This window comes from Phaseolus vulgaris, chromosome 4, assembly GCF_000499845.2.
Source record: "Phaseolus vulgaris cultivar G19833 chromosome 4, P. vulgaris v2.0, whole genome shotgun sequence".
Lineage (NCBI taxonomy): Eukaryota > Viridiplantae > Streptophyta > Magnoliopsida > Fabales > Fabaceae > Phaseolus > Phaseolus vulgaris.
Genome location: NC_023756.2, coordinates 41,464,380 through 41,515,138, shown reverse-complemented (window position 1 = coordinate 41,515,138; position 50,759 = coordinate 41,464,380). Strand labels below are relative to the sequence as shown.

The 50,759-nt window shown below is 30.6% G+C and overlaps 2 protein-coding genes across 2 annotated transcripts; one reads left to right on the top strand and one right to left on the bottom strand.

The window, feature by feature from the left end:
* Positions 1-32,155: 32,155 nt before the first annotated feature.
* Positions 32,156-35,697, top strand: LOC137837692 (sorbitol dehydrogenase). Its single transcript, XM_068646794.1, has 6 exons — positions 32,156-32,488; positions 32,611-32,678; positions 32,981-33,217; positions 34,221-34,511; positions 35,018-35,205; positions 35,373-35,697. Exons 1-6 carry the CDS (start codon positions 32,371-32,373, stop codon positions 35,563-35,565), a joined length of 1,095 nt encoding a protein of 364 aa, XP_068502895.1. The 5' UTR covers positions 32,156-32,370; the 3' UTR covers positions 35,566-35,697.
* Positions 35,698-38,317: 2,620 nt separating this feature from the next.
* Positions 38,318-47,563, bottom strand: LOC137837691 (zinc finger CCCH domain-containing protein 48). Its single transcript, XM_068646793.1, has 9 exons — positions 46,654-47,563; positions 45,940-46,035; positions 43,260-43,349; positions 42,986-43,087; positions 41,214-41,360; positions 40,972-41,091; positions 40,832-40,891; positions 39,204-39,301; positions 38,318-38,829 (listed from the first exon to the last, which is right to left on the bottom strand). Exons 1-9 carry the CDS (start codon positions 47,068-47,070, stop codon positions 38,685-38,687), a joined length of 1,275 nt encoding a protein of 424 aa, XP_068502894.1. The 5' UTR covers positions 47,071-47,563; the 3' UTR covers positions 38,318-38,684.
* Positions 47,564-50,759: the final 3,196 nt, after the last annotated feature.

The window sequence follows — 50,759 nt, the reverse complement described above, 5'->3', positions numbered from 1 at the left end:
TTTTTTATAATCGTAGTTCATAGTCCACTTTCTTAATAAACAAAAAAATTTAGATAAAGAGAGTTAATCTAGTTAGTTTTAAAAAAATAACTCTATATTATAACTAAATTTATTGATGATGTAGTTATTATGGAGAAATTTTTATTATAAACAATATTAATGTTATTATTGTTATTAATATTAATAGTAATAACAATATTATCAATAAATAAAAATAATATTATCATTATTAATACCATTATTATCAATAAATAATATTATCATTATTAATATTATGATAAATTGGGTAATATCCCACGAATCCGGATAACACCCTTGAAAATCCAAGTAACATTTCAATAAATTCGACAACTATGAGATAAATCAACTAATATTGTTTTTATTAAAGATACATGTCAAATACGAATCATGAATGAGATAGCCCACTACTAAACACTATGAATAAGCATGACTACGAGTAAGGTACACTTTTCTCAATACATCATACACTCCTATATACAAAGTACTTACTTTATCATCAGATAACCTTTTACAGGTGAATTCCCAACCGAGCACTAAGAAGTGAGTACGAGAGGAACAAAGGAGGAGTGACCGAGCATTAAGGTAGGAGTACAAGAAAGATGTAGGAGGAGTGACCGAGAGATCAAAGACAATTGTTCCAACTGGTATTAGGTACTATTGAAACCCTATCATTCTATACAAGTACACCTATAAAGATCAATATTATTCTTGACACATGAAACATAGTTACTCGTACATATCACATGTCCATGAACCTATAAATCTTAGGGAGTATTCTTCACACTCTTAATATTTTCATTCATACTTCACTTATATTTGATTAAATTCTTACTGACTTGAATGTTTGAGAACCTTCTGCAGGTGGACCACCACTCGCTTTGATTGTTAAAGTTCGACAATTCTTTAAATAAGAGATATATGCTCAATTACTCAACCCAAATCCTTTACTTCACTTTAGATTACTCTATCACATACTCGGTAAGAGCAATATATACACACACACATATATATATATATATATATTAATAATTATTTACTCTGACTTTTTAATCATAATATGGCCTATATATAGTTTGTTTTTTTTTTACAAAGTTTCATGTTAGGCGTCACTATGCAACTTGACATTTCAACTATGTTGACACCTCAATTAACAACAATTATTTGTCATCACACGAAAAAAATATTATTAAAAACAAGAAAAAAAGAAAGAAACTACAATAAAATTATGGAGGGACTAGACCAAAACTCATATGTTAACAAAAACGATACATAAATAGACTATACTTATTTATAAAAAATTCTAAAAACAGACTAGATGGAAGCCTATTATATCAATGAAATGATTTTTTATGAATAAATCCTAAATTAATCAACTTATCAGCACACACATTTCCTTCATGAAAAAATTGAGTAACCCTATGACCTATATATAATTTATTATTAATCTGTAAAATTATTTATCTTATGTGAGACTAAAATAACTGTGTTAATACAAAATTTCAGAACTTTTATCTTTTAATCATGCTGACTAAACTTTTATTTCTCACTGCATATGTTTGGGAAAAAAATATAAAAAAGGTAAAATATTTTTATTTATATCGTCTTAAAATTAGGAATGACAATGTGGGTTGGTCCACTCTGTATAAACTCACCTTGCATTTGGTCTACAAAATGCGTGCTGAGTTGGTTTGTCCCACGTAGAATATACGAGCTGATTTTACTAGTTCATCCTGTATAAGGGTTGATCCGCGGACTTGTGGGTCAGTCTGCATAAAACATAGTTTTTTAAAATTAATGAAAAATAAATTTTAAAATACAAATTTTGAATAAATTTATTTTTTTATTTAGATGAATTGGGAAAATGGTCTCTCAATATTATATTCATGACACATTCATAATAAGATATGAGTAAAATTTTCCCAATATAAAATTCAGAGACTTTTGAGGCTATACAATCTAGAGATAAAATTTGTGTTTTGAATTGTACAATATTCCGGATTACACAATTCAAAATAAAAATATGTATTTTAGATTGTAGAATTTGGAATAGATAATTTTAAAAAAAATAGACTACATGAACAGAATATGAGAGTGAAAAAAAAAATTAAATTTTTAAATTATGCGGATCTATCCTCCTTGCACTTGGCCTACACTACAAATTATGCATAAGAGATTTAAAGAGATCAATAAATTGAGATCAATAAATTAAAATAGACAATCTATCCCACGTTTATCTCAACGAACTACATGTCAACCCGTGCTGAACCCGCTTTTTCATTCCACTTAAAATGTATTAGTTTTATGCATCAAATAAAGATATATTTCATACATATTAGAAAAAGTTATGGGCATGTATCTCACAGTATCAGCCAAATTAATCATAAGTCCTTTTTAATCATTTCTCTAAGATGACAATTATTAAATCAATCAACTTATGTATATAATAATATGTTATTAGATGAAAATGTAATAAATATGGTTCCCTTCAATAATTTTGTCGAAAAATCTTTGTATTAATGAGATACGAAGATGATAGATGCAACCACCAAAACGACAAGATATTGAGAAAGAGATATCGAAATTATGTATATGAGCACCGGCCAGCATAAAAAGTAGGGTTAAATTGAATGAAAGTGTGTACTTTCATAGGACTCAACTTTAAATACATCAATAAAAAGTCAACAAATATGAGAAATAAAATGTAAATTAATATTTTTACTTAAATTAAAATTTTATAATTTATTAAATACTTAAACACAAAAGTCAGATATACTAGTAATTCAAAAATTAATTAAACTTATTTTTCATAACTATATTTTTTATAAAAGTATTTATTAATTTTTATAATAATTAATTTTTGTCGAAAAAATTAATTAGCTATCTTTAGTAGAATTTCCACAATGTAACGAGGTTAAATAATCACATGCCCTCCACAACCACTGAGTATATAAATTATAAAAATGTTGAATGAAAGTATTTCTTACTACTATTTTTTAAAGAATATTTTTAGTTAGTTTTTAATGAAAGCACTTTTGAGATTTTTTTTAATCCTTTTTAATATTTTTAGTTAGTTTTTTATGAAAGTACTTTTGAGATTTTTTATCCTTTTTAATATTTTTAGTTAGTTTTTTATGAAAGTAGTTTTGAGATTTTCTTAATCCTTTTTAATATTTTTAGTTTTTAACTTAATCTCAATATTTAAAAGAAAATTCAATAATTAAAAAAATATTATATCTTAATAAAAACTATTTATCATAAATTTAAATATAACTTATATGTTAATGAATATCTATATGTATTATACTTTTTAATTTATATGATTTATACATTAAAAAAGTTTATTTATTTTTATTTATATTAATTAAATATTATTTATTTAGTACAATACAAACTAAAATATGGGTTTAATACTTATTTACAAACTTATGCTAGTGATAACAACACCAACATGTCATTAGTAAATAGAATTAGACCTTTTGAAAAAAAGAGAATTCTATTGAAGAAGAAAGTCTATCAAAAGACCTTCTAGCTTCCTTAAAATATTTGGAAGTGGATTTTAAGAAGAAAGAAAAGAGATAAAAAAAATTGATGTTTAATCATATTTTATAATTTAATCATTTTAAAAATAAATTAATAAAGTAATATAAATTAATTTAATTAGAATACATAATAAATGTAAAATATATTTATAAATGTTATATAGTCATAGATAATTAAAAATAATTAAATTTTATGATAAATGCTAAAAAATATTTAGGGTGATGTCTAGCAAATATACAGTGCGTTAAAAAAGAGCACTAAATTTCTTATCATTATCTATATATTTAGTTTATTATATCATTATTAATTAATTTTTAAAAGTAACAAAATAAATTCTCTCCTTTCATTTCCTCCAAAATCTCACTTGAAACATATCCTTAAGGATGCTTTCATTTAGTTATGATTAAATTATATAATAGGTATATATACGTGTGTATTTAAAATATATTATCATTGATTGATATATTATTGAGAAAATCTTGTGAAACTGATTGAACATAGAGGAAGTCAAACCAATTATATTGCGAGATTCATTGAATTGTGAAAAAAAAATGGAACCTAAAGGTAAAAAGAAGAAAAAAAAAATTGTATACATTCTTAAAATGACATTTTTCTTGAAAAGGTTAATATGCAAATAATATTGATTAGGTTAAAAAAAAACATTTCAAGAAAATACTTTAAACACAAAACATAAGTTAATAATGTCTCATTCAGATATACACTTCAGTGGTTGCCATTAACCTAGTTGGATGATGAAGATTTGTGACCAAGTGGAGTTGGATTGTTCCAATCCATTCCAAGCAATGCAAACACAACAACCCTTCATCATTTTTAATTTTACTTTTCTTAAAGCTTATCAGCTAACTCGGTCCACTATCATATCATTGCATGAAACTATAATTTATTTTGTAGTATACATTATACATTTTTTATTATTATATGTTAGGGTACGTTAACTCTTTCTCTTCTAGTTCAACCAACTATGCTTCTCTTCACGCCAAAACCTGTTCATTCACATCTTATATATCTTAATGATTTCAGACACGTCTCTGCAATAATACACATCTATCTTATAGATGATTATGATTTGAAATAAACTTACATTATTTATCATAGCCAAGGCGAAGTTGCCTACTACATTTTTTTAAAAAATAATATACTTTAAAAAAATATTTATCAAATAATCCTACAGAGAAAAAAAATTTAATGTAACTAACATAATCTATGGTAGATAGTGAGGAACTGGGGGTGTGATAACCGATTTCATACATAGCTTTTGAAGAAGAAATCATTTACCCGTGTTCATTAGGTTTGGTTAATCAATAATTCAACTTGATTTAATTCAATTTAATTAGTAAAGGTTGAATTTTATTTATAATTAAGTCAAATTCGATCCAAACTAAACTAATTCACTCTTATACAAGTTGACTAATGGGTTTAGTATTGGTGACCTAAGATTCAACTTGATATTCACTCTTATATTTGTCTCACACTCACTTGTAGTTGACATAACCCTATGCAAATCTAAAACTCTCGTGGAGGCAGTGTGTCCTTCGTTTCATCTCCGTCATTTGCCTTCGGCATTCACCTCTGTTGCATCCCAACCTTAACATCAAACAAATAAATCTAAACACTCTCATGGTGGTGCGCCTTATTCTTCGTATTAACCCTGAGTATCGTCTCCATCATTATTTTTCTATATTTGCCTCTGTCATCTCAATTCTACATTAGACAAACAAACCTAACCATTATTGTGGTGCACTCATCCTCGCCTTTGTAGTTCTTCTCCACTTTTCACCTCCAATATTTGTCTCCATCTTTCGCTCTCCTTTACGTCATTTGCCTTCGTAGTTCGTCTTTGTTGTTCATCTTTTCTTTTCACCTTTGTTTCCTCTTTTCCAACACAATCTTGTCTTCTACCACTGTTTTAGGTGAAATGTTTTGCATTTTAATTCTACATTATCTTCCTTTTCTATCAGTCTTATATATTTCTCTATCATTGTCTTGCTTACACTTTGCAAGAGCATAAGCTCTTCTTAACGAGTAAAAACAAACCAATGTGTGTTTTTTTATTGATTATTACTAATTATTCTTATATGAAACATAGTGTTGATTATTACTTTTGACAATTTGTAATTGGTCCAGTGTTCAAACAAATGGAAAAGATTAGTTGTATAGGTCTACTATTGGCACAAGATGAAAAGTATGAATGTCTCAAGTCGTATGTCACTAGTAACATTCGCTCAAGGTCTTACTCAATATGCACCATTTGAAGTTCAATCATGTATCTACTATGTCATCTAAATTTATCTTTAGTGGGGATGTGGTGGGTGGGGGCGGTGGCGTGTACTTGATCCCTTTCATAGTTTTTTTAAGTCTTACAACAATTGAAGCTTTGAATTGTGACCAAAATTAACTTAAAGGTGAAACATAAAAAATTAAATCGGATATGAAAAATACTATTGTCTTATCTTTTATTTTTCCATTTGTTTACAATTTGAATAAAAAAATATAATATTGTCTTCTCTTTTCTTTTTTCCATTTCTTTACAATGTGAATACAAATTAATATTTTTTCTAAATGTATAAATTGTTAGAGCAGTGTAGTTTGACATTGAATAATGTTACTCTTAGGACTACTCCTTATCCAGAGAAAATATTTAAATTTAAGATCACTCATTTTACATGTATATATAATTTATTTTGTCTTTAAATTTTACATATTTCATTCATAAATTTGATCTTACTAATTATTGATTATATATATATATATATATATATTTATTTAGTGTTTAACATTTTGGAAAGATTGTATCTATCAAAGTATTGTAATTTTTATTTAAACTTTAGATTATATTTAACTTATGTTGATATATATCATTAAAATAGTTTAGATAAATTTTGTTATGTTTTTATTTTCATATCTTAAATTAGTTTGAATAATTTTTTATGACTTCACTTATTAGTTTACTTAAAGTTTTGAATTAACTTCTATAAACATTATATTTTTTAATTAGGTTGTTACTTGAAAATTACAATTTCCAAAAAAAAAAATTCAAAATTTTGACCTAATTAATCAAACTCAATTCAACCGCTCAAAAATGAGTTGAGTTGGATTATGTTTTAAAAACGAGAAGCTCTACCTAACCTACCTAACCTAATAGTTAACTAGTTTCTCGTATGTTTTATTTTTTTAATCTTAGATTTTGATTCTCTATCCTGATTAATTGAAATTAATTAAAATAATGTATGCTTACAATCAAAATAATATTTAAAATATGTGTATAATTATTTAATTGTTAAAATATGTATTAAATAAATTTAAATTGAAGTTAAGTCAATTAAGTAATTAAATTATTTTTCAAATTATCACTTTATGTTATTTGTAACATACTTAAAAGTTCATGGTACTTTTGGGACAAGAAGTTATGCAAGTAGCATCGACAATCAAATGCAATTTGGGGGTGTGCCTGGTTGTGGAAAATTGGTAGACATAATTGAGATAAACTATAATGGTCGATTTTCTGTTATTTTGTTCAAATGTATGTGGGCTAATACAACTACTTCTAGAGGGATTATGACAGATGATCTTGGATTTACACTGGTAAACTTTACACGTTTGATACACATTGGTTATTATGATGATGATGAACCATACATCCTAGCTAAAGAAGCACAAATGGTTTATTATGTAGTGGATGAATTAGCTAAAGATTGGAGCATTCCTGTGCATCTAAAGCCATGAGACTTATATGACATGGGAGAAGATAATGATGTCACTTTTCATGAATGTGAAGCATTTGTACAAAACAATTTTTGAAACTTTATTTGTAAATGGAGAAGGGAGTATATCGTTAACAAGGTCATATTTTTAATTGAACACTTGTATATTATTTTTGTTTAAATTATCATCCTTATTACTTATACATTATTGTTTATACATGCATTATATTATGATTTATTGAATTTCTATTTTGACTTGTATTAATGTTATTATTTCAAGAATACCTGAAGATGAAGAAAATGTCCATCAAGAAGACTACAGCAACAGAACATGATACCCTCAATAACACTTTTGACCAACTTGCAGCCCTTAATAACTCAAGTAAGTTCATACACAACTTCCATTTAGTGAGATGTTTGTACTTATATTTTAATTTGGCATTCTCTTTAAAAATATATTATTTTTCACATGTATTCATTTAATTATTATGCAGCACCTCGTGTGAATTCTCATCCTATAGAGAATAATAATAAGAAGCCTCCTCCCCCACATGCACCTCATAGGTTGATTTCTACTACTAAGAACACTTCTGCACCTGAATTTCAATTTGATAATACAAATGAATCTGTCCATGAATCTACATCTGAACCTACACCAAGGTTACAATCTGATGAAGAAAGGGAAGAAAATGTGGGTATTGAGATGCAAACTGAACAATCAAAGCATGTATCACGTAAAAGATCATGGCTTGTTGATGTCATTGGTAAGCTTGAATCAATACTTCGCAAACTCACATTGTATTGTTTTTTATGTTCGTCCTCTTAAACTAACAATAATTTTGAGAGATAGTGAAGGCAAAAAGGTTAGGAAACAATTAACAACAAATGATGTCTGGTTTTTATCTATTGGTGAGAGGATTCTTGTTAACTGGAATGCACATTTACTTAGTGCTTGTTAAACACTAATTTATCTCTGCTTAATCTTCATCCTAAGATATTGCTGAAGATAAAGCTTGGTCCCATTTATTTCTTTTATTTATAGAAAAAAATATTTTAACAAACATAGATAAACAAATACAATAGATGTAAATAATTGTGGTTTAAAAAACACATGAATGCCTAAATGGTAAATGAATAAAAAAAACAAAATTTCATAATTTTGAAACCTATGGTATTTTTTAAGGAGGTTCTAAAACATTTTATGGAAGTTTTGAAACCCATGGTATTTTACGGGGGTTTTGAAACCTATGGTATTTTACGGAGGTTTTGAAACCCATGGTATTTTACGAAGGTTCTAAAACCTGTGGTATTTTACGGAGGTTTTGAAACCCATGATATTTTACGGAGGTTCTTAAACCCATGGTATTTAACAAGAGTTTTGAAAGGCTTTTCCTGAGGTTTAAAAAAACCCTGGGGAACACATTGCCCAGAGATGGTTTAGCAGGGGAAACTACAACCCTTGGTAAATGACTTAATGGAGGTTTTAATCCAGGATAATGTAAAAATAAACCCTCGTTAAAACCATTTTTTCTTGTAGTGATTTCTTCATAATCATAACGTATTATCATTTTACATATAGTAATTATTAACTTTTTATTAATAAAACACATCATATCTTAAAATTTATCAACCTAAAATCATATAAATTTATCATTAAAAAGGTTGTTTGAATGGAGCAATTTCATATATAAGAAAATGATATTTTTTTTTTCAAATTCTAACTTGTTGAGAATTTATAGTTTGAGTGAGAAAACATAACTTACATCTCTGTACCATTTTCACTTAAACTAAAACATTTCTCTTAAATAGAAATATATCAAAGAAGACAATGTACAATAAATTTAAAAGCATCCAAAACTTACCCAAAATTCTTTATACTAATTCTAACATCTTTAACTAGCATTTAACACTACACTAATATTTTAAAACTCATATAATATTATTTTAGGTATAAATATTTTTATGTCCCCATTTAGGTTAATATTCAATTTACAATACTATTTTTAAAAAAATCAATTTGATCCTAAATTTTTTTTATAAATATGCAATTTGACACTTTTGTGACCTTTGAGATCCTAAAATTTGATACCTTTATTTTTTTTTTAAATTAATATAGTGAATTGATTATTGATCTTAATTGTAAATGTAAGGAGAAAAATATATTTATATCATTATTTTATTATTCTAGTTGAAAATAACTATATGTCATATCCAAAAAAAAACCAGTAACTTAATCATTCATCAACTTAGGCATTCAATCTTTCATACATTCAATTTAATTAATTAAAATATAAAATCTCAAAATTTGTAATACAATATTTTTATAGATACAATGTATTAAACTATATTATGTTTACATAATTTAAATATTTTGTTGGTTTTCCAAATGAATGGAACATTATCTCTCCAAAGAAATAAGGGAAGAGATGAAAACAAATATTCATCTTCACACACGTACAGAGACATACATACACACTCACCAACTCACTTACCCACCTACACAGGATAATATAAAATATTACCTCTTAAAATATAACTAAATTAATAATCATTTACTACATCGAAATAGAATTACTTCAAACATGTAATTCACTAATAACAATTCTAAAATCTAAAATCAAAAGTTAATACTCAACTCAATTTTAAATCACAACATAACCCTACTTCTACAACAAGCACAAGAAGAAAAATAGTTTGAGATATGAGAATAAATAAAAGAATTTACACAAATCAAAATTATGATTAAGTAGATTAAGATATTTGCAGTATTTTGTTAATGATTTACGAAGAGGAAAAAGACATATAATTATCTCTGAAAAGTTAGAGAGTATATAATTTTAAAGAGACAATCATTTATAATTATAGATATCAAAATAAAATCGAATTCGTGAGTCAACCGATTCAGATTTATGAAGGGGAAAAAGACTTATAATCATCTCTTTCGAGAGTATATCATTTTAAAGAGACACTCATTTTATAATTATGGATGTCAAAATGAAATCAAATCCATGAGTCAACCGACTCACCACGAATTTGAATTAAGCTGAGTTGAAAAAGAAACATTTTCAATATGGACCAAAATGATTCTTGCTTAACAAGTAAGCTAAATAAATTTGATTAGAATTGAAAATAGGTTAACCTATTGTTTTTAACTAAAATAAACTTATGATTATACTACAATAAACATTCAAAATTTAGGTTAAAAATATATTTAAATGAGTTAGTCAACTAACTTAAAGTATTGAAGTAACTCATCTTTTAATCAAATTATAATAAATCAAACCATATCATCAATACAAGAAAATCATTAAATAAAAATCAATTTTAAAAACAAAAAATAATTAGTTGTTATATTGACTAAATTTGATATTATTTTATAGACTAAAAAAAAGTATTGATATCTAAATTAGTTTCTATTATTGATAAATAGTTCCTAAATTGATATCTAATTAGTTATCAAGGTTTTAGTTATCAACTTTAGAATCTAAATAATTGGTAGCTAAAACATTAATAACTATATAGATAACAATTTAAAAATTATTTATCAATAATAAAAATTAATTTAGATATCAATAACTTTTAGTCTCTAAAATATATAATTTAGTTAATATAACAAATAATTATTTTATGTCTCTAAACTCCATTTATATTTATTTATATTTAATGATTTTGTAGTAATGTATAAATGGAATTAAATCACTTTAATCCCCCTATTTATAACAAATAAATAATAAAATATTTAATTATATATATATATATATATATATACACTTATATAACTTTATAATTTAAAATAATAAAATATTCATCACTTCTTTTTATAAAACACGGTTCTTACCAATAATGCAGACTCAAACTTTATTTTTTAATATCACTAGAAAGATTTAAGAAATAGTTTATGGGTAAGTTTGTTAATTTAAAAAATAAAGTGCTTGTAAAAAATATAAGAATAAGTAATTCTTTAAAAAAATACATAAATTACTTAGACTATCATTATAAAAACAATGTTATTTTTTTATTAAACATGTTCTTCCATATTTTGCAAAAACAGCCTCCTTACCTACTTAAATATTGCTTATGCTTTTTTAAAATAAGTTTAAAAAACCATAATAAGTGTGTTTTGGTGACTTTTTTTTCTAAAAATACTCAAACAAACTCACCCTATATATTATAATTTTTATTTTATTTTAAGGAAATAAATTAAAATATTTTATTGGTTAAACTAATTTAAATAACCGAACTGAGCCATAGAAACTGGTATTTTTAATATTGGATTAAATATGCTTTTAATTCTAAAAGTGTTTCAAAGTATTAGTATTAATTTTTATGAAAATTTAAAATGTTTAAGTTTTATATTGATAAAAAAAAAGAGCAATTTTAGTTTCTTATCACATGCGAACTAAAACCCTGTATTACTTTATTAATATAGAGTATAACAAATTTATTTCATAAACATAAGAACTAATTTTCAAAATATTCCAAAGATTTAATTATATTTATAATTTTTTTTTAAAAAAAAATACGATTTTGGTTCTCTATTTTTTTTTTTCAAAATTACGTTTTAATTTTTCAAATTTTAAAAAATCATTTTATCTCTACAATTTAAATTTAAAATTTATTTTCAATCTTTAAATCGTAAATTTGAAAGGTGAAACTTTTTTCAAATTTGAAAGACTAATGAATATTCATATTAATTTTTAAAAAAATAAAAACATAATTAAATTTATTTTATATGACGAAATAAAAATATATATATTTTATCTTTTACTATGTAATCGAATGTCTCTGTATTTTTTTCTTTTAAACTTTTCTTTATAATATTATAGTACACGAGCTCCAACCAGAAAGTCACAGCTATCTATGATGGTCATTCAAACAAGCAATCAAACTCAAGTTTCTTCTTCAATCCTCCATTTTCTTCTCCTCTTTTATGAGCTCAGCCCAAAACCTTTATTTTTAACTTTTTTTTTTATAGATGAAACATTGAAACATTCCAACAGAAATTACATCATGTACGGACAAGTCTATTTTTTCCTTCTTAATTAACTATTAACTAAAACTTGTTAATTATTAATAAACTCGTCGTTGAAACACTTAAAAAATTAGAACATTGAGAGTACAAATTTTATTAAATTGTGTTAAATTTAAAGTTCATTTCATACATAATATATATATATATATATATAAATTAAGATATTAAAATAGTGGTGGATGGATTAGGATTGCGTAATAAGGAGGATAAACTATTGTACTTTGTTCTTAGTCCTTGCACAATAGTTATCTTCCCAGTTGAACTTATAACCGTCCATTTTTAAAATAACATAAATGACGATGTAGCAGTTGCAATAGTTTCAATTATGCATCACCAGACAAAATAATTTATACAATAAAGAATGGCACAGCTCATATGTCGTGGCAAAAAGAACCCTAATTTAATCAGTTTTCTTACGCTGACATATTAAAACAAGTTTAATTGAACACGAAAGAGATAGCAAGAGAGATAAACCTTACCTAGTACAACCGAAAAACACTATTATTCATCAATCAACCGAACAACAAAGAAAACCAAGAACACGTGAAAGAGAGAAAGAAAGTGAAGAACAAGAAGAGAAGATGATGATCATGACTAAAGAGATATATATATTTTTTTCATCCTTTGCTCATCTCTGGTACTTTCAAACTTCTATTAAATTGTAAAAAAAAACTTGATATGTTTCCCTCCTGTATCATATACTGTACAATATACATAATGAAAAACACAAGAAAAGAAAAGTGAAAGGAACTAAACTATACTATAGAAGGTCTACCTCTTGAGCAATTTCTTATATGTGGGGGTGATTTTGATGACAAGGCCAGGGAAAACATCATCAGGGTCATGAATATGAGGGTTGCTTTCAACAATAAAAGGGTCACCACACTTGTCACTTATGGTGTGTAGGGTCTCCCCTTCTCCCACCACATATATCTCATCACACGGCCGTTCGAATAGGTTGCTCCGCCCTCTCACCGCCGTGCCATCCTCCTCCTCCACCGAAACATGGTTCTCCCTTATGGACCCCAATAGAATTAGACACAAAAGTGCCAAGGCACAACACCATGATGCTGAATCAGCTAGGTTCTTTGTTGAGGAACCCATGAACATGTGTATCTATATGTGGTTATGCTGTATATGAGAATTGAGAAAAAGAAATGAAAGGAGATATGTTAGAAGAAACTAAGTAGGACTATATATAGAGTAATTCTAATGTGGAAATTTTTCGTACTTATATATATATATATATATATATATATATATATATATATATATATATATATATATATATATATATATATAGTATGGAAACTATAGAGAATTTATTGCTATGTGGGACACAGAGGATGTGAAAGAAGAAGGAGAAGGAAGGGTTTTAAGTAAAGTTTGGTGTATTTGTTGGTGGAAGTTTGGATTCAACGACAGAGGCAGAAAGAACGAGAGATGTCAAAAAGAAAATCATTCTTGCATTATATATAGATATGGTATTTATTTATTTATTTGTAATTTTTACTTTGATGTATATTGTGTATAATTTCACCTAATTTTTATTGAAACTTAGATTATAGGTTTAATTAATGTTATTCATTAAATACTACTAAATATGAATATTTGACCGGGCCTTCCACATAAACAAATTGGGTTTTTCACCAAAATATAATTTTAACTTTATTTATTATTAGAATAAGTAAACAAAAAATATTTACAAATTTGGATAATTTAAATAAAAATTATTGAAATTGTCATTAGTCTTTTTGTTTTTATTTAACATTAATTTTCTCAATGTTTATTTCAGTAAGATAATGTTATTTTATACTATGCATGACTTCAATTAAATCCTACCCAAAATGTTAATCAAAGTCATGCCTACTCAACATGACTTCTTCTTCGAAAATTTTGACACTAAGTCATTATGACATAACTTTGATGTTTCACTTAATCGAAATTGAAGTAAGTTTGCACCAACATGACTTCTTCCAAACGAAGTCGTACCAACAATTAAACAAAATTTACTCATTCTAGTAATAAACAAAGTAAATTGCATCATTTTTGTGCAAAAATCAATCAAATTGTTTGTTTTTTTAAAAATATATATGAATGTTTGTATGTCATGTGTGTGCGTAAGATAGACCACTCTATCTTATCATGTTTTCACTGGATGAACATAGTCTAAATCACGATAATGAAGATAGATGAATATGGAATGAAGAATGATAAGAAAAAGTATTCATTAAAATCTATAGATTTTGGATAATAACTTAAGGGAAATGTCACCTCATCAACCTTATGCGGTGCATAGAAGATTGTACTAATTATATATATTTTTTGATAAAAATATATATTAACGGTTAAATATAAATTATTTTTAATTTTTAATTGATTAAAGTGTATTTTTATATTTTGTTTATTTATTGTGGTGATTTTGTTACAAATTGAGTCACATTTTTTTTCTAAACTAATGATCCTTTAGTTTTAGTTACACAAATTTGAAGATTAACTCAAAATATGAAATTTCTTCTACTAAATTCACTAGTATGAAAATCACGAAAGTCAACTAATATTTAAATAAACAAATTAATAAAATTTTAAGAATAATTTCACAAATAATTGAAAAACTAAAAGATGATTATTGAATTATTTTCTTATTCAATGCGAGACATATTTTTAAAGCAATTTTACCATTTTTATAACCTTTTTGAACGTTAATAGAGATTTATAGTTTTCATATAAATCAATCTTAAGAAAAACAATAAAGTCTTGAAATAGTAAAAACAAGTTTAAAATTGCATCTAAAATCTAAAACAACTGTTTGTACAGCATGGGCCTCAATTAAATAAAAAATAAACAAACCTGAAAATAGATTAATAAAACGAATCTTAGTCAAAAGATAAGGAACATAAAATATATTTTAGTCTTTTAAGTTAGGTAACAAAGTAGTTTTGTTCACAGTGTCTGTGCTTAAAAAATAATCTTTATTAAATGTAAAGAAAAAGTTTAAAACTACAATTCATAAGGAGCCTCTTAAATTTGAATAATATTTTATTGTTCCTTTAAACAAAAATTCAAAATTATGTTTCAATTTTTTTAAAATATGTCTTACTTTTTCTCTAATTTATTTTTTATCAGACTAATTGTAATTAAAATTTAGTCATAATTTGTTAACCGTTAGAAAATATATTTTGATGATAAAAAATAAAAGTTAGAGAGATGAAAATAAGAGAAAAATATATTTAGATGAATAAAATCATATCTAGATTCTTTAGAAGTAAGAAAAGGACATTGTATCGATAATATATTTTTATTAAGCTTAATATTTAAAAAAACTCTTGCTTAAAACATATGGGAAGGAGATTATTGTCACGTTTAACAAGAACAACCCTTGTCACGTCATGCTGACGATGATTAATTAGGTTAATTAGTTTGATTGAATTATAATTTCTGTTAAACGATAACGATCTTTCTTTAGGTTTGAGATATGACTAGACTATAAAATTGAATCTCTTCTCCCAATTTCCCATTGTTTAATTTATTCAGATAAATAAATACTCTCATAATAATTGAATATTTGGGTCCTCCTTTTTTAATATAAAAAAATGTTATCTTTGAAATTTTATACGATAATACTAACACCGTGGTCAAACGTTAATATAAAAGAAAAATAACCTTAGAAAAACGTAACATAATTAATTTCACGAGTAAACAATGCCACAAACGCCATCATTTTTGACATTAAGCATTTGATTTGAGCACCACTCTAAAATAACCAATGGTAATTTGTTGTTATCATAATTAATTTTCTTTTTCTTCAAATTAGTGATGTGAAGACACTTCGAACAGAAAAGGAATTCCATTTTCATTGGTTGGTTTAGTTTCATAAAATAATAATAATAGTAATAATAATAATAATAATAATAATAATAATATTATGATTATTATTATTATTATATGTAATATTTATGTGAAGCGCAAGAGATACGTAATTGTAGATTCGTTGAATTTAGGGTTGTGAAAAGACAGCAATAATAAAAGAAAAATGTTGGAATATCTTTGCATAGAAGAAAGTGGGTGTTTGACTCGTGGCAATTCTTTCGGTTTCCGCATGATAGGATACTTTAACTCTACTCCCTTCGTAATCCGGTAGGTGCAGAAGTTGTTCCACCAGTATGATCAAGAAAAAGTTAGAATAAGGAATTACTACGATAATTAAGTACTTTTTTTCTTAGCTCCACTTTTCCCTTATTTTCTAATTTTCAATAAAACAAATTATTATATTTACAATGTATTTTCTAAAATGGTATATAAAAAATATTTTAATGACAGGCTGATAAAAAAAACATTTTAATGAGATTTGTTAGATTTATGGTGTCATTTATTATTGTACCCATCCATCCTCGGGCATCGTTTGACCACTAGTAATGAGGAGGCCGCGTAAGGTGGGTCCCATGAGCGGCATGGGCCAGTCCGTGTGCTAAGGTACCAAAGAGTGGTCAGACATCGATCACCAGGATGTGCTAATATGTCCTTGGCATTGTAGAGGTTGAACATTGGTGACTCGAACAACAGAGCTGGGCCACGAGAGGTGGATCCCAGACCACACACCAGTTATCAGTTAGGAAGAAGCCTAAGTCACGAGAGTCCATGCGTGTGGTGTGGATGGCGCGTTCAGGCTTAACACATGTAAAGAACCACTAGGAAAGATACGACCCGAGAAGGTCATGTTCCAGGGGTGAGTTGCATGCATGACACGTGAACGGCTAGGGCGCTCCCAGGACGGGCGATCTCAAAGATCAAGTGCACGAGTTGGCACCCAGGTGGTCGTCCCGTCAGAGGTCGCACTTCAGTTAGGGAGCCCTACGCGCTAGGTTCCCTAAGAGTAGGTAATAGCGGCGCTAAGACCCACCCTCAGAAAGCCTATTTTGGGTAGTGAAAACAGTAGAAACCCTGGACTATATAAAGGGAAGTAACAAACCTAGTAAGGTACGTTATTCATTTGCGCCGCTTCACACACACAATTCACACAAAGCTTTTACGCTTAAGAGTTTTGGTGTTTCCTAGCCCTAAGATTGACTTGAGCATCGGAGTGAAAATGGCCTCTAGGGCGCCCTTTGTCTTTGTGATTTCAGGTGCTAGATTGAGAGAGGCACGGACGAAAGCACAAAGAATCGGGCGTGTGAGTATCGTGAGACGTACGAAGGCGATCGAGTCAACCGGCATGAACATTTGGCGCCCACCGTGGGGCCCGAACTAAAACATTGTCCCACTAGCAAGAACAAGAAAGATCAAGAAGATGAGAAATATGAGCCAAGGATCTGTTGCACCAAATGGGGGCGAAAGTCTCACCCTGCAACAAATTATGGAAACAATGCAGGCCCTCCAAGTAGAAGTGGTTGCGTCAAGAGCGGATCAAGAACGCATCTAGGCTGATTTGGCTGCGTCGCAACCAACAAACGAAGAACTGCGCCGATCGAATGAGGAATTGCGCAGGGATCTGCAAAATCGGGAAGGCGAACGTGAGGAGGAAGATCAAGAGCCTGCGACGCCACCCAGGAAATTCCCGATGTCGTTCTCGCAAACGATCATGGATGTCGTGATTCCAACCACGTTCGTAGGGCCCAAAGTCACCTTCACTGTAATTGAGGACCCAAAGGCTCACCTCACGACTTTCCATACGCAGATGATGTTAGTTGGGGGTTCTGACGCGGTGCGATGCAAGTTGTTCATGAGCACATTGGTGGGAGCAGCAATGGATTGGTTCATCAACCTTCTTGATGGCCACGTGACGTCGTTCCCACAACTCACTAAGTTGTTCAGAGAGCAATACATCGCGAATCGAGCTCCCCCACCTGTCTCTTACGATCTCTTTGACGTAAGACAATATTAGGGAGAGTCCCTGAAAGAATTCCTCAACCGCTTTGGGGTACAGGTGGTGAGGCTACACATCAAGGAAGAAACGATGATAGTGCACTCGTTCAGAAAAGACATCATGTCAGGGTCCTTTAGCGAATCACTTATCATGAATCGCCCTAAAACTTTCGACAAGATAAGGCATCGAGCGATGGCTTACATTACTGCGGATGGAGAAGTCCATGAGAAGCGCACGTGTGTTGTTCCCATGTGCCCACGTGCACCAGGGTGACCTCAACCCCTGAGGGTGCATGAGGCAACGACAAAGAAGAAGACCCCGACGAAGCAGCAACCCTACCAACACAAGAAGCCCCAAATCAGGGGGCATGCAAGAGAAAATGTGTCACCAAGGCACGATTTCATAGTAGAATTAAAGGACCTTATCGCTATCCCCAACATAACATAGAGAGTGAAGATACTCGCTAAGACCGACAAGAAGCTCAGGCTCAACAAGAACGCCTGGTGTGAGTTTCATCAAGCATTCGGCCTCCCCTTACGCAACTATTTGGCGCTGGGACACTAGCTGGATGAGTTGGTGAAGAACAGTTTCTTGAGGGATTACTTGTAGGAAACACAAGGTGATGCGGACGTGGCGGTGACAAGGGGTGACTAGGGGTATGAAATTCCCGTGCATGGTGAAGTTCACACCATTTCGAAAGGTTTTTCAAGAAGAGGGTGCACTGTTTCTCAGCGGAAGAGATATGCATGAATAGTGATGTCAGTAGAAGCGTAAGAGGTAGATGACGCTCTCGACGTCGACCTCGTCTTCACTAAGGCCGACCTCTGAGACGTTGTCCCCTACGACAATGATCCGGTGGTGATCTCAGTAGTAACCGCTGGGAGGAATGTACACCATGTACTGGTGGATCAAGGAAGTTCGGCAAATGTGATGTTCTGGACAACTTTCAACAAGCTGCAGTTGTCCCCTGACCTGCTAAGGCCTTATACTGGCTACCTGTACGAATTTGTGGGAGACCAAGTGGAGGTGTGTGGGCACTTGGAGCTGAGGACCACCTTCACATACGGTATTGCGTCCCGTACGGAGAACATCAGGTACCTCGTTGTCAACGCCCCCTTCGCAATATACTGATAGGTAGACTTACGTTGAACAGGCTGAGGGCATATCATCGACGAGGCACATGAAGATGAAGCTGCCTGACTTGGGGGGAAAGGTAATCACCATCAAGTCAGATTAGAAGGAGACTAAGAGGTGTTATGAGAGTAACCTCAAGACGAAGAGAGGGGTGTTCATGATTACCACCAGGGCAGCAAGTGAAGAAGGGGTCGCCCTACCAGAGATAGTCGCGTGAGAGGCGACCCGAACCAGCAGCTGAAGCGTTGAAAAAAAGGGTGGAGTACAAGTGCAGCTAGAAGCTGAAACATCTCTAGTTCTAGGTCGTCAACCTGGTGATGCGGAAGACCCACCCATATCGATTAGAGAACAAGCTATCCCCCAAGTGGACTAGACCTTTCGGAGTGACAGAGGCCCTTGGGAATGGAGCATACAGGCTTGAGACGTTGGAGGGAGGCGTTTGATGTCTCCAAATCTAAGAGGAAAGCTTGAAGACCTTGTTGTTGGGTGTGTGTGTGTGTTGTCTAGTTGTTTGAAACTTGTTAATTCACTCCTTAAGATGATCCAAGTTCATTTGAATCTTTAACCTTTTGAAAAGATGTGTTTTCTAAAAAGCTGTCAAAAATTCAACAGGTTGTTTTTCAAAGCAACAGGTTGTTTTACCTTAGCTGTTTTTGAAAAACTTGGTTGACTTTGCTGTCAAACCAAAACAATCGATTGTTTCGACAAAACAACCGATTGTTTTCCTGCAAACCTTAACAGAATTCTGTTAAGCGGTTTTAATATGTTTTAAATAATCCTAACTAACTTGGCTCCTTTATTAAATGCTTTTGACTACTTGGTGGGTCTATATAAAAGTGGTTTTACGCTCCTAATCTTGGAGGAACAGAAAGAGTTTATCAAAACAGTTTTTCAAAGATTTGAAAGAGCTTTGGATCATTCTTAAGTGTGTGGAATAGGATTGGGTTGTAATTCTGAACTTTAAGCTTTGTAATACCCAGGTGTATTTTATTCCCTTCTTCCTTGATTACTGTATTTCTGTATTTGTGTTGCCAAGGAGTGTTGTGTGTTCTTGAGGGGTTCAAGATCAACACTCTTGGTGTGCTTTGCCAAAGGTAGTGTGTTTCTTTAGGGGTTCAAGGTCACTACTTTGGTGTGTGGTGTTTGTAATCTGGTTTTGATTGCATAATGGAATACCCAGTGGTTTCTGTGGACTGGATGTAGCTCTTGGTGTAAGAGTGAACCAGTATAAATTGCTTGCGTGCTTATCTCTTACCCTTAACTCTTTAAATTTTGTTTTTAAGTTGTTTTTATAAACTGCTGATAAAAACAATCGATTGTTTCGAAGAAACAACCGATTGTTTTTCTAATATCATCTTGAAACAGTTTTGGTTCTTTATTTCTTTGATTCTTTTCTCTGTAATTCAGCATTGATTTTCATTATACCTTCAAAGTTTGCGAAAATCCCTCTTAAACAATTCACCCCCCCCCTCTCGTTTAAGGCCATATATTCTAACAAGGCGTGGTTCCTCGTACATGGAATGCGACCAACCTCAAGTTTACTTCAACTGAACAGTAGCCTTGTGCATAATTCTTAGGGGACACTCTTTTTCCCTTATAAGGGTTTTTTAATGAGGTCGCCTAGTAAATTTCTATTGAAGTATATACTTGAATTTTTTGTACATTACAGATACGAATTGTTCACCTTGCGTTAGAAGTCTCGAGAGCAGGAAAGGTAGGTTCATAGAGAACACCTCCCCCTCGAGTGAGAACGCCAAGGTTGAACGAAATAGTTCACCTGTTAAATCCTTCTCGCCTTTGAGCGAAGATGAGGTCAGTTGTGAACCGTTCACTTGGGTTAAAAGCCTCAAGTGTTGGAAAGGTAGGTTCGTAGAGAACACCTCCCCCTCGAGTGAGAACACCAAGAATGAACAAGTATGGTTCACCAGAGAAATCCTCCCTCGCCTTTGAGCGAGGACGAGGTCAGATACGAGTCATTCCCTTACGTTAGAGGATCTTGAGTACGGAGGAGGTAGGTTTGCAGAGGACACCTTCCCTTCGAGTGAGAACGTAGGGTTGAGAGAAATGGTCCATCGGTGAAATCCTCTTTTAAGAGGTCAGTCACAGGCTTTCCCTTGGGTTAGAAGCCTCGGTAGAGGAAAGGGCAGGTTCGCAGAGAACACCGCCCTCTCGAGTGAGAACGCCAAGGTTGAGCAGCGCAGTTACAGTTAAATCCACCCCTGATTCTGAGTAAGGGTTAGGTCAGTTCAGGTTAGTGTGCAAAGCCCCGCAACATAAGTACGCGGTAGATGAGACGGGCAAGCGTGCTACCTAAAGTTCAAAGAGTTCGTTAGAGGCGTTGTTGGAACGTAGGTCGCCCGAACGAGGACTTAGTCTCTTCGCTGAACAAGTTATCGCTTGATATTGGGGGGCTTGTGTACCAACCCATCCTCGGGCGTCGTTTGACCACTAGTAATGATGAGGTCGCGTAAGGTGGGTTTCACGAGCGGCATGGGCCAGTGTCTCAGGAGGCACGTGCGCCAAGGTACTGAAGAGTGGTCAGACATCGATCACCAGGATGTGCTGACATGTCCTCGACATTGTAGAGGTCAAACATCGGTGACTCGAACAACAGAGCTGGGCCACGAGAGGTGGATCCCAGACCACATACTAGTTATCAGTTAGGGAGAAACCTAGGTCATGAGAGTCCATACGTGTGGTGTGGATGGTGCGTTCAGGCGTAACATAAGTAAAGAGCCACTGGGAAATATACGATCCGAGAAGGTCATGTTCCAGGGGTGAGTTGCATGCATGGCACGTGAACGGCTAGGGCGCTCCCAGGACAACCGATCCCAGAGATCAGGTGCACGAGTTGGCACCCAAGTGGTCGTCCCGCACTTCAGTTAGGGAGCCCTACGCGCTAGGTTGCCTTAAGAGTGGGTAATAGCGGCGCTAGGGCCCACCCTCAAAAAGCCTATTTTGGGTAGTGGAAACAGTGGAAACCCTGGACTATATAAAAGGAAGTAACAAACCTAGTAAGGTATGTTATTCATTTGCGCCGCTTCACACACACAGTTCACACAGAGCTTTTACGCTTAAGAGTTTTGGTGTTTCCTAGCCCTAAGATTGACTTGAGCGTCGGAGTGCAAACGATCTCTAGGGCGCCCTTTGTCTTTGTGATTTCAGGTGTTGGATTGAGAGAGGCACGAACGAAGGCACAAAGAATCGGACGTGGAAGTATTGTGAGACGTACGAAGGCGATCGAGTCCACCGGCAGGAACATTTATAATATTTTACTTTATTCTTACACTTAAGATACTTGTTATAGGAATGTGTTAGGAAAATTTAATCGATTTAAAAATATAGTCAAATTATATAATATATAACTGACTTCAAATTTTATTTTATAAATTAGTTTTGTGATATTGAGTTATTGACAAGTCAACTTTCTAAAATATATTAGAGTTTATCATAGTCTATTCAAGTGAGGTTTGCCTATTCAAGTGAGGTTTGTCGAGCTTGTTTGTTACCACTATCAAACTCTTCTTTGTTCTCACACTCAAGATGATCAATATGGAATGTGTATTGGAACTCTCACATAAATTAGAGATATGACCAAAATTATATTATATAAGTAGAGTGCAAATATTATCTTATCTCAGACAATTTGTTTTCTTATCATCTTTAGATGATTTCACAAAAGAAAAAGGAAATCCAAAGAAAAAAAGATAAGAAGATAAAAGAAAAGCTGAAAAACTTTTGTTATTGATAAGATTCAAAAAAAGTTAATTACAAACCATTAGTGAAGCCAATTGTAAAGAAACAAAAATACCTAACAAACTTAGTCGTCAACTATCTTGTCAAGCCATCGTGAGATGATCTAGAAGATGATTTTAGTAGACCATCTAAATATATTCTAAACCATCTGATAAATACATATCATCTAAAACTTTATTAAGTTGATTTTATGAGATTAAGTTAGTTTAAAGATCACTTTGTAAGATGGTATCCAACAAGAATTCTTAAACCTATTGTGTCATCAATTATGAAGATCCCCTCTATTCTCATTACTATTTAACATTAAAAAGTGTTAAATTTTTTATATCAATTAGATATATAATCAAATATGCATTATATTACGATTTTGTGATAGTTAAATTTAGAAGTTATTTTATAAAAAAGATTGTAAAATATTACTAAAAGTTAAGTTTGAAGGACCACTTTAACCATATTTTTATATATTGAGTAGAAAAAGTACAATCTACCCATTTCATATTCGATGAACGTGTAATATATTTTAAGGTTAATTTATATAGTGAAACCACTCTTGAAAATAGTGTTATTTTCCTACTCAACTCTTTAATTAAAAATATAATTTCACTTTGATGACTCGTGCAAATATTTGATATCAAATATTCTATTACACAAATTATTAAGATAAAATTCTAGGTTTTTTTTTTTCTCAGCAATGAATAAAATAAATTAAGAGAGATACTTGAGGGGTACCTCAACCCATTTACATATCCAAGAGCCTTACATCATTCTTAAAAAAGTTTCAAAAACAAGAACCTACTAGTAACCAAAACATATTACACAGTAAACAAGTGTCCAATACTCCCCTACAACACCACACGTATCACCCATCAACCATAATTCTCTACTCCAAAAGGGGGATCCAGAACATGACCTTACGTACCTGAATTCACCACTAAGAAAGGATAACAATAGAACACAAGTCTCAGCAGTGCCACCACTTGTCCCCACATTAAAAAGCCAACACAACACCGCATACTGTCTTAGTCCTAGGACCATAGATAAAGAGTAACTACGTAGGTTCTTTTGACTTCATCAGAACCTCCTTCTTCCTTATTATACTGCTAAAAAACAGCGCTTATCTTCCTTCCGCTCTGCTTCCCTTCCCCTGCAACTGCTGACGCTCCTTTGCTTACATATTTTAGTCTCCTTGAGCACCTGATAATCCCACAGTCCCGCTTCATTCGACCCTGTGCCAAACATCAGAAGATCCTGTACCTGATAATCCCACAGTAACCATAAAATTCTAGGCTTAATATACATAAAAGAACTTGATATAAGTTTAAGTTTTGTTTCATGAAGAAAAATCATACCGTTTTCATTTCTAATATAAGAAATGGAAGGAATGGGTTAGGGGACAATATACTACAAGAAAATCATGAAATAGAAATCAATTTTAGAGACAAAAAATAATTAGTTGTTATAGTGACTAAATTAGATATCATTTTAGAAACTAAAAAAACTTTGGGTTTCTAAATTAGTTTTTATTATTGTTAAATGGTTTCTAAATTGGTATCTAATTAGTTACTAAGGTTTTTGCTACCAAATTTAGAATCTAAATAGTTGGTAGTTAAAACTTTGATAGTTAATTAGATACCAATTTAGAAAATATTTAACAATAATAGAAACTAATTTAAAAACCAATAATTTTTTTTTTAATTTCTAAAATGGTCTTTAATTTAGTAACTATAACAACTAATTATTTTTTGTTTCTAAAATTGGTTTCTATTTCATAATTTTCTTGTAGTGATATTTCCAATCCTTTAGAATCCTTTAGTGAAAAAATAAAAGTTGAGGTTACTAGAGGATAATTGTACACATGTAACCAATAATTCTAAGGTCAATTATATTAGAATACAACATTTTTTAATATGCATGAATACAACATTATTTTACTTGGTTACAAACTAAATCAATATAGCATGAGATTCTTTTCTTTTCTTTTTTTGGTAAGAGTGTTTGTGAAAAAGGGTTTTGTTAAATGTAAAACTTAGTTTCAATGACAAATTTAACTTTGAAATTCACAAGTTTTTAAATTAAATACAGACTAAATAACTATGCACATAACCTATTTGTGTAATAGGTTTAAACATTTCTAAAATATTCCCTATTTATTTGTTGATAAAAAAAATATATCAAATTTATAGATATTAGAAGATTTTTTTAAACACTAACTTGACCAAATATTGAGTGCCTTAACGAGATTATAATTATTTTACTTAATTACAACACTCAATATATAATATAATTAATAATCAAAGAAGTGACTATGAGGAAGTTTTCTCTTATTTTTGTACATAAAATCTTTAGAATATCCCATCTATGTCATTGCATTCAGAATACTGTTTAACAAAAATAGTGTTAAAAAAATTGTTTTATATGATCAAACGTGTATTTTAGTTTTTATGTATGTTTCAAATTTTAAGTGTGGTTTTCATATATAAAAATTTATATTAAGTTGGTCTTATGTGTGTAAATATTACTATTATTAATTATCTTATACTCCTATAATTTGATCTTCAGTGTATTTTTAATTATATACGTGTATAAATAAAGATTAGATTACAAGTTTATTATAGGGTAAGAATCATATTAAGAATACACTATATGAACCAAATTAAAATTCAGAATGTGTATTTAAGGTCAATTTAATATTTTTTTGATACAATAGTTAATTGAGTTTGCAGCATAAATTATATATTTAGCTTAAAAGAAAACATTCATATATGAATGAAAGAGGAAAAGAGTTGGTGGGTACTTGTCAAGGAGAAAGACATCCTCCAAAGACTTTTTTTCTTCAAAAACCATTTATTCAATTAAACACAAGGCCATTTGAATGGGTCAAACATGTTATAATAATAATAATAAAAATAAAAATAATAATAATAATAATAATAATAATAATATGTTTGAGCCAGAAAAACCCTATTAATACAAACAATTCTATGAAAAGAGAAATTAGAAACACAGAATCTGGATTCAAACAAAAGCATATGCCAAGAAAACAATGGCATTGGCAGGAGTGAGGAAAAAAGAGGAGAGAAAGAAAAGGTAAATTTTTGAAAACAAAGTAGAAGCCAGCAAATCACAAAACCTAGAACATAACTTTAGAGTGCCTTCAATTAATGCATTAAATTCATCTCCCATGCTCATTTTATTCTACTTTTGATTTTCTATTCAACTATATGCAAAATATGGAGCAACTATTAAATATACCACAACAAATACCCAACTTCAATTCAAAATAGTGAAAAAAAAGCTATTAATTTTATATATCTTAAAAAAATAGGACAAAATGTAGAAAAAAAATAAAAAATATATACATATATATTATTAATCAAATAAATTTTATCTATTTATTTAGATGATTGAGTACAATCCTTTTTTTAAAAGCACATAAAAAAATAAAAATGATATATATTGATAGAATTGTTATAAACAGAATAATTATCTATATCTATATACAAATTAGGAATGTTTTGGTCTACATAAATTTGTTTCTATTTTATCCTTATTAATATTTTATTTTATTATTTTATTTTGGATATTTTAATTATTTTTTATTTTTTAAGTATTTATTAAATAACTAATTGTTTTTATAATTAATTTTTATTTTATTTTTAATACTAATATATTGTTATCTCTCTTAAAAAGTATAATTTTTATCTCTTCTTATCATTTGATTTAGTCTTCTTGTTATTTAGTATATTATTTTTAAAAAATATATATAAATATAATAATGATAAAAAAAAATGTGGATCCCAAAAATCTCTTTTTCCACTAGTAATAATAAAGGTAATAAAAGAATTACAATTGTTTTAGATATAACTAATACTACAAATATAAACTAATATTTAGAGACTAAAATAATTAGTTGCAATCATTTTATAAACTAAATAAAAAATTGGTTTCTAAATTAATTTCTATTATTGTTAAATAGTTTTTAAATTGGTATCTAATTAGCAATCAAAGTTTTAACTACCAATTATTTAGTTTCTAAATTTGGTTTCTAAAACCTTGGTTGCTAATTAGATATCAATTTAGAAACTATTTAACAATAATATAAATTAATTTAGAAACTAATTTCTTTTTTAGTTTCTAAAATGGTCTCTAATTTAGTTACTATTACAACTAATTATTTTGGTCTTTAAATATTGGTTTCTATTTCATGATTTTTTTTAGTGTAAAATATTAAACTAAATATTGATATGAAATCAAATTTATCATGCAATTTATCATGCAGTAAAACTTCTTGATATGGTTATCTTACTTCTTAGTTATTGATTTAAGAGATAACTTGAAGCAACAAATTTGAAAACTAGCCCCCTTTCAAGAATTAGACCCTGGTCCAGATATTGTAACTATGGAGAGAAATGTAGAAGGAAACTCAAGCACAATAAATAAACTAAAAGAAGTAAACCCTAAAGTTGGGTGGAGGCAAGTGATTGATTGACATTGATGGCATGGGATTGAGAGAGTAAGTTGGAAGTGTGGTTAGGGAAGTGAGTGGAAGTGTGGGGCAAGTTTGAGAAAGTCACAAGAACAGGTAAATTAATAGAAATTTGGCACACAATTTAAATGCAATTGAAGGCTATGCGCATAGAGATTGGCCGGTGAAAAAGAGGTCATTTTCTGTTCACATTGAATGAAACACACTTCACTGTTTGGAAGGTTTTGGGTCTACCTTCAATGTTTTTGCAACTTTAGTTGGATCAATAAAAGATGTCTGAATGTGGAATGCAAAGAAATGGTGTAGGTGAGTTGGACCATTAACATACCAAGGAAGGTCATGGCATTGAGATTGCACTCTCATCATGCTATATGCAATTTTTGGCACATTTTTCTTTAAGATCCATTTTTGGAATCTATAGTTGAACAAATGTGTAACTTTTATCTCCCATTGTTTCTTAATCTTTCCAAATTAAATAGTCTTATTCCACTATTAATATCACTACAGCAAAAACAAGAACTAAAAACCAATTTTAGATATATTACGAAGTGGACTTTAAGCTTAATTGAACCCCATAAAACCTGCTCATGAGATTGAGGTTTGCACCCACTTATATACAATGAAAGGCTCTAATCTCTAGTCGATGTGGGATCTCCAACACATCCCTCACGCCGAGACTACCAACTCGTGCGTGAGACTATATATTATGGGTGGTCCGATAGCGGGTGGCACGATAGGCCCAACACAAACACTCGCTAGGATAGGCTCGAAATGGCTCTGATACCATATTACGAAGTGGACTTTAAGCCTAACTCAACCCCATAAAACCGGCTCATGAGGTTGAGGTTTGCACCCACTTATGAAAGGCTCTAATCTATAGTCGATGTGAGATCTCCAACAAGATAAAAAAAAAATAGTTATTATAGTAACTAAATTAGAGAACATTTTAGAAACTAAAAAAAAAATATTTCTAAATTAGTTTCTACTATTGTTAAATGATTTTTAAATTGATATATAATTAGTAATCAAGGTTTTAACTACCAATTATTTAGTTTCTAAATTTGATAGCAAAAACCTTGGTTGCTAATTAGATACCAATTTAAAAATCATTTAACAATAATAGAAACTAATTTATAAATCAAAAACTTTTTAGTCTCTAAAATAGTCACTATAGCAACTAATTATATTTTGTTACTAAAAAATAGTTTTTATTTCATGATTTTCTGGTAGTATTATGGTATCCAATTGCTGTTAGAAAATGTTAAATATTCATACATGATAACAATGTCAATTATTTATTCATATCAAATATTAACTTAGGGTTAACAGCAAATTTTAAAATGTGTTATTATGACAAATAAGTAACATTTTTTATTAATATATATTAAAGTTGGACTTAGAAAATTTACTTTTGAAAAAAAAAAATCAAATGTGTAAACAGAAACCAAACTCAACCATTCACAATACTATATCTAAAAGAAAAATATTAAATAAAAATTAGTTTTAAAGAAAAAAATAGTTAATTATTATATTAAATAAATTAAATTATATATTATTTTATAGATTAAAAAATTAATAATATCTAAACTAATTTCTATTAAATTTTATAAACTAGTTTATAAATTGGTATATTATTATTATTAGTAACTAATTATATAACAATTTATAATTTTTATTAATAATAAAAATTACTTTTAGATATTAATAATTTTTTATTTTATAAAATATTTTTTTAATTTAATTAATATAGTAGTTAATTATTTTTATTAGTTTGTATATATGATTTTGTTTTTACTGTATAAAGGTTAAAAGTGGATTTAAACCTTTATATGATTATAGTTATGTTATTAGTGCAAAGTATTATAAAAAAAATTATAATTAATCTTCTTTATAGATTTTTAAATGTTGTATTTGATTATGTATCTCTTTTTAACTTAGAATCATCATAATTTAATATTAGAATGATAACAAAATATAGAATAATATGAGTTTTAAATCTCTCAATGGCTAAAATGACTATAAGCCAAATATCTATTTTAAAAAATAATGCTGGTTATTAATTTGATCTTTTCATCAATGTTAATATAAGTTTTTTCATCTAACTTTTTTAAAATGTAATGTATAAGTTGATATTAGTTTATGTTAATCAGATTTATTTTATCTTTTTTTTAGTACAAGTAGTTATGAAAAAAAGTCAAATAAGAGTATAATGATTTAATAGGCATATTAATTTTACAAATAATTTTATCACCTTATTCCTCCAACATTTATTGTCATCTAATTAATTTTTATCAATATTCTAGCTTTTTTTTTTAAGTTGTACAACATAGGTTTATAGTAATTTTTGTCCGTATAAAATTGTCTAACTTTAGGTCTTTTCCCTTAACTTAAACACCCCCCACCCCCTATTTTTCAAATGTCCAATCTTTTTTTAGCTTTTCTTTTTCAGCCATAAAGTTTCTCTTGATATACTAAACTATATATTGTTGTAAATCAGAATAATTTTCTTATATGTGAACATGAAACATTCCTGTATTTTAGGAATGAGTGAGCTTTATTTTATTGGACCATTATATAATTACTTGATAATTTGTCTTGAAAAAAAGGCAAATTCATATCTTTCATGATTTTGTTTAAATAATTATTTTAATAAAAATTAATTTAAAAAAATAATTATTATATTGACTAAATTAGATATTTTTTTAAAGACTAATAAAATTATTGTTATCTAAAATAGTTTTTATTATTAATAGATATTTATAAATTAATAATTAGTTTGTTATCAAAATTTTAACTACCAACTAATCTAATTTCTACATTAATATCAGTTAGTTAACTACCAAAGTTTTAGCTATCATTTTTAGAATCTAAAATTAATTCATAATTAAAACATTGGTAATTAATTAGATACCAATTTAAAAATTAGTTTATTAAATTTTATTAATAATATAAATTACTTTAGAAACCAATAACTTTTTTAATCTTTATAATATTATCTAATTTAGTTAATATAATAATTAATTATTTTAGTTTCTAAAATTAATTTTTATTTAATGATTTTTTTTAGTGAATTATTGAAAAAACAAAATAAAATGATTTTTTCAGAAACTAAAACTATTTATGATTAGTTTGTAGAAGTTTTCCTATTTTTTTAATTTATTTATAAATTAGTTTTAACTTATAAAACATATTTTTTTTCACCTATAACAACTTTTATGGAAATATTTATTCACGTTAAGATTTAAAAATTAACCTAGTGACTAACCGACAAGTTCTACAATTACACAAATAAGAACAAAAGTTCGGCTTTAGAAAATGGGAAATAAAACATCATTAAATTTTTTTTCGTTCTAATAAAACTCATTTAATAATATTTTTTCAAGAATAAAATTTAGTCCGTGTTCATTATTTAACGTATTATAAGTTATTGAGTGCTCCAGATCAACATCGTCTAATCCATCCCACACATCAATCTCTCATGAAATTCCCACGTATGAGTCATGTGTATTCATTCACAATGCTGAAAAAAAAAATTACTTAGCTTGCAGATACAAAAATCCATAAGTCAAAACATACACTTCCGCATTCCCACATCCAAAACACAGTAAACTATTCCGGATATAAACATCCAGAATTCAAAAAAAAAAAAAACTCTGGATATGTACATCTGGAATACAAAATGCAATTCTAGATAATTATATCCATAATGTATTTCTCTATTACGGACATAGGCGTCCAGGACCTTCAACTGCAAATGTTAATGACTTACGGATGTTTATATCCAGAGTATTTAACAATTATTTCTGGACGCTTGCATCCATAAGGTTAAAAACAGGCTTCTGGATATCGGTGTCCGTCACCACCTCAACTCGTAGAAAATGTGAAAAAAAAAAACTTAAATGTGATCTTACCTCACAACAATGTCAATTGGCGAAACTTACAGTGCAAACGAACCGTCCACCACCTCGTAAAATCACCTCATATGGAACTCAAATCACCACCAAAGAACAAAAACCAACTTTATCCGCACCCTTCACAGATTTTCAAAATATAAAAGACAAGGACATAATCGAATTATAAAAATTTCGTCCGGTGCAGGAAGCAACTGATCGGTACAGGAAATAATTCCCAGTAATTGCCTTTGGCAAAGGTGATGCGGAGGATATGCACAACCCAAGTTTATGGATAAGAATGATCCAATATTAAACACAAAATCCACCTTTCATTTCTTCATCATAGATAACAGTCTTTTCTTTTCTTGTCTCTTCTTAATATAATATTATCTATTAGTTCAAGTATATATAAATTAGAAGTCATAAGTGAAATTAAATAAATAATACATGAAATTTAATAATTTTTTCAATTTTAATAATTTTTAATCAATAATAAGTTACTTGTATAAAATAGATTATAGAAAGTATACTATCAACATTTCTCTTATAATATATAACTTGGAGAATAAAATTATGGTTTATGATTATTCTCACTCTCTCATATGGGTATTCTCAATATTTTTTTACTTCTTTTCAATTTTACAATCTATCCTCATTACTATCAAAAAAATTTTGTTCTATCATAAAGTGCCTTATATCTAAATAAGCATTGGCATTCTTACTATTTTATTTCTTTCTACTTTGTTTTTTTAATTTATATCTCTAAATTAAATTTCATTATATTTTTTAGATAAATTTATTTATTTTTACTAAAATACCAGTTGTGTATTGCAGTGCCACTTGGTCAGAACTGAAAATACTTATAACATAAATGATTTTATCTCATAAAGCTTCTAAGATCTGAGAGAGAGAGGGAGAGGGAAATGGGTAAGGGGGGAATGTCCATTGATGATCATGGAGAAGACAAAGAAGAGAATATGGCTGCTTGGCTTCTTGGTATAAACAATCTCAAGATTCAACCTTTCAAGCTTCCTACTTTAGGTATTCAATTTCCTCCAATTGACTCTATCATTTCATTCTGATTTGTTCTGTTTTCAAATCCTTTATTGATGATGTTTTCACTGCCAACTTCAATTATTTTCAAATAATTTGTGTTTTGGAAGGACCCTATGATGTCAGAGTTAGAATGAAGGCTGTTGGTATCTGTGGGAGTGATGTTCACTACCTCAAGGTATAATCCTGTTGCATCTAATTTCAATTGTCAAATTAAAAGGGATGAAGTTGGATTGGAGGAGTTTGATTATCAATGTCTAATTAATTTGCTACAAGATCTGCTCAGTTAAATTAGCAATCTATTATTGATCAGATTAATTATATTTTGTTTTTCTTTTTGCATTTTTTGGTTAGACAACAGACAAGAGGATATGAGTTTTTGCTTAGGTTGAAAATTTTAATTGCAGGAGGTATTTTCTGCGTTTATCTATGTCTTCTCCAGTGAAAATTTTCAAATTTGTTGTTTCATTTACTTTTCAGACACTGAAGTGTGCACACTTTATAGTTAAGGAACCAATGGTTATTGGTCATGAGTGTGCTGGGATCATAGAAGAAGTTGGTAGTCAGGTAAAGAGTTTTGTGCCTGGTGACCGTGTTGCGCTTGAACCTGGAATCACTTGCTGGCGATGCGACCACTGTAAACAGGGTCGATACAATTTGTGTGATGATATGAAGTTTTTTGCTACTCCACCAGTTCATGGTTCCCTGGCTAATCAGGTTTGAAACAATTCACAGCTGCTCAAAAGCATGTGCAAGTGGAAGTATACTTGGCTTTAGAAATAATAAGAATTTGAAAGAAACAATGACAAGTTCAAGTTAAATCTCATGTCATTAAATATGGAATGAAGCTGTTTTAAAATCCTATCAAAACACTAACTGACTAATATTCTTGACTAAAAGTTTAAACCATACCATGAATAAGTAATGTGATCTGTTTGTAATTTGTTTTTATAAATATCTGGACAAATCACCAGTATAATTTCACAAATGCTTTTTTATTTCAGAAGTGTGTAAAATCAGACCATTTAAAAATACACATAGAGTGGGACATGTATATTGTATCTAAGAGACTATTTTTTATATGCCTCATCATTATAGATTTGTCCCGATATCTCTCAAATGTTGTGACAGTAGTATTTATTTTTCCAGATTAAGCATAAGTAAATGCATGGAATTTCTGACGAAACAAGTAAAATGATGAAATGAAAGCTGGTTTCATGTCAATGACTCTATTACAAGTGGGAAGTCCCTCTAGCATTGATTTATCAAATATCTAAAAGAAGGAACTGAAAATATAAAATTTATTTTGTTTTAGCATGGACCAAATTGTAGCAAGCAGTATGCACCTTCTTGATCCCACAACTGTGCTATATAAAGCATTACGCTGGTTAATGAAGGTTAAGCCTTTTGAGTACTCAAGTTTGATATTTAATGTTTAATATGATTTTCTTCTGTGTGAATTATGATTTTTTGCATTGGAAAGTGTTCTATTTAAAACTGTAATTAATCTGATTTTTGGCATGTTATTGAAATTGAACTTCTGCTGAATATTCCTAAGTATGAGATAATGGTTATCCCGTAGTTTAACATGTAAATATGATGTGACCATGATTAGTAAAATACAATAATAAGTATAACCATGCTATAGTCCCCATATTCAAATCTGGCGAATACTCCAATGGAAACCCATGTTTGAGTTTCCTTTTTCTCTTTTTTATAGATAGTGCATCCTGCAAACCTATGTTTTAAGCTTCCAGACAACGTGAGCCTAGAGGAGGGGGCCATGTGTGAACCCTTAAGTGTTGGTATTCATGCTTGTAGGAGAGCTAATATTGGACCAGAAGCAAATGTGTTGGTCATGGGAGCTGGACCCATAGGACTTGTTACACTGCTTGCAGCTCGCGCTTTTGGAGCACCCAAGATTGTCATTGTGGATGTGGATGACTATCGTTTATCTGTTGCAAAATCTCTTGGTGCAGATGATGTTGTTAAAGTCTCAACAAACATTCAGGTATTTAGAATCCTTAGTTTTCCCAGGTTTTCCAAATTTTCTTCTTTTAACAGTAAAAATGTCAGACAATCCCTTTCTGCAATACTATTTGCATCTGTCATAACAGTAATTTGCATGTATACATAGTGGCTTTTGATGCTGTGCTTATTCACAAACACATGATTTGATATAAAAAAAATTAACGAAACTAGTATTTTAACAGGATGCTATTATAAGTTAGGTTTGATAAGTAAAACTGACAGTTCACTAGCTATCTGTTTATGTCTCCATTTCCTAAATATTATTTTGACTCTTAATATGCTATTTTCCTTGAAAGAACTGTTGTTGGATCACCACTTGTTACTCTCTCCGTTCAGTAGTCAGGTTTTAGTGCTTGGTTTCTGTAATATGATTATGAAAGAAGGGCATTTAAATGTGTTTTGTGACACATTTATATATATACTGTGCATTTCTGGGTGCATCCATGAAGAGCAATGAAACCATATTTTAAATACACTGCTTTGCAGGATGTGGCTGAAGATATTGTGCAGATACAAAAGGCTATGGGAGCTGCTATAAATGTTACCTTTGATTGTGCTGGTTTTGACAAAACCATGTCTACAGCACTGGGTGCTACTCAGCCTGGTGGCAAAGTTTGCCTAGTGGGAATGGGACATTCTGAAATGACTGTCCCACTCTCCCCTGCAGCAGCAAGGTATTTGTGGATATTATTAAAATAATAAATAACTAAAATCTTATATGTCATGTTTTAGAGACTATGATGCATGCATACACTAGGTATATCAAATGCAACAGTATGATTATTTTAAAAATTTATAATGTGTAACATTTGATAGTGTTGGTTTATCATACATAATTCAGGGAAGTTGATGTGATTGGAGTTTTTCGCTATATGAACACATGGCCTCTTTGTCTTGAGTTTATAAGGAGTGGCAAAATCGATGTAAAACCCCTTATAACTCACAGGTTTGGGTTCTCTCAAAAGGAAGTGGAAGAAGCCTTTGAAACAAGTGCTCGTGGTGGTAATGCCATCAAGGTCATGTTCAACCTTTAGATGCTGGACTGCACCTTTACAAACTGTCTTATTTTGAACAAATCATGTAGTTACATGTTCATGCTCATGCTAAATACCAATGTATATTACTTGGGTTATGAATAAAATGGCTTCAAGAAGGACTTGTAAAAATGTGAATGCAAACTGCAGCATCAACAGATTCAGTTATGAGGTGAAAACCTTTGGTTTTCTTAATATGTGAATGAGTAAACCCTAAACCCTTAAATTTATAAATTAGTATCTAGTTATTTAATTACATAATTTAGCGACAAATATGAAAGATAAAAAATTATTTTTTTAAACCTAAATCTGAAAATTATGAAAATACCTTTAATCAAACTTGTATTAATTAAAACTAACTATAACATATTAAATTAGGTGAGACATCAATAGATTTAATTTTGGAATATCTAGGATTCGTAGCTCATAAGCAGTCTCATGTAGCTTAGAAGTTAGAATTACTAGGACTTGGTTGCAATTATAGAAGTACCAAACCCTGAATTAAAAAGACCAAAAATTTGAAACTAATTTGCAACTCTTGATATGATAATTTTAAAATTATATATATAAAGAATAAATTTGTAATATGAGAGTTCAATGCAATTTTTTATCAAATTAGTGCATTTGATAAATTAACTATTAAAATAGAAAAAAGTTTAAAAATTTATTAAAATAGACAAATTGTATCAAATAAATGTATCAAAATAGTTAAATCGTAAAAGTTTACATAATTTTGATCTCAAAATACAATTTTAATATATTTAAACTAAAATTATACTACTTAAATTAATACGAATTTCTTTTATAAAAAAAATCAAAATTGTGTAAACTTAACACAAACTAACTATTTTAATAATTTTTTAAAATTTTATTTATTTTAATAATTAATCTATCAAATTAATTTGAGAGAAAAAAATAGGAAATGCGATAATAGACCAAATGAAACCAAACATTTTGGAGTGGTCCATATCAAGCTGTCATAATCAAAAGTGACATGTTATTAACATTCCATTTATTTATTTGATTAATTTATCCAATAGAAGGAGGGGCTACAGTGGCTTCAACCATCATTCTCAATGCTATGGAACCACCAAACCCTGTAGGTCATCATCTATAGTGAATTATAATATTATAATAATGCATTCATAATTCATAACAGAGGTATCAATTTACAGGGTTGCTGGAGCCATGCATGGTGATGTCCTATAGTACACCTCTACAACAATAAATCAACTTTCCAAGTTTCCTATTATATGGTCAAACGTAGCAGTTGATGATCCAGTGAGTAGAAATAACCCAAAAAAAACAAGAAAGAAGAAATATATAGTAGAAATAACCTAAAGAAGAAAAAAAACACATAAATAGAGTTTAAATATATTTTTAGTTTTTAAAGTTGATATTAGATATTTTCATTTAGTCTTTCAAATTAAAATTTTTAATTTTTAATTCTTTATTTGAGAATATATTTTTTTTTATCAAATTATTAAGGATGTTACACTAATTGACATCATTAGCAACATTCATGTTAACAACCACATGTGTCACTAAAGTAATAATAGGAAAGTTTATTTTCCAAATTTTGTTTTGTTAAAATATTTACAGTTTCTAAAATTTAAATCAAAATTTGTTGCAATCCTTCAAATTTAAAATTAATATTTTTATCCCTAAATATAAAAACGATATTTAAGTGTCACAAATTTGATTAGTCTTTCAAATTAAGGGTTATTTTTTAGTCCTTAAATTTAAAATTGATTTTTTAAGTTTTCTAATTTAAAGCTAATTTATTTTAATTTTTAAAGTTAACATTAAAAATTTGTTGACATAATTAATACATATTTAATTTGAGAAAAACGATTTGTGTTTGAAATATTTTTCTTTCATTCTTATGTTTTCCACGTAATAATAGCAAAAGTAATTACTACTACCACTAAAATGATTTAGTCCTTTCTTTTTCTTCTACTTTCCTTATTTTTTTTGTCACATTGTTATGAATGAAATTTTAACTAAGTCTTTATTTTAAAATTATTAAATGTAATATTTCTTTTGACCTCACCAGATTTTGAAAGTTTAAAACTACGAATAAAATTATCTTCCAACATTATTCCATCATTTAAATTTTTTTGAAAGTCTAAAATTGTGAAAATGATATCTTATAATTATTAGAAAGCGTATTATTAATTTCCTACGACTAAAAAAGTTAAACATGTGGTATGGGTAAGGTTTTTCTTAATCCTTTAATTTTTTTTTCTGGTGAGGAAAACATAAAAACAAATTCAATGTTAATTATGAATTAGAGATGTTAATTTGTACTTTTTCCATTTAAGAGAGACTAAAGGAAAACATATTTAAGTTTGATAGACTGAATCGGTTTTAAATTTGGAGGACAAATATTTTAACTAAGATTTAAAAAAATTGATATACAAACATTTAAACTTAATAAGTAAATAGTACAGGTATTTGGGCCGTACATTCAGAGGACCACAATTCTATAAGCAACCACATCAAAACAAGGAAGAAAGATTATTATTAATAAAAAAAGGATTGTATGCAATAAGAGGAAACATTTGACACACAAATTCTTTAAACAAGGTCCAGAATCCAATCTGCAACTGAACATCAAATCACAACTAAAGATAAGAAGGAACTATTCCTCCTAATTATACCAATAAAAAAAATACAAATTAATGTGAACTGCAGCAAAAGAAAACAAGAGTTACCAGCTCATGATCAGCAGGAAAAGTATACAGCAGAGGAAACAAGAGCAGTTACTTGATAATGACAAGTAACAATCATTTATTTGGTGTGTATATACGCATTGGAGGTGTTAAGCAATGATGGTAAATAATGTTGTGAATTCACAAAATGTTACAAACATTAATAGGAAAGCCTACTTGAGCACAGCTTTGCGCCAAGGATACTCAACACTAAAACCACAGCTCAGATTCTAAACGCAAGCCTACTTCCGCAAACTTAAATTACATACAATCCCTTTAACTCTCTTTTTCTGCCTCTTCCCAACCTTAGCCTTAATTCCCTTCTTGCAGCTAAAACGATTACAAAAAGGAAGGACCAGAAAAAACTAGTAAAACATTTAAATGGATAACATTGTAAATGTCACTTTATTGGACGGTAGTGGTTGCCTCTGCTGTCCAATTCCACACTCTTACTTCACCAGTACCATCTCCGGTGAAGAATATGCCGTTAGGGCCCATCTGGATTGCTCGTACCTCTTGTTTAGTTAATATCTTACCCCTCTCTGCAAATCTGAACAAGAAATGGGGCAAACATTGAATAATGAGAGCATAAATACGAAGTAAATTTTATTTCCGCCACAAAGTGCAAACAACCATATCTTTTCTAATCTCTCAAAGAATTGAAATTTATTCTATGCATTGTGTGTTTGTCTCTTGCTCGTTTTAATATGACAAGAAATCTGGCTTGGGTTTCATTTGGATGTATTACAAAACAAGCTTGATTTATTATGCAAGTCATTAAGTCCACTTGCAACATATAGAAGTAAGAACCATATAATTCAGTTTTGTAGAAAACCAGTTTTGTACAAACCATTTAGTGGTTTGTACTCTGTAGTGGAAATAAGAGAACCAAATGAGAGCATGAACAGGAAATCAATTACTTACGATGGCAGATCATAGAGGCGCACAGTATTATCATTGCAAGCACACAACAAAATGGGTTTGCCTTGTGAGTCATGCATCCCACATAGGGTAAGTATACCCTGCACACAGATAAAACGTCAGAATAATGAAAGCCACAACATCACACACTCAACAAATCCCACTGGCCACATTTCAAGTGCAAGTAATTACTGTTGAGGATATCTAAATAATATACATCATTGCAAAAACAATAATTCCACTTTGTTTACATTCTTATTTAGTGAAAGAAACAGTTATGTTATAACAAAAAAGTAATAACCTTGAAAATGATAATGCAGCAAATGAGTGCACGAAAAAATAGAAAGTAGTTGGAGAGTACAGTATAGCAGCAGTAACAGATGCAGGCAGGGACAGGCGTGGGCTATGTACCCACCCTTCTAGATTTTTTTCTAATTACAATATATAAATATTTGCAAATATTGGGTTAAAGGATTAGACATAATGTTTCTTTTTACAAAGCCCATCTCTGTCCATTAACCCCGCTTATCAGAAGTGTTCCATTAATAAAACACTTAATCCCAGCTGTTCTTGAAGAAGTTAGTGAAGTAGGAAATATTGTCTGAAATTAAAAAGCCAATGGAGGGGGGAAAACAATAAATTATGATTTCCAGTTCTCTCTACTTCAAATATTAATGAAGCTTCAGTTTCCTACAAAAGTAGCTTATGTCTAACTTAACTCTACAAAACTAACTTATAAGATTAGGATTACACTTATTTCTATATTGTATTTTATCACTATCTCTAGTCAATATGGGACGTGGTTTTTTCACAATACACCCCCATCACATCCAACACTAGTCTTGGTATGTGCATAATATGGTTCAATGGATCTAAGATAGACTGACATATTTTACAAATTAGGTCAAACTTAACTTCACAAAATCGGTGTGTAATATTGCCTCTATTTATATGCAGTATGTGGGATGGGTTTTTTTTCCAATACACCCCCATGTCTAGCACTATTGGGCTTGGCACGTGTATAACATAATAAGTGTCCCTTTTAATGGATCTAGAATGCACTTTGACACCATCTTACCAAATGGTTTAGATTTAACTCAAACCTACAAAATCAACTTGTAAGGTGACGATTATCCCTACCCTACTTATATATTGTATTTTGACACTATCTCTAGTCAACGAGAGACTTGAGTTTTTCCGATACAACTCCAAAACTTCTTTCCCTTTGGCTTACAACTTATTAGTTATTATGTTCAATACAAGGATGCTTTGAGAGTTACTATATCAATATTCGAGTCACTTTTTGTCTTGTGGCATCATTATTTTGGAGGATTGAAATATTTAAAATAGTATTATCACCAAGGAAAGCTTACAACATATATATGCCCCTTTCTGATCAAGTCCTTATCCAATTGTATTCAAAGGCAAAACTAGGCACTTAACATTTTCATGATCGGAAACTTGAGCACATTTTTAATATTTTCTAAAACACATACATCTTGTGAGAATTTGAGTTCAGTTCAAGAGAAGTGGCTGGATCATTGATAGCAGAACTAAGATCAAGTATAATAAAACATCATAGTATAATAAAATCAAGTATCCAAGGGAAAAGTAAATAATATAATACATACATGTTCTTCATTGTGAGTATATGTCACTTCCAAGTTTCCGCTTTCTGTAGCATACCATACCTGCAGAAATCAAATAACAAATTCAGAACTTACATATAGTCAATAATACACATACAGCCAGTAAATCTTGTGAAACCAACCTTCACAGTTTTGTCCAAGGAACAAGATAGAAGGAATTGGTCCCAGCAGAGAACAGACATCACAACAGATGTGTGCTCTGTTAGTGTCTGTATACACTGCAAGGTTTCAAGGTTCCATACCTGAAAGACAACATTGAAAGAAATGTACCAAATTAATAAACCAAAACCTGTTCTCACATTGCTTAAAAAGAGTCCAAAGAAAATGAACCAGACACATGGCAAAGAGCATATGTAAAACTTACTTTTATTGTATTGTCCATTGACCCAGAGTAAAGCCTACTAGCACCAACAACTAACGAAACAACACCGCGAGAATGGCCCTTAAGTGATGCAGCTGGCTCGAAGCAGTTGTTACCTACATTAAACTTCCATACCAATATAGATCCATCCTGCAGAAGAAGTATTTCATTAGAGATTAAAAATTAAGATGGTAGTCCAAATATGTAGAAAAGTCAGAATCTTTCCTTTGGTATTCGATTCTCGTTTTCAATAAAAACAAAATACAGTGGACTTTGAAAGATGCTTGATTGAGTTTTATTGAAAATATTTCCAAAGACCATAGAACTATAAATTCATTCATTGTTTAGGAGCCAACTACCTTATATTTAACACTTAGAGATCATCACACAACCCCTCACATAAACAATAAGATTCAAGGTATCAAAGTCTCCGCATCACAAATCGCGATCAAGTCCTCCTTAGACATAATCAATGGCCCATAGTCCAAGCCAAAATATCTACCAGCAATAGGGAATATCCCACATATCTAGGTGACAATTGTTCCAAAACCATTTTTTCACATCTCATGCACAACTACGCATTAGACAGAACTTCTTGGCCAATCACATGGCCTAATAGATTAATCTGGGTTGTTTTATTAGGTTGTAGTCAGTGCTGTAAAGCATCATCCAATGCAATCCTTTACATCATAATGCCATTATTATTTATTATTTACAATCATATCATCCTTCATCTTCCATTCATTTCCTTTGTGCTATGTTGGTTAGAGAGAAAGAAATTGAGAGAGCGAAAGAGAAAAGAAAGGAAGAGAAAGAGGTAAGAAATGACTGAAAATTGAAGTTGTTTGGTTGAAAAGAAAGAGTATAAAAGAAAAGAAAGAGAGAAATATAAAAGAAAATAAATATTTTTGTTACTATTATTATTTAGCATTATACAATTATTTATTCATAAAATAAAATAAACAAAGAGTTTATAGAAAAAGAAGAAAACAATTTAAAATAAAAAAATCTCTGGTTGCCTGCAAGGCAATTCTTCGGTTATTTGAGAAGAAATGAACAGTAACACACTTACAGTTCACTTCTTAAATTCCTTTTTGCCAAACCAATTGCAAATTCAAAATCAGTGCTCTTCCACTCATTTGTTCTCTTTTCATGGCATACAAATTGACTGTTGAGGTATGTTAGGGAGTAAGATTTTGGGGAAAAGACAACGGAGGAGAATTTCCCATTTCTAATAAATATTTTCTCATTTATAAAAAGGAAAGAAATAAAATGATCGATCAATTTTTTTTTATTTTTTTAGTAAATAACATATAACTCTTAATTTAAAAATAAAAATTCCCATGTCCCTTCACTTTCCCTACAAGGCCCCACTACCAGACATACCCGTCCGATTCTCCTAGTTAATTTTCTCCAAAAATATTGCACTGACAAAATTGTATCAATGGCAATGCAAAGGCAAATAAATCTTATTAAATGTTTATCCTTTAATGTCTTCATTGCCCTATCTCAGCAACACCTATCAGCCCTAAAATTAACCTAAACATTATCATCCGTAATTCCACACATTTAGTTTCCTAACATTATTGTAAGATGCCACTCTAAAAAGTTTAATCCATATAAACACAACAAATGGAAATGCACTTTTTCATCTCTTACAACAGGTCAAAAGCACCATTAAGATAATCAGCATTGAAATCAGGACTACTGAGTGAAAAAATAAAGCATGACTTGAACAAAACAAAAGCATTGTCAAAGGGAAAGAAAATATTTACCTGTGTACCAGCAAAAAGCATATCATTGTTTACAACAAGAGCATAAACTTGTCCAACGGGACCATTTAGACTTAGCTCCACTAAATTTTGAGTGTTCCAGGCCTGCAGCACGGATGTCATCAACCAAAAGGACATCAGTTATGATGTATTAAGCAGTGAAAAGAACGTACCATAGCAAAAACATTTCACTAAATTACAGAGATGTATTTTATTTGAAAATTTACGGGTACCAAATAAGAGAAAGACAAAAGTGATGCCTATTTCTCTTTCTTACCTTGACAAAATTGGGTATCCCAACAAAAACCCAGGGGCCTTCACTGATCATGCAACCTACTTCACCACCAAGATTGATGACACCTACGCACTGCAAAGGAGCAAAGACAAACAAAACCATGATCAAACTCACCTTTTCAACAAACTCAAAAGGAACCTATAGAAAATAAAGAGAAATACAATATTTACTGCACACTTTGAAATTTGGAAACAAAATACAGAGAAGAGGAGCATGATGTCAATTGTAATCATTTTAAAGTGAAAGAATAATACATGTTTCACATGGTACAATCAAACTTAAAAGTAATATTCAAATTCTCCTATTCCAAGGATATAAAAAAAATTCAACATGGTGTTAGAAAAGTTTATTATGCACGTCTTTGTAAAAGTTATATTTCGTTGTACCTGCAATTTTTTAAGTTTTTTATTGTCATATTTCTTGTGGTGAATGTGTTTACTTAATTGTGTGGGTTGATGACTTAGTTGTCATCAGGAAGATAGTGCCAAAATTTCTTAGCTAATAAGTCCTTTATGCAATCATTTTAAAATCATCGACTTGGTGCATAAAAAGCTTCTTGGCATCAGCATTATCGAAAAATGTCCATGGCAAGCCATGGTGGATTTCGGTGGCGGAGATGTCAGAAGTCACAGAGTGGTGTCTTAGTGCTCCCATGCGAAATGAAGGAGAAGCCACAGGCTGCACAACCCAACCTGGCAAGTTAAAAGAGTAGCCAGCCCTAATCTTCTCATGTGAAATGAAAAAGAAACTCTAATCTTCTTTCTTTTTTTTCTTTTCCTGACAATACTGCTCAGCCCAAGTGCTTTTTTCTTAAAAAAAGGGGCTGGGCCATTTATACATGCCCAAACCAAACAATCAAACATAATTTTTTAACCTAGGCACCCCACCCAACTTGAAGGTATCCACCAACCAGCCAACTTGCGTTGTTGTGCAGTCTCCCTGCCATCACACAATTGTTGCCACCACCGACTGCAAGTCCTCTTTTTATTCAGCACCACTCCACTCGTCCTCCCTAAAAAAATTCTTCTTCTTTTCCACTCTAATTGTTTTCTGAAAAATGTTAGCACTTACTTTCCAGCAACCACAATGGCCACTGAACTTCCTATATAAATGACCCGGATTGAAAACATTGTCATCCGATGGATGGATCAAACATGAACAAACCTGTTTTTAAATTATGTTGGCAATGAAGATAATTATGTTGGGATTGAAGAGGCAGATGATTACAAATTTAGGACACTTAACTTATGTTTTGTTCTTATGCCTTGAACTTGAAATTTGTGGTGTTTTGCTTTTATTTCATTGTTATTTCAATTTGTAGACAAGATAGTATTATTAAATATGGTTGTCTTCCATTATTTTTGCATTACAATTATATTTCTGCATTATTTTTAAATTATCTACATGCAAATATTGTACTTTTATTTTGTCTGTGATGCTTCCAGCATAACCCATTATGGCTTCCAATATATTTTCATAAAGGATATTTGGAGTCCCTAATATTTTCTATCATCTGATATTGATAACACTGCTTGGTATAGAAGTGGCTCAATCAAAAGAGGGATTTATTATTTTCCAAAGAAAGTATGATGTTAGAATAGAAAGATTAATCGTAGGCCAATTTATAATCATATGGACCCCTATCCATGTTAATGATAAAATAAGGAAAACCTTTCTCAAGTCTAGAGATATAGAAGCCTTGTTGTGAAGCTCATTGTTTTCACAATCACTAGACCTAGCATATCTTTTTTTGTTGAAGTTGTTAGTCAATTCATGCAAGTTCTTCATGATGATTCACATTATCATATATCTAAAAAAGGACAAGGACAAATATTGTATGAAGATAAAGGAAATAAATACACAGGACAATGGCATCGATCATTTGTGAACTTGGGTAGATCAAACAACTCATCCACAAATTGAAGTTTTATGAGATTCAAAAGATGAAGTTGTACAGTGATAATCAGGCAGAACCTCATGTTGTCTCTAAGCACATCTTCCATAAGGAACCAAACACAAAGAAACTGCTTGTGATTTGTTCAAGAGAAATTGTTGTCCAAATAAATTAGTATTGAATTTATCAACTCATCCACAAATTGAAGTTTTATGAGATTCAAAAGATGAAGTTGTACAGTGATAATCAGGCAGAACCTCATGTTGTCTCTAAGCACATCTTCCATAAGGAACCAAACACAAAGAAACTGCTTGTGATTTGTTCAAGAGAAATTGTTGTCCAAATAAATTAGTATTGAATTTATCAACTCCTCCAATAATGATCAACTTGTGAATGCTCTAACTAAGACATTAAGAGGTCTTTGAATTTGGATTATATGTTTCCAAGCTTGGTGCATACAACCTACATGCTCCAGCTTGAAAGGAAGAGATAGAAAAGTTTATTACTGCCTTTTGCACAACTTCGTAAAAGTTGTATGTTGTTGTAACTGTCAGTCATAGAGTTCCATGTGTAGAGTTTTACTCTACCTTTTGTACTTTTGGTTCAGACCAATTTATAAAAATACATAGATCTTCCGAGAGATATCATCTCTCAGGCACCATGCTCTAAATCTATTATTCTCAACTGCGGGAAAAGAGAAGTTGTATGTAACTTTAAAATTGAGACAATTGATATTACAAAACAAAGCAAAACACTGGTAATTATCACCTTTCCAGACTGACAGTCCCAAATCCTTGCCGTCTCATCAGTGCTTCCAGTATACAGCTTATCTGAACCAGAGGGAAAGGCGATTGCACTCACAGCCTGTTCATTCAACAAAACAGAAACCCATCCCATCAACCCCAATAACCGAAACACACACTAGTAAACATGTTATCAAATATCAAAATTTCACAAAGCGTACATTAACACAGGCTCAGCTCACACAACCACCATTTAAAACACAATTAGAATTATAATCACACGGACATAGTAAAATTCAATGATAAATACGATGTCAAGCACAGGCTTGAAAGGTTTTAACAAACGGCCGGTCATCAAGGTCTAAAGTCACCACAGCTAAGCCACATTTCTATGCAATTTCCCACAACATCAAGGATCAAATAAAACTACAATCACAACAGCGATTTAAAACTTTCACTATCAATCAGAGTGGTTGTGATTTAAAACTTCATAATATATATAGTCTAGGATGCAGTTCCTCCAAACTGAGCAACTCACTTTATAGAGTAAAACTAAATCAACGGTCAGAATTACATTCACATAGATAAGAAATCGAAATCAGTAAAGGAATCAAAATAGTGCACATAAACAACAAATCAACATCAACATTGAGAATACTTTCGTTACCGCTACATTCACTGCCAATCCCATATTATTATTATATAGTAAAATAAGTCTTTGATTGAATCTTTTTTGTACCTTCTGATGCCCTTCGAGCTGTGTCAGCAAGGAAAACCCATCTCCCACTCTCCAAGAGTGAAGGAACTTACACCTCTCTCCATAACTACAATTCCCCTGAATCCAATAATTGCAAACTTTTTCCGCCTTCACCACCACCCCTCTACCGCCGCCGCCGCCGCGCCCCCCGCCACGGCCCCACGAGTTGTTGAAATTGGAGCGTCCGCGCTGGCCCGAGAATCCCGACAAGCCCGAATTGTCGTGCGCACGCTTCGAGGAGGCCCCGTTGGCGTGGGAAGATGCGGGCAATTCGCTGTGCAGGAAGGGGCACGGGTAGCGATTGCACTTGCCCGCTTGCCAGTGGAAACACACTTTCTGGTGCTTCGCGTCCCCACCAAGACGGTTGTACACACGCTTGCTGCCCCCGTCCACGTCCATGATCGAGCGAGCTAGAGTCTGCGATCGAGAGTGTGTTTATCTGATCGAGTGAATCGGGATTGAAAGGATAGTAGGGAATGAAATTCTGAAGAGCTTTTGATTATCTTCCGGTGCAATTGGAAGAGGAATGTATCGAGGGTTGTGATTGGGAAAAAGATTGGAGCATGCGCGAGAGAAATTCAGAAATATTAGGGGAGAGAGGTAGGGGAATGTATAGCGTGATCATCAAGCAGGAGTGAAGTGAAGTGAAGCTCGTGGGAAAGAGAAACCCTAATTGATGAGATTAGGGTTCGTTATAGAGAGATGAACTTGGTACGGTGTGATGAATCAGGAAAGAGAGTTTGGAAACTACACGTAAGCAGTGAGCAATGAAATCTGTAGCATATAGAATTACGGAAGTGTCCTCAGCATGACCCACCACAATCTTCTATTTCAATGGAAACTACATTTCTCCCAAATACGATCCTTTCTGAAATCTGTTATGCACGTGAATAAAATTTATTTTACATTCTAACACTAAAATACACCTTTTTCAAGATTTTTTAAATAAAATATTATATTAAAATAAAATAATATGTTTCTAGGTGTTTATCAGAGGATGATCTCATATAATATTTAAGGTTTTCCATTTTAATTGTTTCATATAACTGTTTTATCATAATTGTTTTATCAATTATAACCTATGAGGCATGAACACACGGATTACGATTAAAATGGAAAATATAGGATCCGGATAATATAAATATATATATATATATTAATATACTCCCTAATTTGAAAAGGTTTAAAAAATATTTATAAAAAATCTAACAAAACATAAACATATTTAAATTATAATGTTTGAATTTTATATTTGTTCATTCTCATTGAAAAATATCATTTCTAATTCTAGTTCATCAAGAGATAAATTAGCAATCTCAAAAATTTCATTCTCGTCCAATGAAAAATCATTTCCCGTAATATCCCACAATTTTTTTTTTCTTCTTTGTATTGTGTGAGAAATTTATTGAGAGAAGACAGAAATTACTATAGATAAATATTGGATCATCGGTCCTTTTAAGTATCATCTTATTTCTTTTTACATATTTACATAATCATACAAATATTTATGTTTTAAATGGTAATATTTATATAATCATAAAATTATTTATCATTATGTGGTTATATTTACAAAACAATAAATATTTATCAAGTGGTTATATTTATATATTTATACAATTATACGAATATTTATCTTATATTTATAGGAATATTTATCTGGTTATAGTTAATATTTATATAATCACAAAAATATTATTTATCATTAAGTCATTATATTTTCACAACCATAAATATAAAATATTATGATTTAAAATATTTTATTTCTTTTAAGTTAAGTTTAATCTTATTTTAAAATATTAATTTTTTTAAAAAAAGTTACTGTTTAAAATAATTTTATGTTTGAAATTTAAAAATAAAGTAAAATAATAATATAATATTTAAATTATAAAAATATACAGAATATTATATAATTATATAATAAATTATATTTATATTAAAATTAAAAAATAATAATATTAAATTTAAAATGGAGAGGCACGGCACCAACAGTGTTAGAGTGAAGGTAATAATAATTTAATAAATGAATGCATTTTGAAAAGGTAGAGTCATTGTCATAAATAAATGCATCTCATAATTTCCCACTTCACAATATTACCTATATAGTATGCAATGTCCATTCATCTTCTTGGTTTCCTTTCTTCCTTTTCACTTTTCATCTTCTCAGTTTTTCTTTTCTCTCACTGACTTAAGTGTCCTCTGCGTGTCTAGTACTTGGGCTGTGTCTGGCCCAGCTCAAGTCGTCCGACACCGTGCGCATCCGTTGGGTGTCTATGTCTAATACGCGTCCGACGCATGGAAGCGGAGACCAACCACCAGCTTCATAGGTTAATTGTTTTATATAACTGCTATAAGTTGTAACTATTCTATTAGTTATTTCTATTTTTTTTCTTTTTATGTGCTATATAAATATAACACTCAAAATATGTAAGTGAATAATAATTCTTGATTAATAATAAAATATATCATTTTCTTCTTTTCTCTTATTTCTAACTAATATGGTATCAGAACCTTTAGGAGCTTTGGATCATCTTTTTTCTTTGTTTCTCTATCTTGCTTTTTACTCTTTCACCATGGCAAGTTAAACCCTAGATCATCTTACTATCATGAATGGGTGTGGTCTATGCAAACATCCCTACGATCTAAGAGCAAGTTGCGATTTATTAACGTAAGTCTTCTGTCACCACCCCTCAGCAATCCTTTATACGAAATGTGGAATAGATGTAATCACATGGTGGTTTTTTGGCTTCACAATGCGATGACGGCTTCAATAGCTAAATCTGTTTTGTGGATGAATCTCGCTATTGACATTTGGAATGATGTGCACAATAAATTTTCTCAAGGTGATAATTTTTGCATTGCGACCTTGCAAGAAGAGATATAAGGGTTGAAGCAAGGGGATATGACAATGTCAGAATATTTCACGATATTAAAAACATCTTGGGAGGAATCAAAGATGTTTGAACTGTTGCCAAAGTGTTCTTGTGCAAACCCCTTAGTTGTGGTGTTGTTACTTGTGCTAGAACCTATTGAACTACAGACTACCTAGGGTCTCAACAAACAATATGCCATCTATCACACGGGTGTTCTCTCTAATCGTTCAGAAAGAATGAGAATTTGGAACACCACTTCTCCCTGATAACAATGATATTGACAAGGTATTGATGAATAATGTGGTTGATCCACGAAAATTCAGTGGAAGATATGGTAGAGGCAAAGGTCGTGGAAATTTCTGTTAATGCTCATGAAGATGCTACTCCTTCCGAGGCTAATCCACTCAATTCTAAAATTCAAATTTCTCTACAACAGTTTAATGGCTTTGATCCAACAATCATCTTGTCAAACTCCTGCTTTGAATCATATTAGTACGTCTTAAATCAATTCAGCCAAATCAGGTCAGTTTTCTAGTCACTGGGTATTAGACACAGGGGCTACAGATCATATATGCTACAGTAAAAATAAAATGTTTTCTTCTCCATTCATAGTATTTCACCTGTACTAGTCTCTTTACCTAACGGAAGTCAATTAAGTGTTAATCAGTCTGGTACAATTCAAATATCTCCCGTACTCACTTTGACTGATGTTTTATATGTACCTTAATTTCACGTCAATTTGATTTTTGTTTCTATATTGACCACAAATCACAATTGTTTAACCATTTTTCAACCTTCTATTTCTTTCATTATTCATACTCAACCATGGAGAGTGACTTGTACAACTGATAGATCACACAACCTTTATCAATTGAGAACTTCTAGTATCCATCAGGTGTCACAAACAAACATTGGGACGAGCAGTGAGAGTTCTTCCAAATAAGACTGCCAACATCAATGAATCTTGTGTGGATATTGATAATGCTAAACTTTGGCATTTTCGAATGGGACATTTGCCTCAGGATTGGTTGAATTTTTTTTCTTCATATTACTCAAATATTTTCGTAGGTTCTGTTCATCCTTGTGATACATGTCATGTCGCTAAACAAAAGCGACTACCTTTTTCTTATAGTTATACTAAATCAACTCAATTTTTTGATTTGTTTCATGTTAATATATGAGGTCCTTTTAATCATGTTTCTGTTTGTTGAAGGGTAT

Bases quoted from the DNA above. Each gene is read 5' to 3' on its own strand.
- LOC137837691 (XM_068646793.1), bottom strand. From the start codon at position 47,070: ATGGACGTGGACGGGGGCAGCAAGCGTGTGTACAACCGTCTTGGTGGG. The intron at 39,302-40,831 runs GTATGTATTATA...ATCTGTGTGCAG, and splicing joins ATACTCACAATGAAGAACAT to GGTATACTTACCCTATGTGG. The intron at 38,830-39,203 runs GTAAGTAATTGA...TTTCTTGTTCAG, and splicing joins CGCCTCTATGATCTGCCATC to ATTTGCAGAGAGGGGTAAGA.
- LOC137837692 (XM_068646794.1), top strand. From the start codon at position 32,371: ATGGGTAAGGGGGGAATGTCCATTGATGATCATGGAGAAGACAAAGAA. The intron at 32,679-32,980 runs GTATAATCCTGT...TTTACTTTTCAG, and splicing joins GTGATGTTCACTACCTCAAG to ACACTGAAGTGTGCACACTT. The intron at 33,218-34,220 runs GTTTGAAACAAT...TCTTTTTTATAG, and splicing joins ATGGTTCCCTGGCTAATCAG to ATAGTGCATCCTGCAAACCT.